Source organism: Chiloscyllium punctatum, unplaced genomic scaffold, assembly GCF_047496795.1.
Source record: "Chiloscyllium punctatum isolate Juve2018m unplaced genomic scaffold, sChiPun1.3 scaffold_161, whole genome shotgun sequence".
Taxonomy (NCBI): Eukaryota; Metazoa; Chordata; class Chondrichthyes; order Orectolobiformes; family Hemiscylliidae; genus Chiloscyllium; species Chiloscyllium punctatum.
The window spans coordinates 555,392-627,480 of record NW_027309895.1 but is presented as its reverse complement, the minus strand read 5'-3'; positions in this window follow the sequence as shown (position 1 = coordinate 627,480).

The window sequence follows — 72,089 nt, the reverse complement described above, 5'->3', positions numbered from 1 at the left end:
GTGAAATGACCTGCTCTGATTGCTCTGTAAGATTTCGGAGTCGCTGAATGGACTCATTCTCTTCCTTGTGCACAAAATCGAGGGGCTGATGGTTTTCTGGTGTTCCACACCACCATCTCGATGGTCTGCCTGACCTCCTCCTGTTGATGCATAAGAGTCGTGAGGGCTTATGCAATATTCCTGTTGCTGTGTAACAGTTTCAGGGGCTGAAAAGACTTCTCATATTCCTCCATCACAGGCTGGAGATACTGAACGGTCTCTCCAGCATCACTGATATAGGACTGAGGGAATGATTGGCCTTCTTCTGTTCCCATACACGAGACACGTGAGGTAAACTTCTTCCTCCTTTCCCATAAGACATCTTACAGATTGCATCCTTCTCCAATTCCCATGCAACAGGCTCGAAGGAACTGAATATCCTCCTGGTATCCCAGTGCGCCAATCTCCAGTCCCTGTGTGACCTGTTCCAGTTCCTATGTTACAGACTTGAGGAGGCTGAATAGACTGATCCTTTTGCTACATAGCAGGGTACTGGTGCTGCATGTCCTACTCTGGGCCCAGTGTTGTCGACTCGAGGAGCTGACTGGCCTCCTCCGGTAACTGTATATCAGGCTCCAGGGGCTGAATAGCCTCTTCCTGTACTGGTGTAACAAGGTCAATGTCCTTCGAGACACTACCTCCTAATAAATGACAGAAGGCGCTGACCGAGAGAGTGCCCGTATTCTGAAGCACTCTCGTCTCCATATCTGACTTACAGAGATGAACCATTAATATAGACTTTTTCTGATAAAGTCCTAAAGCTGAAAGTAACAAAAGAGTTCCCTCCCAGATACCTCATATTCCTGGCTCAGCTGCCCAAAATTCATCATGTCCTCCCCGTCAAAAAATTCTCCCAAACAGGAAACTCACCTGGACTCCCAGAACCTAAAGCCAGAATCCATCAATCCCGGCTGGAATCCTACAAATCCTACAATGGGAGTGAAAGCCGAAGTTTTTGTTTTGTAAAGTGCCCTCAACTTGTCACATCATTCTCCATGCTTTCACTGTGTTAAGGACAATCGGTTTCTGCAATTCTCCATAACAGTCCTCATCTTGTCCATGAACAACAGATTAATGAGGGGATATTTTGCCTGGAAGGCCTGGATGTCAAGCCAAATTGACCATGAGTCCTGACAAGCCCAATCAGCCACATCAGATAGCAAGGAACTTATTTGGGATTTCTTACTTGTGGAAGCTGCAATTTGCCAGCTTAATAGGAGGCCATCTGTGACGAAAGATGAGAGATCAAAGCCGACTGTTAAGCCTCCATAGCGCCTTTCTGGGCAGCGTCAAAGGGAGCATTGGAATGGGGTGTCATAAACAAGGAAGGACATTCATTGTAACCAGAGCTAACTCAAACAGGATATTAGAGGTTTCTGTCTTATCTTCTCTCGCAACTGCACGAAGTTTGCTTTATGTAATTGATCAAAGGCTTGGATGATAAAAATACCTAAACCTCCTTGTGACCATCTGCAAGGGAATCAGATTCCACCCTAAGGTCGGGTACTCTTAATAAGGCCCCCAACAGGGATGCCCTCCGATTTCATAAAATTGATTTTATCCCCTGAGAAAGATCCAAATAAATTAATCATTAATATTAAACAGGACACAAATATCATTGGGTTAGTGAGAAAGAGAGGAACACCATCTGCTTAAAGGGTGGTCCTCTTTCACACCAGAGAAAGTGAGGACTGCAGATGCTGGAGATCACAGCTGAAAATGTGTTGCTGGAAAAGTGCAGCAGGTCAGCCAGCATCCAAGTAACAGGAGAATCGACGTTTCGGGCATGAGCCCTTCTCCTGCTCCTTGGATGCTGCCTGACCTGCTGCGCTTTTCCAGCAACACATTTTCAGCTCTTTCACAAAGGACCTTTAAAGCCAGCGTTTGCGACAAAATGTTAAAGACCACGTTTAATAATGATATAGACATATACAAAGTGCAATCCTCTGGGACTTTCCCTCTCTTGAGAATAAGATAAATATTTCCTTCTCTCAGAGAGGACAGGAGGCAGTCCTTACTGTACAAATAATTATACATAACCAACATTAGCCCAGCCAGCATGTCTATGAACTCCTTCTAAATCTCACTCCGAAAATCCATCCGGGCCGGGGGCTTTACCAGACTCCACGCATAAGTTCCCTATGCTATCCCTGATCCCCCCTACCTTCACCCTGATTATTCTCTTAAGCCACCCCACAACCACATCATCCAAGTCATTTATAAAAACTACAAAGAGCAGAGGCCCAAGGACATAGCCCTGTGGGATTCCTCTCAACACTGTCCTCCAAGCAGAATACTTTCCATCTTCAACCACTGTCTGCCTCTGCCAGCCAGTCAATTCTGAATCCAGATAGCCAAATCTCCCTGTATCCCATACTTCCTGACTTTATGAATGAGCCTTCCATGGGGAACCCTATCAAATGCCTTGCTGAAGTTCACATACACCACATCCACTGCTCGACGGTCGTCGACCTGTCTTGACACCTCCTCAAAGAAATCAATAAGATTTGTGAGGAATGACCGGTCCCTCACAAAGCCATGCTGACAGATTTAATCATACAATGCTTTGCCAAATAGTCATCAATCAAATCATTCAGTATTTTTTCCAAACGTTGCTGACCACAGACATAAGACTGACAGGTCTCTAATTGCCAGGGATTTCCCTATTACCCTTCTTGAAATAAGGAACAACATTCGCGTCCTTCCAATCCTCCTGTACGACTCCTGTGGGGAATGAGGAGGCAACTATCCTCACCACCAGCTTAGCAACCGCCTTTCTCGCTTCCTGGAGCAGTCTAGGATAAGTCTGGTCCTGGGGACGTATCCATCTTAAAGTTTTCCAAAATTGCTAGCACATCAACTTCATCAATCTTGACCTGGTCAAGACTAATCTGGCCCAGCTCCTCTAAGTGTTCATTTACAACAAGTTCCCTTTGCTTGGTGAAAATCGAAGCAAAAAACTCATTTCAGGCTTCCCCGATCTGCTCAGACTCCACGCATACGTTCTCTACACTATCCCTGATCGGCCCTACCTACTCGCTGATTATTCTCTTATTCCTCATGTATGAGAAAAATGCCTTTGGATTCTCCCTAATCCTTCCTGCCAAGCCTTTTTCGTGCCCCATCATGGCTCGCCTCAGTCCTTTTCTGATCTCCTTTCTAGCAAGCCTGTTATCCTCTAAAGCTGTGCTAGATCCTTGCTTCCTCCATCTTACATAAGCTGCCTGCTTCCTTTTTACGAGACGTTCCTCTGTTGTCATCAACCAAGGTTCCTTAATCTTACCTCTTCTTACTTGTCTCAGAGGAACAAATTTGCATATCACTCGCAACAACTGCTCCTTTAACAGTTTTCACATGTCTGCTGTGCCATTTCTGTGGAACAATTGCTCCCAGTCTGTACTTCCCAACTCCTGTCTGACAGCATCATAATTTCCGAATCCGCAATCAAATATCTTCCCTCAGAAACTGCTCTTTTCACTCTCCCAGACTATGCTGCATGTGAGGCAGTTGTGATCACTTTCACCAAAGTGGTCTCCCACGGTGCGTTCTGACACCTGTTCTGGCTCGTTGCCGAGCACCAAATCCAAAATAGCCTCTCCCCTTGACGGTATGTCTACGTACTGAGCAAGGAAACCCTCTTGAAATCACCTGACAAAACTGGCTACATCCACACCATCTGCATTTAGGAGGCTCCAGTCGATATTGGAAAAGTTGAAATCACCCATAACTATAATCCTGCAACTTTTGCATTTTTCCAGAATCTGCCCGCCTTTGGGATCTTCAGTCCCTCTACTGTTATTAGTTTGAGTGTGGAAAATCCCCAAATGCAGTGACTGTTCCCTTGCTGTTCCTAATGTCCACCCATACTGACTCAGTCGACAAACTTTCCTCAACAGCCTTCATTTCTGTAGCTGTGACGCACTCTCTGATGAGCAATTCTACACCCCCTCCTCATTTTCCTCCTACCCTATTCTTTTTTAGATTAGATTAGATTACTTATAGTGTGGAAACAGGCCCTTCGGCCCAACAAGTCCACACCAACACTCCGTAGAGCAACCCACCCAAAACCATTCCCCTACATTTACCCATTCATCTAACACTACGGGCAATTTAGCATGGCCAATTCACCCAATCTGCACATGTTTAGATTATGGGAGGAAACCGGAGCACCCGGAGGAAATCCACAGAGAAAGTTTGCAAAATCCGCACTGACAGTTCCCTGACGTGGGAATAAAACCCGGGGCTCTGGCGCTGTGAGGCAGTAGTGCTAGCCATTGGGACACCATGCTGCACCAAAACATTTTTAAACGTTCTAAACCCTGGAAAATCAAGCAGCCATCCCTGCCCCTGTGAAATCTACGTCTACGTTATGGCCACGACCTCGTAGCCCCAAGTACTGATCCATGCTCTAAGTTCATCACTCTTATTTCGGACATTCCTTAAATTAAAGCAGACGCACTTTAACCGATCCCTTTGTTTCATCGCGTGATAAACCTTCCTGATAGATTCAATATATCCTGTCACTGTCCCGGCTGCAACTAACCCCCTCTGAGACATGTGGTCTGATTCCTACACCCCCACTGAACTAGTTTAAACCCGCCAGAATCACACGAGCAAACCTCCCAAACATGCCATTTGTGCCCCTCCAATTCAGGTGCAACCCGTCCTTCATGTACAGGTCCCACCTTACTAAGAAGTATCACGATGGTCTAGGTATCTGAAGCTGTCCCTACTGCACCAGCCCCGCAGTCACGTGTAAAGCTGCATTCGCTGACTGTTCCTCATCTCACTAGCTCTTTGCACTGGTAGCAAACCTGAGATCACTACTCTACTCGTCCTGCTCTTCAGCTTCCAAACTAACTCTCTGGAGTCACTTTTCAGATCCTCAGTCCCTTTCCTGGCTATATCGTTGGTGCCAAATGATCTGGTTTCCACAGCCTTCTGTGGTAAGGAATTCCACAATTTCACCACTCTCTGGCTAAAGACGTTTCATCTTATCTCCGTTCTAATGGATTTTCGCTTTGCTCTAAGCCTGCGCCCTCCTGCCAGTGCAAACGTCCTCCCAGTTTTGTCTGTATCCAGGTAATTCAATATTCTGTAAGTTTCAACTGGATCCCCCCTCATCCTTCTATTCTCCATCGAGTATAAACCCAGAGTTCTCCAATGTTCTTCATGTGATAAGCTTTTCATTTCTGGTGAACCTTCTCTTGACACACACCAAGGCTAATACATCCTTCCTGAGGTATGAGGCACAAAATACTGGAAATCTGGTCAGACCAGAGTCTTAGAAAGCCTCAGAGTCCCCACCAATATAACCTACTCCTCTCGAGATGAATGACAACATTGTATCTGCCTTCTTAACTACTGATTCAACCTGCATGCTTATCTAATGTGAATCCGGCGCTTGGAATCCCAACTCCCTTTGTTACTCAGATTTCTGAATTTTCTTCCCATTTAGCCAATAGTCCATTCCTGTTTACTTCATACCAAGTGCAAGACCTCACACTCTCCCACATTGTATTCCATCTGCTACTGCTTTTCTCACTCTCCTAAACTGTCGAAATCTTTCTGCAGGCTCCCTGCCTCCTCAATGCCCTTACAACTATCTTTGCATCATCTGCAAACGTATTCAGAATGCCTTCTGTCCCACCACTCAGATCATTAACCTAGAAAGTGAAATGTTGTGGTCACAACACTGACTCTTATGGAACACTGCTCATCACCGGCTGCTATCCTGAGAGGGACAATTTTATCCTCACTATGCCTCCTGCCAGACAGCCAACCTTTTATCCATGCTAGTACCTGGCCTCTGACACCATGGGTCCTTATCTTACTCTGCAGCCTCCTGTGCGATACCATATCAGAGGCCTTCTGGAAGTTCAGTTAGGTAACTTTCTCTGGTTCAACGCGCCGTTACCTCCTCAAAGAATTCTCGTTATCCTGACAGCAATGTAGGTTAGTGAAATGGGGAGCAATCATAAGGAAAGCGTCATTCCTACTGACAAAGTGGAGATGTTCCTCAAAGCAGTTTCTGTTTGGTTCACAAATATAAAGGAGACTGCATTGTGAGCAGCAATGACAGGAGACTGGATTGAAAGTGTACAAGTGAAATGCTGCTTCACCTGAAAAGTGTGTTTAGGTCCTAGGACAGTGAGGAGGGAAGAAGTGAATGGGAAAATGTTGCAGCTTCTGCATTAACATGGGAAGGCGCCATGGGGTTGTGGGGAGATGTTCGGGGTGATGGAGTGTGCCACAGAAGGATTAGCCCATGTGAAATACATACAGTGGAATTGAGGGGAAGATGTGTTTGATGGTGCTGTCCTGCTGGAGATGGTGGAAGTGAGGAAGGATGATTCTGTGAATCCAGATTCGAGTGTAGTAGGTAGTGAGGACAAGGGGAGATATATCATTGTTCAGGGAAGGAGGGGATGGAGTGAGGGCAGAAGTAAGAGAGATGGGACAGTCACAGCTGAAGGCTCAGTACATCAGAGTGAGGGGATTTCTCGTTTGAGAGAAAAGGATGTCATGTAGGAAGCTTCCCACTGGAATGTGGCATCATCGAACAGAAATCACAGAGCCAGAAAAACTGAGACAATGGAGTCACTCTCCATGAGTTCAGCCACACACATAGGTTCCCCCGAATGACGGAAAAGAGCCAGGTATTTCAAATTCACAATTATGTAATACATCTGGTCAAATACGGAGTGTGAAAATAGACACAGGCGAAGATCAGCATTTATGTGGGGGTGGGGGAACATTTAAGCTGGTACTGCTTAATAACGCTCAGCTATTACTGACTCTGGTCAAATAGAAGATGATATGAAGATGTGAAGATGAACCACCCATGATGCACAAAGGCTGTGAAGGATACTAAACAATCACAAACTAAAGAATTCAAATTGGTGAGTTCTAGCGTCGGCCACATTTGGGAAGTTTACTTTTGGAACCAGAAGCCGATTGTATAAAACAAAATACTAAGAAAATATACCAAAGCTGGCAAAAAATATGAAAAAACAAACCACAGGAGTTTTCCTATATCGAATAAAAAACGTTCATGATGTATGTGTGACCCTTGGAAGAAAGGCAGGAAAGAATATGTGGCACACCTGGAGGATGTGACTGGGGAACTGGTTTCAGGGAACAGGCAGCGAATTGAAAGCAGTATTTTACATCTTTTCTCTCAGGGGAAGGCACAAAGAGTTTCAATATTATAACCAAATTTGTAGTCAGATGAAAGTTTTGCACTGTCTCTAACAAAACGAACAAGGGTTTTCTCAAACAGACTTGTGGCACTGTGTGAAATATTCGATAATTCTCGGGATTACAGGTGTGTACAAGTGAAACTCGCGAAACTCCAAAGTGGCGCCTGTCTTCAAGAAGAGAGTGAGTCTTCAAGTGTTTAGGTTCTCCCTTTGTTTGAATAGTGGAATATATTTGAGAGGATTAATGGCCTCATGATGCACTTCCATCCTGAGTGATGTTAAAAAAAAGTAGAACTCTGCTCCTTCCTCTGATCCGTTACATACTGGGGGATGAACATTTTGCTAAAGTTCAATTATTTTGAAAATTATCTGGAACATTGTGCAAACGACATCATCCAGACAATTCGAGAAACTGTACCCATAAGAACATTTTATAATCATGTGGGGGTATTGAGAAGGTGAGAGGAAGAGAGAGAGAGAGAAAAGGTGCTGCATTGCAGTGGTGAGAGTGATGGAGCCTTATTCTGGGGAAGGCGCTAACAGATATACAGTGAGTGTGAGAGAGTACAGAGAATACGGTTACTCTTATCCTGACAGAGCGGGGGAAGGTGCTTTTCCAGTATTGCTAGACTTTTCTTGGACCGCAGATACTGCACTGAGCTGGGTGGTGTGCTCAGACCAGGCTCGGTGGGTCTGGTGCTGCGGCTTTCTCTGGGAAGAGAATGGTCCCCCTCTGGACTAGACTATTCACTAGGAGCTCCGTGCCCCTGTCGACAAGCTGTGGTGTAATTTCCCCTTATCTGCCATGCTCAGTAAACTATGCAGGGCAGCTCCAAACTGAGAAAGCTCAACCGTGTGCCCATTGGCCTTTAAATGATGTCAGCAGTACCAGGGATCACTGAACATCCAGGGGCATCCGGGAGATGGTGTGTACCTCCAGCCATGATGCTTGGGAGAATCGGGCTGGTATTGACTGAGAGCGACACCATGGGGTGGGGTGGATAGGTAATGAGGTGAGTTCGATAAGATAACACCAGGAAACCACCTCAGCCTCGTGCAGACAATCCCTACGTCACACTCAAGGAAAATGGCACTGAGACAAATTATTGTTCGATTCACGCCAATGAGTCAAAGACTGCTGATCCTACTCCCAGTTACAAAGCTGCAGGACAAATGCTTTTCCAAAACTCTCCATCATCTTAACTTACACCAATATCCTGCTCACCCATCATTCCTGGAAACAAGATGTTGCAAGATGTTATCGAAATGTTTTCATTTCACAATTTTTAAACCAATCATCAGATCCTTCTCTGAAATTCTCTCTCAATCTCCCCCTGTCTTTTAAACAAGCTCCTCCCATTTGTTGGTATTTAAACTGATTCCCCCGCCATCTTTCTCTGGCAGAGAGTTTCACACCCACAGCACTCCTGTGTCTTGTCACAATGGAGATATGGAGCTGTCAATGGAGGGAGCTGCGCATCCTGTCACTTCCAGCATGAGCTGCAAGTTTCCCCACGCTGGGCAGTGATCGAACACAGTGTTACACAGCAATGCAGTGATTGGTGTGCACAGCGGAGTATGCTGGGAAGGGAACTGCTCCAGGTTAATGGATAAATTCACTGCACAGCTCCCCATACTGCACAGATATCCAGTCCGTGTGTGTAGAACAATGCCTTTGTGTGTTCTGCACAGCGCCCTGTGCTGAAAAGATCATCTAGTCTAAGTTTATAGATCAGTGCACTGTTGGACACATAAGTAGTAAACTGGTGAGTTCAAAACAGTGTTCGATCCTGGACGGATTGCTGAAAAGTACACTCAGGTCTGGTCTACGCAGTGCTTCATGCTGTGCAGGTATCTCATCTGGGCTTATACGTGCCCGGGCTGGATCTGATAGGTGGATTGAGTATCCGATATAATTCCTGACATGATTATCACTCCGCCACGTCGGCCCATTCCGCTGGTAAATGTGCGGTGATATGTTTGAGATAGAATTTACTTGGCCAAAATATTTGACAGTAAGCAAAACACAATTTTTTCCAACACTGTCGATAAAAGACCACAAAAGGAAAAGGACCTTTCAATAGCTTAAATTCTGTTGGAAAACTTATCAGAATAATAGTTTATGTAACGACTATACAGTAACTTATCCAATATGGTATCATCCGAGAAGCACACAAATGTCAAAAATTAAGTGCCGAAACAGATTGTCTCACATGCAGTTCTCCAATCCAGGAGGAAAGAAAATCAAAAAACAGTTCTGAGAGAAATCACGGAGGCAGTGTGTAGCACCCAGGAGAGATTTCCTGCCTTCCAACCCTGCTGAGACACCAGCAATAAATGGCGAAAGGTAAAACTAAGAATCGTGGTTCTGTGAGAGTTTGACCGTCACTCCACAGGACCAGGCCGCGGCTGCAAAAACACAAGGAATGGACTGCATCTGCATAGACTATGGCTCTGTAGGTGTCTCTCAAAAATGCCGAAACCTACCAAAGCTGTTTAATGCTGGAAAGAGAAAAGTCAAAGTGAAACATAAATAAATAAAACAAAAAGATGAAGCAGGCCTGGTGATCAGACACAGACGGCCTCGGGAGTCCAGCAATTCCTATACTGCCAAAACACGGCCGAATCATCAAGCTTGTGAAGAGAACGAATTATGTCTCTCCCTCACCTCTATGTTTACAGCTGGAGATGTGTCATTAGACCAATAACCAGCGATATCAAAGTCCCACCAACACCAAGTATTATTGTGATATATCAGAGTTAACTGGAGCTGTTTGTTCAGTGACTGTGATTAATAACAGTCTTTCTGGACCTAACTGGGTCACTGGAGGGTTTCCCTCTTTCATAATTAGGGACTTCATTCAACTTGTTATGCCATAAAATTCGGGGCAGAGTCATAATCAACAAGATTGAGATCAGCAGCTTCAGAGAAAGAGATAGAAATCAGCATCTGAGAACATTAGAATGGTCCAACAATGGAATTGAATTTGAGAATATTAGACTGGAATCTTCCAACAATGGATCAGAATCTGAGAACATTAGACTTGAATCTTCCAACAATGAACAGGAGTTTATCCATGGGTCTTTACTGGCTTTCTCAGGATTGGCCACGGTTAGATTTGCGGATAGAAGCCGTACTGATGATTATTCAAGCTGGTTACTATCCCATCCTCGCTACTATTGGTGTTCCTGGTAAGCCTATGTCTATCAATTCTATAAATGATGCTGAATGTTATTGTTATTCTGGTTGAATATATTTAACAAATACATAAACTTTCAGTCACAAGCGCCACTTCCTTCTCATGCACTTCCAAACTACTTAATCATAAACATCTGAGAAGGAGTAAGACTGTTCGAAACCTTGAGTCTCCTTTTTACCGTGAACTTAGAACATAGAACATCGAAGAATACAGCGCAGTACAGGCCCTTCGGCCCTCGATGTTGCGCCGATCAAAGCCCACCTAACCTACACTAACCCACTATCCTCCATATACCCATCCAATGCCCGCTTAAATACCCATAAAGAGGGAGAGTCCACCACTGCTACTGGCAGGGCATTCCATGAACTTACGACTCGCTGAGTGAAGAACCTACCCCTAACATCAGTCCTATATCTACCCCCCCCCCTTAATTTAAAGCTATGCCCCCTTGTAATAGCTGACTCCATACGTGGAAAAAGGTTCTCACTGTCAACCCTATCTAACCCCCTAATCATCTTGTAGACCTCTATCAAGTCACCCCTAAACCTTCTTTTCTCCAATGAAAACAACCCCAAGTGCCTCAGCCTTTCCTCATAGGATCTTCCTACCATACCAGGCAACATCCTGGTAAACTTTCTCTGCACCCGTTCCAGTGCCTCCACATCCTTCCTATAGTATGGCGACCAAAACTGCACAGAGTCTTATACAACTGCAGCATGACCTCAGGACTCCGGAACTCAATTCCTCTACCAATAAAAGCCAGTACGCCATATGCCTTCTTCACTGCACTATTTACCTGGGTGGCAACTTTCAGAGATCTGTGTACATGGACACCAAGATCCCTCTGCTCTTCCACACTACCAAGTATCCGACCATTAGCCCAGTACCCCATCTTTTTGTTACTCTTACCAAAGTGAATCACCTCACACTTAGCTACATTGAACTCCATTTGCCACCTTTCTGCCCAGCTCTGCAGCTTCTCTATATCCCGCTGTAACCTGCCACATCCTTCCTCACTGTCTACAACTCCTCCGACTTTCGTATCATCCGCAAACTTACTCACCCAACCTTCTAACCCTTCCTCCAGGTCATTTATAAAAATGACAAACAGCAATGGTCCCAAAACAGATCCTTGCGGAACTGTTTTCTCTCTCCATATTCTCGCTGTCATCAGCTTCAGAGAAAGAGATAGAAATCAGCATCTGAGAACATTAGAATGGTCCAACAATGGAATTGAATTTGAGAATATTAGACTGGAATCTTCCAACAATGGATCAGAATCTGAGAATCGCTGTCATCAAACTTGACGACGCCTACTTTCATAATATCCCCAATCTCCAGCTCTGCCTGAGTTCTGTTGCTGACTTCACCATCATGTACCCCTTCATTAACGACAGATTTCATGTCTCCAGTTATCTTCTGACCTCTCTTCACAAATAGTTTGACCACAAACGTGTTCTTGTCTGTACAGTTACTTCACAACAGGGACTCTTAAACAGAGTAATAATGTCACTGACTGTGTAATTCAGAGACACAGGTTCTGACTCTAAAAGCATTGTTTGAAATCCTACCACAGCCGATGACTAAATTTAAATTTCAATATCAAAAATTTGAATGAAACCTAATTTTACTCAAGGCAACCAAAAACCATCAGGATTTCTTTTCTTATTTTATTGATGAACTTTGGTAAAGACACCTAACAATTTTTCCCTGTCTGGACTAAGTGTCAATTCAGATCCACAAAAATATGGTTCCCTCCATATCGCCTTTACAAATGGCCGCGTGTTCAAGGGCAGTTGGGATGGGTAACAAATGCTGTTCTTGCCAGTGATGCTGACATCCGGGAAACAACAACATTAAATTTGAAATAAACAGTGAAATGTGGATGCTGGAGATCTGAAATAAAATTCTCCAATGTCTGAACGAATGTTGGAGAATCTGAGCAGGTATGGTAGTCTGTCAGGAGAAAGACAGATAACGTTTCGAGTTAAGTGACCCCATCCAAACTGAATGCAACTGGGAAACACTATTATTATATCAGGGATGGTTCAAAGGGTGAGCGGGAGGTTTGTGTTGAGTGGATCATGTGCAGCAAGAGAGAGAGAAAGAGCGAGAAAGACAGAGAGAAAGGAAAAGCAATCAAAAGGATTGCTGATGATGGACTGGAATGAAAATAAAATGGGAAGCTGTTCCAACATGTCCCCTTTTCGTATTTCCTGAATATCATATCTATTACGGGATGTCCCTGCTTAACGTGAGTTATGTTCCCGCTATCTCTTGTCTCTGAGTGTGGTGATCAACTCCATCAGCAATACTTATAGTTGAAGAGGTATAGAGAAACGTAATGTTACATTGTCAACTGCTTTTTTGGACAGATGAACTGTTACTGTGCGACTGTGTGGAGATGTGACAGCTTTCTCAGTCAGGGAGAGAAACGGAGGAGACTGAGGCATTTTCAACACTGAATGGGTTCACAGTGGTTGTGGGACATTGACCTGCTGCTATCTTTGGAAACTCAGTGGAGTTTCTGTGGATGGTTTTCTCAGGTTTGTGTTGTCAGCTGCTGGGTTCATTCAGGGATTCCCGAGGGTGTGGGGACCCCACTCTGAATACTGCATTTACAGAGTGTCTGGGATCATGGGAAAGAAATGGATCTGAGACTATACAGAAGTGAAGCTTTGTAAACAGGGAAGATCAGGGCACCGTATTATCCTCTCTGTGTTTTCCGGGAACATTTTTCTAAGCTGCACACATGCATGCATAAAGTGTAAGACCAGCTTGTCTCAAAAATGAGGTGCTCATTGAGCTGTCTTCCCTCCTTCAGTATAACCTGTAGCCTCACACCAGGGACAGGACTGTGCTGACACTCATGATGAATTAAACTGGATTAATTCTGCCAATTTGCAGGCAGCAGTGGGTAATATATCCACCATAACTGAAGTGCAGTCCTCCAATGTATTCACGAGCTGACTGAAACCATCTGCCTGCTGAGAGGAATGCATTGATTCCATCTCCACGAGGAAAGATACAGAAACGAACTTCCAGAAATACTAGGGAACAGAGTGACTGGTTAAAAAAAAGGGAAACTGCAGGAAATCAGAATTAATGAAGAGTAAATTATTGAACATCTAAATGAATTGATGTTGCATAAGTTGCTGCATCTGATGAGCTACATCCCAGAGTATTGCGATGCGAAAAGAGCTAGTGAAAGAATTTCTGATTATTTTTCAAAGCTGGTTAGATTGTGGAAAGAATGCTGCAGACTGGAAAGCACCTGTTTTACACCTAAACATTTAAAACTGAATGGAGCGGGAAAACAGAAAACTAAATAGTTTGATTTTAGCTGTGAGAAAAATATTGGAACCTTTTATTAGTATGTGACAACTAGACATTCGGAGAAAAATGATATGATTTGGTAGACTCGGCCTAGAATTAGGAAAGAGAAATGATCTTTGATAAACCTGTTTGTAGGGATTGTCCATGTGTCATCAACAGCTGAGAACCAATGGGGGTGGAGTATTTGAAATTTTAGAAGACGCTTGACATACTTGAATACAGGTGAGGAGGGAATGTTCGGGTCCATGGGTAGGTAGGGGTGGAATATATACCACATGGATTAAAATTTGAGAAATGGGGAAACAAGAAGAATACTGTTTTTCTCTGGACTGAAGGATTGATGGGTGGCAGCAGGATCAGTGTTTGGGCAATAGCTGTTCACAAGGTATAAAATGATTCAGATGTGAACAACAAATATCATCATGTACATTTATATTTATTAAATTGTAGAGAGGTTGGTGAGTGCTTTTGTTGAAAAGGACCTGGATTTCCTTGGTTATAAGTCACTGACAGAATTCATACGGGGGCAGGAAGTAAATGATATTTGGCGCTTCATGCAAAATGATTGAAGTATCAAAGTTTGAATATCTTTCCCACTGATCGTGTTTCTTGAGAGAGTATTTGGTTCATTGTGTAAAGATTTGGTCTGCTTTATAAACAATGATCTCTTTGTCACTGAGAGAGTGCAAAGTAGTTTGACCAGACTAAACACTGGCGTGATGTTACCATGAGGAGAGAGTGCAGTAACGATATGCTTAATCTGTAGCGCTGTGAGAGAATAAGAAGTTGAAGCTTGATGGGTATGGACAGAAACTCATTATGTCCCAAACAGCTGAATAGGGTGAACATTTCATACATTTCATTGGATGTTTGATTCACGACAGTGTATATATTGAAGGATCCCTTGAAGGCACCTTCACCTAAAACCTCAAAAAATGCAAAACTTGCGCCCTCACCTCCCCTTTCACTTCCCTCCAAGGCCCTAAGGGATCCTTCCATATCCGTCAGATATTCACCTGCACTTCCACACACATCAGGTACTGCATCCACTGCACCCGATGTGGCCTCCTATACATTGGGGAGACAGGCCACCTACTTGCAAAATGTTTCAGTGAACACCTCTGGGACACCCGCACCAACCAACCCGACCACCCCGTGGCTGAATACTTTAATTCCGCCTCCCACCCCGCCAAGGACATGCAGGTCCTTGGCCTCCTCCATCGCTAGACCATAGCAATATGACGCCTGGAGGAAGATTGACTCATCTTCCGCATAGGAACCCTCCAACCACATGGGATGAATACAGATTTCTCCAGCTTCATTATTTCCCCTCCCCCACCTTTTCTCAGTCCCAACCGTCAGACTCAGCACCGCCTTCTTGACCTGCAATCTTCTCTCCGACCTCTCCGCCCCATCCCCTCTCCAGCCTATCACCCTCACCTTAAAATCCTTCCACCTATTACATTCCCGACGCCCCTCCCCAAGTCCCTTCTCCCTACCTTTTATCTGAGCCTGCGTGGCACACTCTCCTCATTCCTGAAGAAGGGCTAATGCCCGAAACGTCGATTCTCCTTCTCCTTTGATGCTGCCTGACCTGCTGCGCTTTTCCAGCAACACATTTTTCAGCTCTGATCTCCAGCATCTGCAGTCCTCACTTTCTCCTAACAAATATCATCATGTACAGTAATATTTATTAAATGGTAGAGAGGTTGGCGAGTGCTTTTGTTGAAAAAGACCTGGATGTCCTTCGTCATAAGTCACTGACAGAATTCATATGGGGGCAGGAAATAAATGTTATGTGGCTCTTCATGTAAAATGATTGAAGTACCAAAGTTAGTATATATTTCTCGCTGATAGTGTTTCGTTGAGAGAATATTTGGTACATTGTGCAAAGATTTGGTCTGCTTTATAAATAATGATCTCTTTGTCACCGAGACTGTGCAAAGGAGCTTGAACAAACTAAACACTGGCACCATTTTACCATGAGGAGAGAGTACAGTAACTCTGTGTTTAATCTGTAGCGCTGTGAGAGAATAAGAAGTTGAAGCGTGATTGATAAAGACGGGAACTCATTATGCTGAATAGGGTGAAAATCTAATACTTTTCAGTGGATGTTTGATTCAAGACAGTTTACATGCATGTGCAGAGACCCCATGTAGATTGACAAAGAGGTTCTGAATGCACTCTGAACACTTTAATGCACAATTTCTGTTTGACATTGCATTGAATATCACTTTGCACATAATCCTGTCAGCGGTCACAATATCTTCAATTTGAAACAGTTAGTCATTCCCCACCGGCTTCTGACTTCCATAGAGACCATGGGTCTGCCTTCTAGGATGTGGAAGACAACTTGGAGAATGGCCTAAAAACGTTGGCTCCATTCCGACTGTCAGAAAACCATGTTAAAGTGGCACATATTTGTCATGTGGATCATTTTGGAACAGTGTATCTGTTCAATCCCTACTCCATTTGTTTGTGACGTTAGAGCATCTTTGACACCTTTTGTTCCTGTGTTAGTGGCTTGACAAACTGAATAACCTCCTCCTGTTCCTTTTTACTTGACTCCGGGTGCAAAGTGGTTCTTTCTGATCTCATGTACGTGACATGTGGGAGAGAGCAGACTCTCTGTTTTCCTGTGCAACAGGCAAGAGGGACTGAATGGTCCATCCTTCTCCTTGCCCAGTAGTTTTGATGGGATGAATGGCTTCCCCACATTCTTGTGAAACCAGATTGAGGTGCTGAATGAACTCGCCCTTTCTCTGTGGAAATGTACAGTGCTGTTACATAAACGCTACCCAGACTTTAAGAGCACGATCCTGAATTTTTTCCAGGTTTTGCTGCACATGGTCACAGACTGTTTCAAGAGCAGAAGAGGGGCAACTTGTTCTGAACATTTTGTAAACTTCAGTGAATGCTCCCTCTTCTGCTGGCACGGTTGCTCAGTGGCTAACACTGCTGCCTCACAGCACCAGGGTCCCAGATTCAATTCCAGCCTTGGGCAACTGTCTGTGTGGAGTTTGCACACTCCCCACTTGTCTGCCTGGGTTTCCTCAGGGTGCTCCGGTTTCCTCCCACAGTCTGAAGATGTTCGGGCCAGGCGAATTGGCCAGACTAAATTATCCATTATGTTAGGTGCATGATTCAGAGGGAAATGTGTCTGGGTGGGTTACTCTTCGGAGGGACGGTGTTGACTGGTTGGGCTGAAGGGATACAGGGAATCTAATATGCTCAGTTTGGACTCAATGGGCTGAATAGCCTCCTTCCCCACACTGTAGGGATTCTATGATGACAAAATGGAGATGCCTGTGCTGAGGAGGCTACGCTGAGGATCTCCTGCAGATGTGTCCCACGGCTGAGATGATTGATGCCTATCTATGATGATCATCTTCCCTTGTGCCATGAATGACTGCAAACAGTGGAGAGGTCATAATTAATTCTCATTAAGTGCGATTTTGTTCAGGCTCCTTGATGTCATCCTCAGTTAAATACTGTCTTGAGTTCAGGGCCAGTCTCTCTTGCCTGAGCCCCTGCTTTACCTCTCTTGTTCATTACAATAGGTCATGGCGCAGAAGCAGAGAACGTTTTCTTCAAACCGAGGGTAGTGAATGTCAGGAATTCTCTTACACAGAGAGTTATGGAGCTAGATCACTGAAAGGGACCAGTGGTGTCCCGCAGGGATCAGTCCTGGGACCGATGCTCTTTGTTACTTTTATCGATGAAATGGATATGGGTGTTGAAAAGTGGGCTAGTAAGTTTGCTGATGGCACAAAGGTGGTTGGAGTGGAACAGAATGTGGAGGGCTGTTGTAGGTTGCAACAGGACATTGGCAGGATGCTGAGCTGGGCAGAGAAGTGGTAGATGGAGTTCAAACTGAAGTGATTCACCTTGCAATGGTTAAAGGCAGGATTCTTGGCAGTGTGGAGTAACAGAGGAATCTTTGTGTACGTGTCCACAGATCCCTCACAGTTGCCACCCAAGTTGATCGGGTTGTTAAGAAGGTATATGGTGTGTTGGCGATCAGCTGCAGGGGGATTGAGTTTAAGAGCCGCGAGGTTATGCTAATCTGAGAATGCAAAGGTTTTGTGATTTACACATGATAGAAGTGCAACTATTACTGTATTCTAACAGATGAAAGGCTTAACAGACTATCAATTTTTCAATTTATAATTTCAGTTACATCACACTGTAAATTTTTGCTATTAATTCTGTGTTAGGATCGAGCCCTCCACTATCACCTGATGGAGGAGCGTCGCTCCGAAAGCTAGTGTGCTTCCAATTAAACCTGTTGGACTATAACCTGGTGTTGTGTGATTTTTAACTTTGTACACCCCAGTCCAACACCGACATCTCCAAGTCAGTACTGTTCGTTGTTCTGTGTTCTATGCAAGTGCTCAAGAAGACTTGTACATGAAGGAAGACTTGAGACTTGAGACTTGGAGCAGGTCAGCCTTGATCTTAGTGAAGGGCAAGGCAGAATTGGGATGTGAATAATCTGCCCCTGTTTCTGATGTTCTCCCATTCTGTTACTAGAAAGTTAGTGGGTGTTATTTTCCTGGAAGGTCTTTTATGGAATATTGCAGTCAGGGAGACCAAAGGATTTTGTGGGCCATCGCTGGGTGAGTTTTGGGGGCTGTTTTCACAGTGAATCTGGGTCAACAGCACGATCAACAAATGAAGCACAAGTTACAGAGAGGGGAACATCTGCAAAGAGAGATGAGTGACCTCTTTCGTATCTAACCTTTGTCTTCCAATTACATTTTCCAAATCTCCCAGACCATGTGCGACAGTCTTGAGGGATCGAATGGTCTCCTCTGTTTCTGTGCACCATGCTTAACAGTACGTGGATTCCAACTGCTCCTGTCTAGCAGGTTTGAGGTGTTGAATGGAACACAGAAACATGGGACTGAGGAGTAGGAGTGGGTCACTAGAGACTTTGAGCCTTCTGCACCAGGCATTAAGATTGTGGCTGATCAGGTTTGGGTCTCAGCCCCACTTTCCTGTCTGTATCCCATTATCCATGACTCACTTCCTTGTCAAATCTTTAACTAACTCAGCTGTGAATGTTTGTAATCAGAGAGGCACCACAAACTTCTGGGGAAGAGAATTCCCATTCGAATGGCCCTTTGAGAATTTTCCATCATTGTGAGAATAAGAGAGTCATACAGTGTGTAAACAGATCTTTTTGTCCAAACTGTCGAGGCCAATCTGGCATCTTAATCAGATCTCGTCCTACTTTTCAGCATTTGGCCCACATCCCTCTTAACCATTCCAATTTATGTAACTATCCATATACATTTTAAACGTGTAATTGTTCCGGCTTTCACCACTTCCTCTGACAGTACACCCACCAGCCTCTGTATGAAAACGTTTCCCCTCAGGTCCCTTCTCAAACTTTGCTTTGTCGCCTTCACTCTATGCCGTCTAGTTCTGGATGCCCCTACACTGGGAAAAAAGTTCTTGCCCATTCAGACTATCCATGCCCCTCAGGTCTTGTTAAACCTCTGTCATGTCACCATTCAGTCTCTGACAGTCAAGGGGAAAAAGCCTCATCCTGTTCATCATCTCCCTGTAGCTCAAACCCTCAGGTTTCAGAAAATCCTTGCAATTTTTTTTGCACCCTTTCAAGCTAAACAACATCCATCCTTTAGCAGAGTCAACTGACATGTATGCAGTATTCTTAAAGTGGCCTCACCTGCATCCTGTACAAGCGCAAAATGCTACCCCAACTTCTATGCTGAATGTTCTGACAGATTAAGGCAAGCAGACCAACCACATTCCTCACCACTCTACCAAACTAAATTCCACTTTCAAGGAACTATGAATTTTCACCCGTAGGTCTCTTTGTTCAGCAACATTCTCCAGGGCACTGCTTTAGCTTACCAAAATGCAAAACCTAACAAATATCTAAATTAAACACCATCTGCCAGTCCTTGGCTCATTGATGGTCAAGGGTCCCATTATATTCTGGATAATCTTGACTGTCCACTGCACCACTTTGTTGATGTTACCTGTAAACTTACTAACCATGCCTACGATAATCACATCAAAGTTGTTTATATCCGTGATGAAAAGCAGTGAGCTCAGCACTGATTCTTTCCGTACACCGCTGACCATGGGTCTCCACTGGAAAACAGTCCATTACCTTCAATCCAATTTGGTAACCAATTGGTCGGCTTTTCCTAGATTACATATAACCTAATTTTAGTAATCTGTCTACGATGTGGAACCTTATTAAATGCCTTACTGAAGTCTGTGTAAACAATGTACACCACAGTGTCTTCTTCAATCTTCTTTGTCACCTCTTCATAATACTCAATCATATTAATGAGACATGATTTACATCGCACAAAGCCATCTTGACCATCCCCAATCACTCCTTGTTTTTCTTAACAGATGTAAATCCTATCCCCAAGAATCGCCTCCAATGAACTCCTAGACACGAACTTTGGCTGATTGAGTCGATAATTCCCTGTGTTGTTTTGGCTTACTGCTCCCTTTACTCGCCCCACTCCTCCACTGCCCACACAAAAAGTTATAACTGTGTTGGTGGTATGGCCAATGATATAGTTCTCAGAGTGTCTCAGGGTCAGTGTTAGGAACAAGTCAGATAGATTTATTTAATCTACCAAAACAACACGTCTGTGACCAAAACAAATTTGCTCAAACTATGATGGAAAGAGGAATGACGAGAGGATATTGCAAATATGCACATTAATATTTTCCTTTGAAAAATACTGAGCAACACACACAGGCACACACACGCACAGACACACACACAGGCACACACACACACATACGTATTGTCGATAACAAACTGAAAAGCGAAATATCTGCAATGTTAACTTGAAAGAACATTGTCCAAATATGATTCGAACTCATGACCAAAGGAAAAATGAGAGTTTGACACAAATGCTGTTCTAATTCTCGAGTCATCAAGTCCTACAGCATATAGAGAGGCAGAGAGGCCCTTTGGCCCAAACTCGTCCATGCTGACCCAAACATCCAACCACACTAACCTCATTTCCTAGCACTTGGCCCATAGCATGCTCATCCTTTCCTGCCTATGTACTTGCCCAAATGCCGGTTAAATATCTTTAATATAAATGCTTAAACCTCTTCCGTTGGCAGCTAATTCCCTTTGTGTACCACTCTCTGTTTAAAACAGTTTCCATCAGTTTCCCTTTTATTCTTTCCCCTCTCATCTTAAACTTATGCCCTCCACTCCTTGATTCCCCAACTCTAGGAAAAAAAGGCTGGGTCTATTCACCCTATCCATGTTAACTTCGATAAGATCCCTCTCAGTCTGCTATGATCCAAAGAAAAAGGTCCTCGCTTGTCAAACCTCTCCCTATAATTCACATTGTTGAGACCTGGCAACATTTTTTGCAAATTCCGTCTGCACACATTCCAATTTAAAAACATCCTTATGATCACAAAGTGACTAAAACTGAACACAGCACTACAAGTGCAGCCTCACCAACATCCTGTGTAACTGCAACATAACTTCCCAACTGCTCTCCTCCATGTCCTGACCGATGCTTGCTAGTGTGGCAAAAGCCTTCTTCACTACCATGTCTAACTATGACCCCACTTTCAGAGAACGGTAGACCTAAACTCCATGGTCCCTCTGCTCAATTATACTCGTTAAGGTCCTACCAATCACCATGAAACTCCTACCTTGATCTAACCTTGCTAAAATATTCCTCAGTCCACTTCTCCAGTTTGATTAAGGTCCTGCTGCAATTTCAGATATACTTCCTCACCGTCCACGATACCACCTATTTTAGTGTCATCTTCACGTTTCCTAATCATGCCTTGTACATTCACAAGAATATGATTGATACAGGAAACAAACATCAATGGGCCCAGTAGCGGCCCCTGAGGCACTTCATGTGTCACAGGCCTCTAGTCCGAGAGTATCCTTCCACTATAACCCTCTGCAAAATACCATGAAGCCAATTGTAAGTCCAATTTGCCAGCTCCTTCTGGATTCCATGCGATTCTAACCTTCCAGAGCAGCCTATCAATGGTAAGCTTGTCAAAGGCCTTCCTGAAAACCATACAGACTACGTCTACCGCCCTGACCTCATCAACATTCCTGGTCACTTCATCAATAAACTCAAACAAATTTGAGAGGCATGATTTCCCACTCATAAAGCCATGCAATCTTTCCAGTCTTAAAACAACTATTAATAATAATTATTAAAATTAATAATAACAAACTAAATAATAATAATAAGATGACATTTTTAGTGGAGAATAAATATGTGATATTGGAACGTGCAACATGTGTGAAGGGCAGAATAGATTTTGTCCCTGTGTCATTGAACTGGTTTTGAAAAAAGCAAAGGTGGCTCAGTGGTTAGTACTGCTGCCTCATAGTGCCATGGATCCAGATTTGGCTCCAGCTTCGGGTGACTCTCTGTGTGGAGTTTACACATTCTCACTGTGTTCGTGTGTGTTTCCTCTGGGTGCTCCATTTTCCTCCCACAATCTAAAGATGTATGGGTCATGTGAATTGGCCATGCTAAGTTACCCATAATGTTACGTGCATTGGTCAGGGGTAAATATAGGGTAGGAGAATGGGACTGGGTGGGTTACTGTTTGGAGGGTCGCTGGGCCAAATGACTTGTTTCCATACTGTAGGGAATTTGAAAAAAAACTATTTCTAAACAAACCCTATGTTTCCAAATGCATGTGTATCTCATCCCTCAGTGTCTTCTCAAGTAACCTACCTACCACAGATGTTAGGTTTCCTGTTCTTTAGATCCCAGATTTTTCTTTGCTTCTCTTTTTGAATAATGGCACAACATTTAATACTCTCCAATATTCTGAAACCTAACTTGTAGCTAACGATGATGCAAAAATATCAACCAGGGTCTCCGTAGTTTCTTCTGTAGGCTTTTACAGTGTTCTTGGATCCATCTGTTTAGGAACAGGAGATTTATCCATCTACATACATTCTAATGCATCCAACACGTTTCTCCTGTGATATTGACTCACCCCAAGATATCACCACGACCTTCGTTAACCTCCCAAGACTTCATGTATTTTTCTACGGTACAGACAGAGGAGAAATATTCATTGAGAATCTCACACATCTCCTACGGTTCTAGACATCCGCTTTGGACCTTGAGGGGTCATATTCTCATTTAGTTATTCTTTTTACTTTAATATACTTAAAGAAACTCTTTGGATTCACCCTAACCTTCTCAGCCAAGGCTACCTGGTGCCCCCTTTTCGCCCGCCTGAATTCCTGCTTCAGTAAACTCCTGTATCCCCTGCATACCTCCAGGGATTCCCTCAATCCAGCTGCCTGGACCTGAGCCACACCGCCTTTTTGCTGGTCAAAGCCTCAATATGTCCTGACGTCCAGCGTTCCCTATTCTTGTTAACCTTGCCTTTTACCCTCACAGGAACATATAGACCTTGAACACTGTACATTTCACTTTTAAAGTCCTCCCACTTGCAAGAGGTCCCTTCGCCTGCAAACAAACTCCTCCAACCAACCCCTTCCATCTCCTGTCTAATTCCATCAAAATTCACCTTGCCCCAAGTTTGAACTTGAACATGTGGAGCAGTTTTGTTCTTGCACCCTCTACTTACTGCTTGAGGAAACTATTCTGAACACAATAGGTACACCCCATCTCAGTCGTTAATTCTATGTCATTCCCAGTCTATGTTAGGAAAATTAAAATTTCCTACTAATGCAATCCTATTTGCCTGCAAGTCTCCTCAATCTGACTGCATATTTTTGTTCCCCAATTCCTCGTTTACTATTTGGGGGCCTATAGTACAATTCAAATTCTATCACCATTCCCTTCTTATTTCTTATATCCTCCGACAAATCCTCACAGGATAATTCATCTGTTATTTTATCTCTGATCACTGCTGTGATACTCGCCTTAATCAAAAATGAAACTCCCCAGCCCCTCCTTCCGCCATCTCTGTCCCTGTTACATTAAGCTGCCAATGCTGTCCCTCCCTTAGCCATGTACATGTCATGCCCATAATATCCTAGTCTCACGTACCTATCCTTGGCCTGAGTTTATCGGCCTTACCTGTCAGTCATCTTGCATTGAAACAGTTGCGATTTAATCCAACAAGCATTCTTTGCTCCCTGTCGTGTTCCAGCCTGACCTGTCCCTTCACTTTACTGTTTCAGATTACCTCATCTCCTTCCAGCCTCACACTTGCATCCCTGCTGTTGAGGATCCCATCCTTCCCCAACGCCAGCCAATCTAGTTGAAACCCTCCCTTGCAGCAGTTGCAAACCTGCCTGCTTGGATACTGGTCCCCTTCCAGTTCAGGTAAAACCTGTCCTTCCTGAACAGGTCACCGCTGCCACACAACTGAACCCAGTGATCCAAAACTCTCTGTCCCCTGCAACAATTCTTTAACCACACATTTATCTGCCATATCCTTTTGTTCTTACCCTCACTAGCACTGGAAGTAAACCGAATATTACCACTGACCTGGTCCTGTCTTTTATCCTTTTCCCTCAATTTCTATAATCACTCTGCAGGTCCTCATTACTATTACTACCTGTGTCATTTGTACCAATGTGCACGATGACTTCTGGCTGCTTCCCCCGCCCCGGTGAGAACGTTCTGAAGCCGCTCTGAGACATTCTGGACCCTGGCATGTGAGAGGCTACACACCATCCCCAATTCGCAACAGAATCTCCTGTCTGTTTCCCTCACTGTCGTGTTTGAACAATAATTTCTGAAGTTATTCTGCTCGCACAACCTTTTGGCAATGGGATGTCTTCCTGAAACAGTTGGATGTAGCTGAATAGCTTTGATTCAGGCAGTGGGCAGATATCAAAGAATCTTCATCAGGAATCCTCCATGAGTGGGAAGTAAGACTGTGCTTTTTTTTTCACTCCCACACATTACTGTGATGAGTGACAGTGAAACAGAAAATTAGCAATAGATTACCCCTTCACAGATAGCCTACATTTTTCCATCATGAAGTTAAATCAGTTACATTGTCAGTCCCCAAAATGGACCATGTGAGCTCTCCTTAAACATTCTCCGATCTATATGACTCCATCACATTCTCGACTCCAGGTCAGTGCATTATTGCTGGTGGCGTACACAGAATCAATTCATTAACAATAAATTGCCCTGCTTTTTTTGAAGATGTGTTAATATGTGCCTGCAAAATGTAAAAACAGGCATTTTATGTCTTCCCAATATCTGTGTTAAGATGAATATGTTTTATTCTTAAACAAATACAGAAATTGCTGAAAAAGCTCAGCCTGTCTTGCAGCATGTATGAAGAGAAATCAGAGTTCAATTTTTCATTCCAATGACCTTTCCTTTGAAACTGACTTATTCTTATAGTATTTCCCCAGTTTAATTCTCCCACACAAGAAGAAATATCCATCCGGTATTCATCAACTACACTCTTCTCAAGAACTTATATGGTCAATAAAACGACCCTCATTCTCAGACTGAACTGTTAATTCTTCATAACGTAATGCCTTCTTCCCAAGAATGAGTAAAGAGAAAAAAATCTTTGAAACGTTTCGAAAGCAATTTTGTTTTTTTTTCAGTTTAGGCAATTATAACGACACATAATACATCAGATGTGATCTCAGCAATGCCCTGTACTGATGCAGAAAAATACATCGCTAAGATCATACCCAACCCCCCTTGCACGAACCAGAATCATTCCATTTACCTTCCAAATCTCTTGCTGCATCTTCAGAGTAATTTGATGTCATTCATGTCGTATGACACACAAATCTCTCTGTACCACTGAGTTCTGCATTCTCCTTACGTTTAAATAATTTTCTGCTGTTTTGTCTTTTCCCCAAATCAGAAAATTCTCATCACATATATGTTGAGCTGTTATTTTTTTTCTGTTGAAGGTTTGCTCACAACTGTCCTCTGTCTGGATGCCATTGCTTGATGCTCTGACCTCTCACAGTCTGTGTCCCATTGCAGACACTCTGCCCTCCATCTGTCTGTATACCATTGCTTGATGCTCTGAACGCCCCCAGTCTGTATCCCATTGCAGACTCTCTGCCCTCCCTCTGTCTGTATCTCATTGCAGACTCTATGCCTTCCCCCGTCTGTATCCAATTGCAGACGCTCTGCCCTCCTCGTGTCTGTGTCCCATTGCAGACGCTCTGCCTCATCCTGTCTGTATCCTATTGCAGATTCTCTGTCTCCCCCATCTGTATCCCATTGCAGACGCTTTGCCATCCCCATCTGTATTCCACTGCAGACGCCCTACCATCACATTATCTGTATCCCATTGCAGACAGTCTTGCCTCCACTGTCTGTATCCTATTGCAGATGCTCTGTCTGCCCCGTCTGTATGCTACTGCAGACGCCCTGCCCTTCTCGTCTGTATCCCAACTACAGACGCGCTGCCATCCCATGTCCGTATCCCATTGCATACACTCTGCCTCCCCCGTCTGTATCCCATTGCAGATGATCTGCCCTCCACCTGTCTGTATCCAATTGCAGGCGCTCTGTCTCCATTTGACATCGTATTGAATGACTATCCTTGTGCATGAGCAAACTGAGCTGCATCCCCTTCATCCAATTCATTGGAATGGATTGTAATTTGCTGATGACCTCACACACGTCACTGAAGAATTCCACTAGTTACAGCTTTCCAAACACAAAATGAGTAATGATTACCACTCTGTATTCCTTGACAGCTACCCAGGACATCCCTGCTTCTGCATAACAGAATGGTTATATGGCATCCTCTGCGCTGTGTAATTTCCTGAAATGATTTAAATACTTCATTCTATTACTGTCGAACACCATGGAGGTGCAGTATGGCCTCCCCCTGCTGTATTGTCACGATGCTGACTGGCGGAATGGGATCTTTCTCTCCCTCTGTGTCAACCTCGAGGGGTGAATTGACAGAACAACGTGTGAGATAGGAGCAGTAGTTGCCATTCGGCCCCTCCAGCCTGCTGCTTGATTTAGAAACATCATGGCTGGTCTGATTGTAGCTGAACACCCCCTCTCCTGTCTGTTCCCAATAAACATCGACTCCCCTGTCAATCAAAGTTCAGTCAAGGTCGACCTTGAATATCCTCAATAACCCAGATTTCACTGTTCTCGGGGGAAGGGAACGCCACAATCGCACATCCAAAGGAGGAAGGAACAACGTTATCTCAAATGGAAATGGGAGATTTCTTTCAGTTCATAGCGTGTTAACCTCACTGCAAGTCATCTCATCTTTTCGGAAAAAATGGCACAGCAAATAGGAACACACATAGACCATTTAGCCCCTCAAACCTATCCCACAGTCCCATTGACTGTTTAGTCAAGTATTTATCTAACTTAGCTTCTACTTCACCCTTGGGAAAATATTCCTGACAACGTCAGTCCACAGAGCATAGGAAATTAGAATTAGGCCATTTGGCCCATCAAATCTTCTTTGCTATTTCATCCTATCGGATGTGTTTCTCAATACAATTCTCCTACCTTCTCACTGTAACTCTTGATCATTTGTTTTAATCCAACTTTACCGACCTTTGGTCTGAAAGACATGGTTGTGTCTGTGTCTCTATATGGATGATTGTGTGCTTGTGTGTGTTTGTGTGTGTGCTTGTGTGTGTTTGTGTGTGTGTGTGTTTGTGTTTGTGTTTCTGTTTATATCTGTTTAATGGCAGGAGACAGGGTGGTCGTGGATGGTTGCTTTTCGAACTGGAAGCCAGTGAACAGTGATGATCCACAGGCAAAATTGTTGGTTCACTTTTGTTTGTTATTTATAAGAATGATTTAGATGAGAATTATAGATGGTACATTTGGCAACTTTGCAGATGACATCAGGTTTGGGTGTATAGTGGACAGTGCTTGCATAATGGAGAACAATTGAAGATTGCAAAGAGATCTTCATTAATTAAATCAATGATTCGTAGAGATGTACAACAGGGAAAGAGAACCTACAACTCGTTCATCCCATCCAAATATTCTAAATTAATCCAGTCCCGTTTGCCAACGTTTGGCCCATATCCCACTATTCATATAGCCACCCAGTTGCCTTTTAAATGCTGCAATTGCTCCAGCCTCCAACAGTTCTTCTGGCAGCTTATTCCATAGAAGCACCATCCTCTGCAGGAAAATAAAGTTACCCTTCATTGTCTTTCAAATCCTTCTCTTCCCACCTTAAACCCATGCCTTCTAGTTTTAGACTCTCCTACCCTGGTTGGAAAGAACTTGACCACTCACCCTATCCATGCCCCTAATAATTCTATAAACCTCTAGAAAGTGAAAATGTGACTCTGATCAAGACGATTGGTTGTGCTTTCAGTCATCCTGGGTCGAAATTCTCAAATTCAATAGTCTTACCTCTCCCTTCTCCAAAAAGGCACGATTACAAAAAAGTTTAATCAACTTGTTCAAACACATTATGAAATAGCTCTGTGGGATTTAAAACTAGAATTTTCAGAACAGTGACAGGGACACTACCATCATTCAGCATTAGCCCCTAAAGCTGCAACATGATGCTCCTGTGTGTTTGTTCATCAGCCTGTTATGACATGCTGTGATACACACCACATGACATGAATACACACCACCTTCTCCAGAGATGAGGCTCTATCAGACAGTCATGGACTGGAATCGACTCCAGAGCTCCAGCGCGGAAAGGTGGGCACCATCCATTAAACAAGGCCTAAATCATGCCCAGATTTCGGGTCATATTTGAAGTGTATGGATTTATTAAATTCTGATTAACATTACCGAATTTTACAGGGGAGATTTCTCATTGAAACCAAGTACAAGTTATTAGCCTCAATTATTGGATGTTGAGTGCATTCGCTGTGCCATTGAGATAAACTATGAACAACTTTAATTGCTTGGCTATGATTTTCGGTTTTAGTAGTTATTATCAGTAGTCTGCTATATTAGGGAACGAAATCCTGCAACACACTCTGCACTATGAAGGATCTCGAGTCGATATCAATACTGAACACCAGAGACGAGGAAGGAGCACAATTCTGGGCCCAAAACACCAGTCACTATTTCAAATCTCTAATATGTGGCTTCCCTCTTCCTAAAATCATTAATTGATATAAGGCAACTGTTGCCTTGCCAGCTTCTCCTTATCGACTCCTCCTTCTGCCTGCACAAGGCAAACCAAGCTCTGGGTCTTTGGGAAACACAAGGTTGGTGTCTGTAGGCCTTCTGGAGAGGGGATTGTCGTTTTAATCCGAAGGGGGAGTGTGAGGGGGCAGTAATGTCACTCAGTGGGCTGAGATGTGGCAGATGGGTCTTAACATGGATACATGTGAAATATTGCATTTTGGTAAAACAAACAAGGGGAGGGCTTACACAATTAATGCTGGGTTTTGATAGTTATGTAGGAAAGAGTGACCCGGGGTGCAGGTATAATTCTTTGAAGTTTGTGACGCAGGGTGTTTAAGATTACTTCATTGCTCAGACCTTTGTGGTGAGAAGTTGGGAGGTCATGCTGAGATTGTGCAGGACATTGATAAAGCCTCTTATGAAGTACTGTGTGCAGTTCTGTTATAGGAAGGAGATTATTATGCTGGAGAGGGTTCAGAAGATATTTTCCAGGATGTTACCAGTAACACCTCATCTTCTGCCTCAGAAGGCAGCAAAAACACGGAATGAACATTGGATTCACTGATTTACAAATCTCCCCTGGCTAACCCAGATCACAGATCCAACCTCCGGACTCACATCTGCCTTCCTGAGGAAACCTAATGTCCATCTTCTTTCCCACCGCTCCATTCTACACTCCTCACCAATCTATCACTATCACCTCCTACCTTTGCTCACCTATCACTTACCTTTCCCCCAGTCTCATCCCATCACCCATTTTCTCAAAGCCTCCTTTCTCCTTGCCAGCCCTGAAGAAGGGTTCTGCCTGAAACGTCGACTCTTTTGCTCCTCGGATGTTTCCTGACTTACTGTGCCTTTTCCACCGCCATGCTTTACCTACACTGAATCATCAAACAGCTGCAGTCCCCATTATCTCTTAGGTTCAATTCCCTGTTAACATAACCATGTCGGTGTCTGTTGTAACCGCACGTCTTCTTAGGGATATTTTCTTCTCAGATCATGCACGATAAAAGTTCTCTCAATCTTTTACTGATATTGTAATGCCTGATCATTCGTTAAAGAACGTATGCTTCAATTTATAAACTGAGAAGCATGCTTATGTTTTGATAAGCCTCTAGCATTGCTCCCATATCCAAGGCAGATTGAATGCTTACACATGATTGCTCTACCAACCCTAACATTTGTTCCCTCTCTCACCCCCACATATCCCATCCAGAATGTGTAAATTTTAATCGTGCTTTTAAAAAAAGAGAAGTATTACATTGAAATGGGGTACAAACAATGACTGCAGATGCTGGAAAGCAAATACTGGATTAGTGGTGCTGGAAGAGCACAGCAGTTCAGGCGGCATCCAACGAGCAGCGAAATCGACGTTTCGGGCAAAAGCCCTTCATCAGGAATAAAGGCAGTGAGCCTGAAGCATGGAGAGATAAGCTTATCTCTCCATGCTTCAGGCTCACTGCCTTTATTCCTGATGAAGGGCTTTTGCCCGAAACGTCGATTTCGCTGCTCGTTGGATGCTGCCTGAACTGCTGTGCTCTTCCAGCACCACTAATCCAGTATTAAATTGAAATGGGCGAACTGGAGATATTTGTTCAGCGATTGTGATTGATGTCAGTCCGAATGGATCCTGATTTGCTGATGCCGGTGTTGGACTGGGGTTTACAAAGTTAAAAATCACACAACACCAGGTTATAGTCCAACAGGGTTAATTGAAAGTACAATAGCTTTCGGAGCGACGCTCCTTCATCAGGTGATAGTGGAGGGCTCGATCCTAACACAGAATTTATTGCAAAAATTTGCAGTGTGATGTAACTGAAATTCTACATTGAAAAATTGATTGTCTGTTAAGCCTTGCATCTGTTAGAATACAGTGATACACTTCTTTCATGTGTAAATCACAAAACCCTTTTTTAATAAGTTGCATTGTCAGGTTACCTGTTAATAATGGTGATAGCTAGACAATATGTTGAAGGTGTTGTCCCCCTGTGTTCTCTGTCTATGACCTGATGTTTAGATTGATTCTAATCTAAAAAGTGAGATAACGGACGTTTACATAAATCCATGTAGTTTTTGAGCTCAGAGTTGTAGATGAATGCATGCAGTTTTTGAGCAAAGTACAATGTACCTCTGCAAGTACAAATTCCCCCCACAAAATATATGTGTACGTGTGCGTCTTTGTCTGTCTGTCTGTGTGTGTGTGTGTGTCTGTCTGGGGTGGGGGTTGTGAGTGTGAGAATGTGTGTGTGTGTATTGAGTGCAGAGTATCTCAAATGTGTGAGGGGGTGCATGTGTGAGTGTGGGAGTGTGTGTGTCTATAAGGGTGTGTGTGAGCGTGTGTGTGTGCGTCTGTGTGTACCTGTGTCCGTGTGTATGTGAGTGTGTGTGTGTGTAGGAATATCTGTGTGTGCATGTAGTGCAATTGTGATCAGCTGTAATGTGACAAGAACCCAAGGTCCCGATTGAGGCCCTCCCTATGTGAACCGAACTTAGCTATCAGCCTCTGACGGGCCGAGGTTTTGTGATTTACACATGACAGAAGTGAAAGTATCACTGTATTCTAACAGATGCAAGGCTTAACAGGCACACAATTTTTCAATGTATAATTTCAGTTACATCACACTGTAAATTTTTGCTATAAATTCTGTGTTAGGATCGAGCCCTCCACTATCACCTGATGAAGGAGCGTCGCTCTGAAAGCAAGTGTGCTTCCAATTAAACCTGTTGGACTATAACCTGGTATTGTGTGATTTTTAACTCTGTAGATCCTAAATGTGTAACTGGAGGGCTTTCCTCTTCTATTAATTAGGGAATCAGTTCAATGTGCTATCCTATAGTTTCAGCGGGAGCATCACCGACAGCACTATCAGGGATCAGCAAATCTAGAGAGAGGGGAAGGAGAGATCCGAATCTGAGAACATTCGAATGGAATGTTCCAACAATGGATCAGAATCTGAGAACATTAGACTGGAATGTTCCAACAATGGACAGGAGTTTATCCGAGGGTCTTTACTGGCTTTCTCAACCTTGGATCTCATTAGTTTTGCTGATCTAAGATGTATCGATGATTATTCAAGCTGGTTATTATCGCATCCTCGCTATAGATGCTGTTCATGGTAAGTCATTCTATCTGTTCATAAAGCCAGGTTAATTTGAATTGCTGCTCATATTATTTAAAATTTAGAAAGGTGGACGTCATTATTTGCAATTCCAATGAAATATTCCATTCCTCACAAATTATAACGTGCAAATTACTCATGACAAATTGCTCACCAATATGCGCAGAGGAACCAGACTGTTCTCAAATTCTATAATCTTTCTAGTCCTGCACAGATCTACATTTCTATATTCTCCCCACTCACTAATCCCGTCCAATACCACGATCATGATAAAACCATCTCCTCCCCAACGTCAGTGCATCTTCTGAATAAACCATCAATTGTGCCTTTGTTAAGTCTGGATACAGCTTATCATGTCCCTTCTAACCACATGTCAGTTGCAGAATAATTGCTCTTGGGTATGGTGAACTTATTCATTGCACAGAACCTGTCAGACAGGCCGATACTGCAAGCTGCTTAAATCATTGACGCATAATCTAGAGGAACAATATACTAATCTGTTGATATATCATGAAGGAACTTTATGTAATTGAAGTGAGACCATTATCATTTGTGTGAAAACAAAGGCCCATCACAGTTTAAGATCAGCATAACAAACTGGCCTTGTCAGGACTGCACACATACCATGAGGGAAGAACAAATGTAAAGTTATCTCCCTTCCTCTGCCTGTTTTCCTTCTTCCTACCCTTCATTTCCATTCAAGTAGATGACCATTCCCTATTTCAACTGCAATCTTTCTGACTGAGTCTCTCCCCAAGAGTGATGTTCATCTCCCCAGGCACCTCTGGTGTTGGATTTACTGATGATGACATACAGATGTAAGGAACTTTTAAATTCCACATCGATGGCAGTACATAGAGAATGAATGGGTTTTAATGTCATAATAAAGATACGGCGACCGTGAAGTGAGGGAAATAAATTATTGTGATCATCACTGAGAGTGTTTTTGAGGCAGTATTTGGGGTATTATGGACAGATTTTTTTTCTCCATTGAATCGAGTGATCTCATTGCAATAGAGACAGTTGAAAGGAATTTCACCAGACTAATCCCTGGGCGACGGTAAAAGAGGAGTAAGTGAAGGTTAATCTGTAGCACTGTCAGAGACGATGATGTAATTAAATTTAAATTTGATGGTGATGGACAATCACTCGTTATGCTGTACACAGACACTGAGAAGATGATGAATTCCATGGCTTGTAATTTAAATTTTACTCGGGATGTATGATTCTGGGTATTTACGTGCTTCGAGGAAAAAGTCTTCAGCTAAATCCTGCCTTGATTTCAGGGTCATTCTCTGTTACCTGAGCAGTTCAGTTAACCCCTTTTGTTAATGCTAATATGTGATGGTATCTGTGTGGAGAGTGTTTTCTTCTCACAGAGGTAGTGAATGTCAGGAATTCTCAGGTTTAGAAAGTTAGGACAGCTATTTCACTGCAAGTATTTAAAGAGGAGGTAGATGGATGTTTGACCAGTCGGAGAGCTGAGGGGTTTGAAGAACTGGTCATTAAAGAGGAATTAATGCCAACAGTAGGTCAGCCATGATCGCATACAATGCTGTGAGCATCAGAATTACCTACTCCTGTTTCTTATGTTCTTATATTCTCTCTTTGGAAAGTGAATGGTTGGAATTTACCTCGAAGTGATGTTATTGAATGTAGAGGACACTGAGAGAAAAGTATTTTCTGAGCCATCTCTGGGAAAGATATGGGCCCGATTTCACAGTGAATCTGGATCTATAACATGGCCAAGAAATGAAACACCACTTGCAGAGAGGAGAAACTCTGTAAAGAGGTGGGAGGCTCCTTTCGTACCCAGCCTGGATTTCCCTTCACAAATTCCAACCCACACCAAACCACACAGTGTTGATTGACTGAATGACATCCTGTGTTACTGAAGTCCAGGTATTTGGAGCAAGTGGTCTCTATCTGCTCCTTTTCAGGTGGTTTTCAGGACTGAATGGAACTTAGGAACATAGCACTGAGGAGCAGGAGTGAGTCATTAGACACCTTGACATTGCTCGACCAGACAGTAAGATCATGGCTGATCTTATTGTGGTTTCCGCAGCACGATTCTGTCTATACACAATTTTCCTCCATTCACATGTCTGTCAAATATTGAACAAACTCAACATTCAACAAATGCAAACAACCAGGCACAATACTGGGAAACTGCACAAAGTCAAATACTCAAGCAGCACAATTCTGGAAGGCAACAGGCATTTCTCTATCATTATTGCTCCAATTCAATCAATTAGAACATAGAACATAGAACATAGAACAATACAGCGCAGTACAGGCCCTTCGGCCCTCGATGTTGCGCCGATCAAAGCCCACCTAACCTACACTAACCCACTATCCTCCATATACCTATCCAATGCCCGCTTAAATACCCATAAAGTGGGAGAGTCCACTACTGCTACTGGCAGGGCATTCCATGATCTTACGACTCGCTGAGTGAAGAACCTACCCCTAACATCAGTCCTATATCTACCCCCCCTTAATTTAAAGCTATGCCCCCTTGTAATAGCTGACTCCATACGCGGAAAAAGGTTCTCACTGTCAACCCTATCTAACCCCCTAATCATCTTGTACACCTCTATCAAATCACCCCTAAACCTTCTTTTCTCCAAAGAAAACAACCCCAAGTGCCTCAGCCTTTCCTCATAGGATCTTCCTACCATACCAGGCAACATCCTGGTAAACCTCCTCTGCACCCGTTCCAGTGCCTCCACATCCTTCCTATAGTATGGCGACCAAAACTGCACACAATATTCCAGAAGCGGCCGCACCAGAGTCTTATACAACTGCAGCATGACCTCAGGACTCCGGAACTCAATTCCTCTACCAATAAAAGCCAGTACGCCATATGCCTTCTTCACTGCACTATTTACCTGGGTGGCAACTTTCAGAGATCTGTGTACTAGGACACCAAGATCCCTCTGCTCTTCCACACTACCAAGTAGTCTACCATTAGCCCAGTAATCCATCTTTTTATTACTCTTACCAAAGTGAATCACTTCACACTTAGCTACATTGAACTCCATTTGCCACCTTTCTGCCCAGCTCTGCAGCTTCTCTATATCCCGCTGTAACCTGCCATATCCTTCCTCACTGTCTACAACTCCTCCGACTTTCGTATCATCCGCAAACTTGCTCACCCAACCTTCTAACCCTTCCTCCAGGTCATTTATAAAAATGACAAACAGCAATGGTCCCAAAACAGATCCTTGCGGAACACCACTAGTGACGGCACTCCAAGATGAATCTTTGCCATCAACTACTACCCTCTGTCTTCTTCCAGAGAGCCAATTCCTAATCCAAACCTCCAACTCACCCTCAATGCCATATCTCTGTATTTTCTGCAGTAGCCTACCATGGGGGACCTTATCAAACGCCTTACTAAAATCCATATATACTACATCTACCGCTTTCCCCTCATCTACCTCCTTCGTCACCTTCTCAAAGAATTCAATAAGGTTTGTGAGGCACGACCTGCCCTTCACAAAACCATGCTGACTATCCTTGATCACATCATTCTTATCCAGATGTGCATAAATCCTATCCCTTATAATTCTCTCTAAGACTTTGCCCACAACAGAAGTGAGACTCACTGGCCTATAGTTACTAGGATTATCCCTACTCCCCTTCTTGAACAAGGGAACCACGTTTGCTAGCCTCCAGTCCTCTGGCACTACTCCTGTAGACAAAGAGGACACAAAAATCAAGGCCAATGGCTCTGCAATCTCCTCCCTTGCTTCCCAGAGAATCCTAGGATAAATGCAATCAGGCCCAGGGGACTTATCTATTTTCACCCTTGCCAGAATTTCCAACACCTCTTCTCTACATATCTCAAAGCCATCCATTCTACTTATTCGTGCCTCAGTATTCATATCGACAACAATGTCCTGTTCCTGAGTGAATACTGACGAAAAGTATTCATTCAGCGCCTCCCCAATCTCTTCAGCCTCCACACGCAACTTCCCATTACTATCCTTGATTGGACCTATTCCTTCCCTAGTCATTCTTTTATTCCTAACATACCTATAGAAAGCCTTAGGGTTTTCCCTAATCCTACCAACTAAGGACCTTTCATGTCCCCTCCTTGCTGCTCTTAGCTCTCTCTTCAGGTCCTTCCGGGCTACCTTATAACTCTCAATTGCCCCTATTGAACCTTCACGCCTCATCTTTACAAAGGCCGCCCTCTTCCATTTAACAAGGGATTCCAACTCCTTATTAAACCACGGCTCCTTCACACGACCCTTTCCTCCCTGCCTGATAGGTACGTACTTATCAAGGACACTCAATAGTTGCTCCTTGAACAAGTTCCACATATCAATTACGCTCTTGCCTTGGAATCTACTTTTCCATTCCACACATCCTAAGTCATGCCTCAACGCATCATAATTTCCCTGCCCCCAGCTATAACTCTTGCCCTGTAGTACACACTTATCCCTCTCCATCACTAGAGTAAAAATCACCGAATTGTGGTCACTGTCCCCAAAGTGCTCACCTACCTCTAGTTCTAATACCTGGCCTGGTTCGTTACCCAGAACCAAATCCAGTATGGCCTCACCTCTTGTTGGCTTATCTACATATTGTGTCAGGAAACTCTCCTGCACACATTGCACAAACACTGACCCATCTAACGAACTTGAGCTATAGCTTTCCCAATCAATATCAGGAAAGTTAAAGTCTCCCATAACAATCACCCTATTACTGTCACTCTTCTCCTGAATCATCTTCGCAATCCTTTCTTCAACGATTCTAGGACTATTAGGAGGCCTGTAAAAGACTCCTAACAGGGTGACCTCACCTCTCCTATTCCTAACCTCAACCCAAACTACCTCAGATGGCAAATCTTCATCCATCTTCCTTTCCACCGCTGTAATACTATCTTTGACAAGCAAAGCCACACCCCCCCCTCTTTTACCCCCACCTCTGACCCTACTAAAACATTTAAACCCTGGAACCTGCAACAGCCAATCCTGTCCCTGATCTAGCCATGTCTCCGTAATAGCCACAACATCGAAGTCCCAGGTACCAACCCACGCTGCGAGTTCACCTACCTTATTTCGTATACTTCTGGCATTAAAGTATACACACTTCAAGCCACTCTTCTGTTTACAGGCACGATCCTTTAAGATTGATACCATATTCCTACCCTCCCTACACTCCAGGTCCTGCACCCTAAAGTTACAGTCTGGGTTCCCATGCCCCTGCAGAGTTAGTTTAAACCCCCCCCAAGAGCACTAGCAAACCTCCCCCCAAGGATACTGGTGCCCCTCAGGTTCAGGTGCAGACCATCCTGTCTATAGAGGTCCCACCTTCCCCAGAAAGAACCCCAGTTATCCAAATACCGAAATCCCTCCCTCCTGCACCATCCCTGTAGCCACGCATTTAACTCTTCTCTCTCCCTATTCCTCGACTCTCTATCACGTGGCACGGGTAACAAACCAGAGACAACAACTCTGTTCGTTCTAACTCTGAGCTTCCAACCTAGCTCCCTAAAAGCCTGTCTAACATCCTCAGCACTCCTACCTATGTCATTGGTGCCAATATGGACCACGACTTCAGGCTGCTCCCCCTCCCCCTTAAGGACCCGGAAAATTCTGCTGCAGTTTATCATTTTTTGATTTGTTCATGGAACGTGAGTGTTGTTGATAGACCAACATTTATGGACCATGTCTAATTACTCTGGAAGTCGTAGTGTTGAGCTGCCATCTTGGGAATAAACTTCTGGGGAAGAGAATTCCCATTTGAACAGCCCGTGAGAATTTCTCGTTCCTGCTCCGACCAATGTTGGAGAGTCAATGTTTACTTTTCCAGCCTCACTTCTCCACTGGTTACAACAAATTTGAAGTGTTACTTCGGTCATTTTCTCGAAAAATGTGAGACACAGAGTCACACGCGTACAGACACATACACCAATGCACATGTCTTAAGACAAAGAATAATAAAGGAAGATTTCCAGAGTTTCATAGTAGTTCAACTCATAACAAAAGGAAATGTGATCATGTGTCCCAACTGCTATTTTGTCTCCGAGGTTATACTACTCAAACAAGCTGCTGGTGTGAGACTTCTTCCTGGAACAGTTGGTTTGGTAGAATTGCCTTTCCTTCCCATGAATCCTCAACAGGAATCTTCAACGTTTGGTAAAGATGACTCAGGGATTTTTTTACTCTCACATTTTGCTGTCAGGAGTGACAAAGTAAGAAAGAGGTGAGCAATAGACTGTGGTTTACGCCTATAAGATCATCGGACATGGGAACAGAAATTAGGACATTCAGCCCATCGAGTCTGATCCACCATTCAGTTATGGCTGACAAGATCCTCAACCACAATCTCCTGCTTTCTCCCTGTAAGCCTTGATCCCTTTGATACTCAAGACCTACCTATCCCTTAAATATACTCAATGACCTGACCACCACTGCCTTCTGTAAAAATGATTTCCATAGATTCTCCACGTTCTGGCTGAAGACGTTTATCCTTATCTCCATTCTAAAAGGGGTTCCCTCTACTCTAAAGTTGTGTCCTTGGTTCCTAGAGTCTCCTGTCTCCATGACTTGACCTATCTGCCTATCTTCTTTTCCATCTACCCACTCTACCCTCCCCGACCTATCACCTTCATCCCCTCCCCAACGTACCTATTGTACTCTATGCTACTTTGTCCCCACCCCCAAACTTCTCTCACTTATCTCTCGACCTTCAGGCTCTCTGCCTGTATTCCTGATGAAGGGCTTTTGCCCGAAACGTCAATTTTACTGCTCCTCGGATGCTGCCTGAACTGCTGTGCTCTTCCAGCACCACTAATCCAGAATCTGGTTTCCAGCATCTGCAGTTATTGTTTTTACCCAGAGTCTCCTAAAAGTGGAAGTCTTCTCAACATCCACACTGTCCCAGCCATTCAGTATTCTGTATGTTTAAATTAAATCCGACCCACCCCCCACCCAATCCCTCTGAACTCCATCAAGAACAGACTCAGAGTCCACAAACATTCTCATATGTTAAACTTTTCATTTCTGGGACCATTCTCGTGAACATCCTGTGAACCTTTTCCAAGGACAGCACATCTTTTCAGAGATATGGGGCTCAAACAGCGCACAATACTCCAAATGTGGTCTGACCAATGCCTTATAGAGCCTCAGAAGTACGTCCCTGCTTTTAAATTCAAATCCTTTCAAAATAAATGCATTCACTGCATTTTCCTTCCTAACTACTGAATCAACCTGCAAGTTTACATTGAGAAAGTCCTGGAGTAAGACTCCCAAGACATATGAATTTTCTGCCCATTTGGAAAGTAGTCCATGTTTGTAGTCCTCCTATCAAAGTGTCTGTTCCTCCAATTTACACTTTATACTCCACCTACCACTTCATTGCCAATTATACTAACCTGTCCAAATCCTTCATGAGCCTCCCAGCCTGTTCGCCGTCACCTGTCCCTATTTTTGTATCATCTTAAAACGTTGCCAGAATGCCTTCAGTTCCTTCATCTGGATCGTTAATGTATAAAGTAAAAAGTTGTGGTTCCAGCACTGAGCCTTATGGAACATCACTTGACACGGACTGACATTCTAGGATGGACACTTTTATCGGCACTCTGTTTCCTGCCAGGCAGCCAAACCTCTGTCCATGCCAGTACCTCGCCTCTAACACCATGGGCCCTGACCTTACTCAGTAGCCTTCTATCGGTACATTGTCAAAGACCTCCTTGAATTCCAGGTGGGTGACATCCATTGGCTTTCCTTTTTCGAAGCTGGTCTTTACGTCCTCAAGGTTTTCCAACAGACTTTTCAGGCATGACTTCCCCTTGATGAAACCATGCTAACTTTGTTATACTTTACCATCCACATCCAAGTGTTCAAAAATCTCTTCCATCACAATGGATTCCAGGAGCTTACCCACAGACCAAGTTTAAATTGATAAGTCTATAATTTTGCGTCATATGCCTTGCTCCTTTTTGAAACAGAGGTACCACTTTAGCGATTTTCCAGTCCTCTGGGAATCTCCCTGAATCGATAGATTCCTGAAAGATCACCACTAACGCTTCCACTGTCTCAGCACCTACCTCCCATAGAACTCTGGAGTGTAGTCGATCTCGTCCAGGTGATTTACTTACCGTCAGGCCATTCAGTTTTTCCAGCACCTTATCCTTGGTGATGGCCACCTTACCCTCTGTGCACACATTCTATTCAATTTTAATGTGTGAAGACTGACCCGACGTAATTATTCAGCTCATCAGCCATTTCCTTGTTCCACAATATTATCTCTACTGTATCAATTTCTAGCGATCAAGTGCACATTTTTTTGCGTCTCGTTAGCATTTTATATATCGAAATAAGCTCTTACAGTCTTTCTTTACATGACTAGCTTACTTCATATTTAATATTCTCACACTTATTTCTTCTTTTTTGTTGTTCTCTGTTGGTCTTTGCAAGTGCGACAATATGGCAGTGAACATGGCCGTTAATTAAACCAAACCCCCAGAAAAGCTCACCTCACCTGGTAATCAATTATAATATGAATGACAGAGAACTCTCAAATTTTACTATTTAAAGAAAATAACGTCAATTTATTTTTTAACTTTAAAAGTGAACATGACACGACAACTATTCAGAACTCTACACCCCCCCCCACACACACAACTGCTTATTATCTGCCCCAAACTCTATAACAATATGCTGTTTCAATAAGACATTTATGAAGATAAAATAAACTTAATTTCAAAACCTTACAGCTGCTACCGACCTCTGTGAAGTAACTCTTCCGGCTGATGAATTCCCTGGGTCATCATATTTCTGTTTATTGTGAATATGTTTCATATGAGAAAAAAAAATCTATGATAGAAAGAATTTCCTAATTTCTTGTAGTGCAAAATAGTTGACCCCCAGGCTTCTTCCGTCTCGATGGTATCTCCTCTCACCTCAATTTTCAAAGTATTTACATTTTTATATCCCCAGAATTAAATCATCTCACTGGTTCGATGTTAGCAAAACAATAAATTCAAACTCAATTTGCTTTCAGTGACAGAGAGAGTGAAGGAAAGAGAGTGTTGCATGAAATAGTGAGAGTGGTGGAGCAAGAGCCTTTTTTGGGGGCAGGTGCTATACCGTATACAGAGACTGTGAGGAAATAGAGAGAATACGGAGAAACTTATCGTGGCAGTGCAGGGAAGGTTATTGATGTTTGTCCTGTGTTGATGGGTCATCTCAGCATCGGGGTGAGCCTCCCCAACGTCTTGCCCACGTCTATCACAAATAACACGACAGAACACATCCCTCAAATTCTTCAGAATCAGTTTGTGTGGATCTTGCAAACAAGGAGGAACAAAAATTATTGCCTTACATATCTAAACCAAAACTGTTGTGCAAATTTTGTGCATCCTCTGCTCTGGAAATTAGATATGCAAATATTGTGGTACTGCAGTAATCCCTGATGATCTAAAATTGCATCTAAACTGCGTTAATTAAATGATTGCTTATACTATTAAAAATAAATTCCATAAGTGTATATTAGGTAGGTTGAACAGTATGTTGTGAACCAAATTAGAGAGCAGGTTATTTCGGATTTGGCGTTGTGTGGTAGAAGGACTAATTACTAACCTTGCTGTGAAGCAGCGTTTGAGGATTAGTGACATTAATATGTTGTACTTTACACGGCGGCTGCATACAATATACAATTTTCGAACTTTACCCTCAAATATCATGGACTCCCGGAGGCTAGAGGGTCAAGTGATTTGGACAAATACAATATGACATTTAGTGTGAGACAAACAATGGTTATTATTGATCGAAATACTGCAAAGTCTGAAAAATATGTACATATCACGAAGTTACAGACAGCAAAGAAAGAGAAGGTAACTCAATGATGGTTAATGTAAGAAATTAAAGATTGCATTAAATCAAAGGAAGCAGCTTCAGAAGAATTCCAGCTATTGTGGAAACCTGAACATTCTGAGAGATTTACTTTTCCGAAAAGAAGGCCGAAGAAAGTGTGAAGGAAATCAGAAAGAACATGAATACAAACAAACAGGAAACACACAGACTGCTCAAATCTACGATCCATGTACTAAAGAAAACAAAAGTAAGGCCAAATGTGGTAGGGGAGAATTTATTGTGGGGAACAAGGAAATGTCAGAGAAACTAACCAGCTACTTTCCATCTGTCTTCATGGAGAAAGCTCCAGGAAATTCCTGTGATCACATGGAACTTGTGAAAATAAAGACATAAAGTTAATTCGTATCAACAACAAGGTGGTACTTGAAAATGGAGCTAGATTGATCATTGCTATGTCTGATGGGACAGATGTACTTCATATCAAAATACCAGAAGTAAAACAGCATATTAATTGAGCTGTCGGTAACTGTGTTTTATCTTCCTGTACGTTCTTCAAAGGCTATTGTAAATGACTGGACGGTAGTAAACATGATCCAACTATATACACAGACAAGAAGAGATAATGTGGAGGACGGCAGATCAATTATTTTGACAGCTGTGGTGACACAGTTGGAGTCTATTATATAAGATGTGATATTGGGTATTTAGGAATGAACAGCAACATTGCAGATAATCACTATACATTTCTGACAGATAAATCATATCTGACAAACTTCGGAATTGTTTGAAGTTGTTTCTTGCAGTATACACAATGGACAACCAGTGGAAGTCGTGTATTTGGATTTTCAGAAGTCTTTCTATAAGAAGTCATGCAGTGAGTTCGTAAATGCAATTAACGTGAATAGTATTTGGAAGAATACATGAAATTGAAAGGTAAAGCTAGTTTGGCCTTCTTTTTAGGGAATCGGATTATAGACGTAAACACATCATGATGCAATTGTATTGAGTGTTGATGAGAGAGTACCTCGAGTATTGTGTAGTGTTGGTGACCTTATCTAAGAAAGAGTATACTGATCACAGAGGACGTGCAATGGACATTCTCCAGATTAATCCCTCAGATGACAAGCTTTTCCGATGGGGAGTCTTGTCATGTGATCTCTCCAGTTTCAATGAACGGCAGGTGATCGCAGTGAAATCTAGAAAATCTACAGAACATGTGACAAGGTGGAAATAAAAAGAATGTTTCTCTGGCTGTCTACTCTACATTCCTGAAGAAGGGCTGATGCCCGAAACGTCGATTCTCCTGTTCCTTGGATGCTGCCTGACCTGCTGCGCTTTTCCAGCAACACATTTTCAGCTCTGATCGCCAGAATCTGCCGTCCTCACTTTCTACTCTACATTTAAGGCAAATAAGCGCAGGATAAGGGACAGGCCATTTAAGACCATGAGAACGAGGAAATTCTTCACTCAGATGAGACCGACTAACAGAAGGCCATGGAAGCCTGCTGGCAGGGCAAGATTAGGGAGAATCCCTAAATATTCTACATGTATGCCAAGTGGATTAGAACAAGCAGGGAGCAGGTATGATATATCAATGACTTGCCAAGTTGCATCCAAACTCAACTTCATGGTAGAAGGCTACTTGTGTGACTGGAGACCAATGTCTCCTGGTGTATCGCAGAGATCAGTACTCTGTCCCTTATTATTTGTGGTATTCATAAGTGATGTTAATGTGAAGTGGGTAGGGGAGTGTGATAAGCTAGTTTGTGCTTGACAGAAAGTTTGGCCGGGTGGTTGGCAGTGAGGCGGAAGGCCTTATGTTACAGGAAGATGCAGATGGATTGGTCAGATGGGCAGGACAATGCCAGATGGAATGTAACCCTGATGAATATGAGACTATGCGCTTTGGAAGAAGGAACCAGATATGGGAATATTCACTGAATGACAGCACACTAAGAAACTCAGAGAGTGCTTCTCCACACATTCCTGAATGTGACTGGTTATGATCATTGATGAGTTAGGCAGAACCTTAGGAATAGTCTTTGTTCGTTGACCCAAACATTATAAGAGGCAGATGGCACTTTGGCAAGGCCAAAGTAAATACTGTGTGCAGTTCTGGCAGCCATACTACAGAAAGGATGTGATTGTGCTGGATGAGATGCAGAGGAGATTCACTGAGATGTTCCCTGGGATGGAACATATGAGCTGTGGAGAGAGGCTGGATAAGCTCGAGCTGTTTCCCTTGGAGCAGAGAAAGTTGAGTGGGTAAGTAATTCAGGTTTAAGATTACAATGGGCATGGACAGAGGGAATAGACAACAGCTGTTCTTTTTAGTCGAAGTGTCAGCTTTCTTCCAGTCAGGAACCAGGGAACGGAGAATGGAAAACAGAGAAACATGACACAACTACTTCACTTCTGTCTTCACAAAAAAAGAGATAAACAAAGCTTTCCCAGCAATAGGAGAAAACCTGAGACTGAGGAGAAAAGAATATAGCATGAAATTAGAAAATAAACTAATTTGAAGAACTTATTGGAACTGAAAATAATGGGCTTCAAAAAAAATCAACACACAATGATGAAATGGGAAACGTATTTGAGAAACTTACTGGCACATTAAATACAGAAAAGCAAGAGAACATAGAACTTAGAACAGTACAGCACAGAAAAGTTCCTTCAGCCCACGATGTTGTGCCGACCATTGATCCTTATTTGAGGTAAACTTAACGTACGAACCCTCAAATGTCTGTGGCCATATGCATGCCCAGCAGTCTCTTAAATATCCCCAATGACCTCGCTTCCACAACTGGTGCTGGCAACGCATTCCATGCTCTCACAATTCTCTGCATAAAGAACCCGCCTCTGACATCCCGTCTATACTTTCTGCCAAACAGCTTAAAACTATGACCACTCGTGTTAACAATTTCTGCCCTGGGAAAAAGTCGATGACTATCAACACTATCTATGTCTCTCTTTGTCTTGTACACGTCAATTAGGTCCCCCTCTACCTTCATTTTTCCAATGAAAAAAGTCCTAGCTCAGTCAACCTCTCCTCGTAAGATAAGCCCTCCATTCCAGGCAGCATCATCGTAAACCTCCTCTGAACTCTCTCCAAAGCATTCACATCTATCCTATAATAGGGCGACCAGAACTGGACATAGAATTCCAAGTGCGGTCTAACCAAAGTTTTATCGAGCTGCAATAAGATCTCACGGCTCTTTAACTCACTCCCCCTGTCAATGAAAGCCAAAACACCATATGCTATCTTAACAACCCTCTCCACTTAGGTGGCAATTTTAAGCGATCTATGTACCTGCACACCAAAATCGCACTTTTCCTCCATACTGCCAAGACTCCTGGGTTTAATCCTGTACTCAACTTTCAAGTTCGACCTTCCAAAATGCATCACTTCGCATTTATCCAGTTTGAACTCCATCTGCCACCTCTTAACCCATGTCTGCATCCTGTCAATGTCACACTGCAGCCTACAACAGCCCGCTATACTGTCAACGACACCTCCAATCTTTCCGTCATCTGCAAACTTGGTAATCCATCCTTCAATCTCCTCATCCAAGTCATTAATAAAGATTACAAAGAATTGAGGCAGAAGAACAGAGCCGTGTGGAACACTACTGTCTACTGACTTCGAGGCAAAATACTTTCCTTCTACCACCACTCGCTGTCTTCTGTCGAACAGCCAATTCTTTATCCAGTCTGCTAAATTTCCCTGTATCCCATTCCTCCTGAACTTCTGAACGAGCCTACCATGGGAAACCTTATCAAATGCCTTGCTGAAGTCCATATACACAACGTTCAAAGTTTTACCCTCATCAACTTGCCTAGTAACATCCTCAAAGTACTCTATAAGATTTGTGAGGCATGCGCTACCCCTCACAAAGCCGTGCTGACTGCATTTAATCAAGCCATGCTCTTCCAGAAGGTCATAAATCCTATCACTCAGTATCCTTTCTGATACCTTGAAGACGACAGACGTGAGACTGACTGTCTGTAATTTCCGGGGATTTCACTATTTCCTTTCTTGAAGAGAGGAATTACATTTGCCTCCCTCCAGTCCTCAGGTACGACTCCAATGTAGAGCGAGGATGCAAAGATCTTTGCAAGCGGCGAAGCAATCACATTTCTCGCTTCCCAAAGCAGCCGAGGCCAAATCTGGTCTGGCCCTGGTGACTTGTCAATCATGATGTTTGTCAACATTTTCAGCACGTCCGCTTCCTCAATCTCTATCCGTTCCAGCATGCTTACCTGCTCTTCAATGGTTTCATTCACTACAAGGTCCTTTTACTTCATAAAGACAGAAGCGAAAAACTCATTTAGGGCTTCCCCTACCTCCTCAGACTCTGCACCCAAGTTCCCTATGCTATCCCTGATCGGCCCTACTCTTTCTTTGATCATTTTCTTATATCCTCACATACATGTAAAATGCCTTTGAATTCTCCCTAATCCGTCCTGCCAAGCCTTTTTCGTGCCCCCTCCTGGCACTCCTCAGACCATTTTTGAGCTCCTTCCTCGCCTGCCTGTAATCCTCTAGAGCTGAGGAAGACCCTTGCTTCCTCCACCTTACGTAAGCTGCCTTCTCTCTTTTGACGAGAAGCTCCTCCGCTCTCGTCATCCAAGGTTCCTTTATCTTTCCCCTTCTTGCCTGTCTCAGAGGAACACATTTATGCATCACTCGCAATAACTGTTCCTTAAACAGTTTCCACATGTCTATAATGCCCTTTCCATCGAAAAATTGCTCCCAGGCCATGCTTCCCAAGTCTGTCTGAAAGCATCATATTTTCCTTTTGCCCAATTAAATATCCTCCCATTGTGCCTGCTTCTCTCCTTCTCCATTACTATGTAGAATGTGAGGCAGTTGTGGTCACTATCACCAAAATGCTCTCCCACCGCAAGATCTGACACCTGCCACAGCTCATTGCAGGCCACCAAATCCAAAATGGCGTCTCCGCTCGTCGGCCTGTCAACGTACTGAGTTAGGAAACCCTCCTGAATACACCTTACAAAAACAGCTCCTTCCAAACCACCTGCTTGAAGGTAGTTCCAATCAATATTGGGAAAATTAAAGTCACCCATTACAAAAACCCTATTACATTCAGACTTTACCAAAATCTGCCTACCTATGCTTTCTTCAATCTCCCTGCTGCTATTGGCGGGGCTGTAGAAAACCCCTAATGAGGTGACTGCTCCCTTACTGTTCCTAATTTCCACCCATACTGACTCAGTAGGCAGAGTCTCCTCATTAATGGTAACTTCTGTAGCTGTGACACCCTCTCTGATCACCCTCTCTAAGAGAGGCACTGAACTTGGATTTTCAGCAAGATTTTTAATTAGGTCCCAAGCCTAGTGTGCAAAGTAAAAGCACATGGAATAGGGGATAATACATGGACATGGTGTTACAGTAGGAGAGCTGACAGGAAACAGTGAGTAGGAATAAATGGATGGTTTTCAGTTTGGAAGGCTCCTGCAGCATCGCAATGATTGGTGCTTGGGCCCTAGATATTCACAATACATCTCAAACATCTCGTTGAGGGAATCAAATGCAAGGTTTCCAAGACTGCTGACGGAACTAGGACTTTGAAAGGTAAGGAGGATGTGTAAACAATTTCAAGGTGATTGAGACAAATGGAGTGAATGAGTAAATATGTGGCAGATGAAGAGCAGTGTGTATAGATGTGATGTTGTCGACTTTGTTGGGAACAAGAGAATGCCAGAGGAACATTTGAAAAGTGAGTGGTTGAGAAATGTCGATCTATAAAGGGAAATAAACTTATTTTTTGTTTTTGTTTGGACAGACCTCCGCGTTCTATGCAGGTCAGTGAGTTCTGAAGGCAGAAGCCAATACTGGGAATACATTATCACACAGACCAGTTTACACAGACCCACCAATTGGGGATCTGTAACATTGAAAAGGATCTGGGATCTCCCTGTACGACAGTCACTGAAAGTCATACTGCAGGAGCAGAATGCAATTAGGAAGATAAATGGTGTGTTGATCTTCATTTCAGGAGGATTTGATTCCAGAAGTAAGGGTGTATTACTGCAGCTGTACAGGGCCTTGGTGAGATCCCATCTCGAACATTGTGCAGTGTTGTCATTACCCAACAAAGGAATAACCTGACTCTGGTGGTTGCACAAAGAATGACCAGACTGATTTCTGGGATGACAGGCTTGTTGTGGGAGCAGAGGATGGGGCAACTGGGCCTATATTCCATGGGCTTTAGGAAAATGAGTGGGGATCGCACTGAGATATATAAAACACTGGCAGGGAGGAGACAGATTGGAAGCAGGGATGATAATTCACCTGGCTGGGACGTCGAAAACAATGGGCCACAGTATTAGGTGCGGTCAGGTCACACTTGATTGAGATTAGAATCTGCACTCAGACTAATGAACCTGGATAATTCTCTCCCACGTTAGACGGTGGAAGACAAGGCACGAAAGACTAATCAGGATGTCCAGACACTGAAGGGATGGGGGAGAGAGCTGGAATACTGGAAATAAAGGACGGGCGATCATTATATTGAATTGGGTCGTAAACTCGACACACCAAACGGACCACTGCAGTTCCTATTTTATAGCTTCACAAGGTTAATCACATTAAGCGATATGTAAAATATGTAGGGAAAGTGCATTGAGAAGATGTTCATCTCTGAACTAGAAAGGGGAGGCTCAATGTACTGTATGGCCTACTCCATTCCTGATGTTTCAGTGTGGTCCGTGGGAAAGCTCTACAAATGTTGACACAAACTCTGAGATCTTAGTTAGGAGGTCTCTGCAGGGTCAACAGGACTGTGTTTCCCGTTCCCTTTTCCGATTCCGAGGCTAGTGCTGTGTGTTCTGTCCTGGTTTGTCCTTTAAGACCTCGGAGCAGTTTGGTACAATACAATATCTTTGTTAACTGTTTCAGAAACCCTTGAAGAGTTTATCACATGCCTGTTTGTCTGAAGTCACTTTTAGGCCAGAAACCACAGGAGATTTGTTTCCTCAAAGTACATCGGGGAAACATATTGGTGTGTACAATCAATACTGGCTTCAAGGTCACTGTTACTGACACCAGATTAGAGATCACGATATTTAATTAATTGTTTTTAACTTACCCCCCCAGCTGCCATATCATTAGCCTGGTCTGGATTAGTAATCCAATGACATTTCCACAACTGCACCATCTCCACATGGGGGCCTATCGGAAACCACACTCAGCAGGTTATCTATGTGCTGCTCGACAGCTCTGTCAAAAATAATTCACACCAATTTGGCTATCGTGATGAGACTGAGGGAGTTGTAGTTGGTCAGATTATAATTATTGTCCTCTTAAGGGTCTGGGCATAGCTGAGTAATTTTCCACATTTCCAGGGAGATATCAGAGTTGGAGCTGGAATGAAACAGCTTCCCCAGGGACACGACTTGTTGTGCAGCACAAGTCTTCAGTCCTATTGCAGGAATGGGATCAGGGCCCATTGCCTTTGTCGTATCTAATGTGTTCAGCTGTTTCTTCATGTCACGGGCAGGGAATCGAATTGGTTGAAGACTGATCTGTGATTCTGTGGGCATCATGATGACGGTGAGTTGAATCATCGACTCAACACCCCTGGCTGAGGATGGTACAGATATTATTACCTTGCTTTTTACACTGATGTGCAGAGCTGATCCATTGATAGGATGGGGATTATTGTGGAACCCACTCCACCAGTTAGTTTTTTAATCGTCTATCACGATTTTTGTCCGGATGTGGCAGGCTGCCGAGCTTCAATCTGGGTGTGTCAACCTTGTGAGAATTTCGCCCTCTCTATCATATGAATTGGTTTAATTATATTTGATAGGATTAATTGTCGCATGTATCTAAGTAGAGTGAGTCCCTTTGTCTATATGCAGTTCTGGCAGATCATAGTGAGAGTTGGAGCTGCCTTTTTTTTAAGAGACATGGAGTGGCCGAAATTTAAAAGTCTACTTCAACTGTCTGTTTTTGAACAGCCGCAAAATAGCCAGAATTTAAAATAGGTTGTTTCAGCATTAGTGAAAAAAGGCTTTTGAGAAGGTAATTACTCCAAGGCAAAACAAAGAATAATCTGATTCGCAAGATTCTGAAACATGCTAACGTAGTGATAAAGACCGTTCTTTGTTTTAAATTGATGATTTGTAACAGAACACGGATGAAATAATGAAATTGTAGCAGAAAAACTTTGAAGAGTCATTACGAAAGGTAACTTATTCTGATCTCATTAAGGATGTGGTCAGCCACAATAACAGCAATTCAAATTATCTTTACGAAGCTAGCCATGCCTTTGAAACTATTTACAATAGTAATAAGTACTAGTCATAGATTTGGTAAATAATTATGGAGACAGATTTCAACGAAATAATAAAATCTTAAAGAGATGCCTGGCATCTTCAAAGAAAGGTTAACAGTAATAATAATAATAATAATAATATGAATTTTGTAACAGAATCAACTTTTTAATGTAAAATATGATAATGAAATTTGTAAGAGATAGCCTGTCCAATGGAGAATAGAAGGAATGCAATCCTTCAAGATAAACAATGATGGGCATGACTAAAAAGAGCACAGCCCCGAACTTTGGAATGCATTATAGAAAGATCCCAAGGCCGAGAGATAACAAAAGCCGTTAAACATCTGAAACAAATAAGAACGTAGGGCTGTCCCTGGGAGTGTCCATCATTGATCAATTGTTTTACAAGATTGGTTCTGCAGAAAGGGTGTGGAGGGGACACTGACTATGTTGTGTATGATCATTGCAACACAGAACGTATAACAATAATGTTTTTTGTTGTAAAACCGAAGTGTATCCTTGATCTCTCTTTTGATCTGAGCTGAAGATTAAGGAAACCATTGTCTTCCCATGTCAAATCCAGATTCGAGGAAGATACTTTGGTATTCTCCTTGCATTAACCTGTCATACACCTGTCCCTTTCCATCGCTACAGTAAACAAAACTAAATTGTGGTAACTATCACCAAATGTTCACCTTCCTCCAAATCAAACACCTGGTCTGGTTCATTACCAATACCAAATCCAATATGGCTTCATCCCTTGTTGGCCTATCTACATACTGTATCAGGAAACCATTCTGCACACATTGGACAAAAACTGGCCTGTATAAAGTACATGAACGGTAGGTTCCCGGTCAATATTTGGAAAGTTAAAGTTCTCCATAACAACTACTCTGTTACTTATGCTCCTATCCAGTATCATCTTTGTTGTCCCTTCCTCTGCATCTCTGGAACTTTTCAGAGGTCTATAGAGAACTCTCAACAGTGTGATCCCTCCTTTCCTGTTTCTAACCTCTTCCCATACTACCTCTCGGACAAGTCCTAATCAACCATCCTTGCTGCCACCGTAATACTATGCCACCCTTCCCCCTTTTAATAAGTTCCCTGTTCTTAATGGAGGAACTAAACCCCACAACTTACCACAATCATTCCTGTCCCTGCTCTATTCATTTCTCCAAAATGGCCACAACATCAAGCTGTAGAACTGCACAATTTGGAAACAGGGAGTTATTGGAGGGGTGTTAAACGGAGATAGATCAGAAGACAGCACGAGGGTTGAGAGACAGGAACAGACAGAAAATGGAAATTTTATTTATAAATTCTCACGGATGGCATGGCCTTTGTATTGTGCCATACCTTGTGAGCATTGTGTTGATACTGGCTGTGGTCTCAGATCATTTATTGCCAATAATATTGCAGAGCTGAGTTGCTAACAGTTAAAGAGAGTCCAAAAGGCCAAGCGATGTTTTTACAGGGAGAAGGCGGATTAATTTAAATAGACTGCGTGAACAGCAGCAGAAACTGAGAACCCCCCTCGCCACTGTGATACTGCGCCAGGGCAACTCAGTGAGGTAGATCATGACAGAGGGGAAATCAACATCTCAGCTGCGCGTCAAATAATGATTGACAAAGTTTGTACACCACGTCCACGGTTTTGTAATACACATTTCAATTTATGTAGCTCAATACCATGAGTGAATTTAAAGTATCTTATCACTTTGTATATTCCGTAATTTAGTATGGAGAGAAAATAATTTTGTCCCTGTATTTTGTGTTCAAAAACCGATTTTCGTCCTCATTCCTCACTTTAGATGTATCCTTGAATCTGTTCTTCATATGAATTATAAAGAGTAACATTCCAATACTGATGACTGGGGAATATTATTGTCCTTCCATCCAGTCTGTACTGCCATGTCCCCCAATGCTCGCTGTTTTCTCTCCCCTCCACCATGCCATACTCACAATGCAATTGAAGTCCAGTAAATGACACTTCGTCACAGTTCATTAACATCAATAGAATCAATAGCACAACCCACATCTGCCCCGTCTGATCCTGGGATAACAAACTGAATTGCATTTTTCACATACAATTCTCAGTTAATATATCCATGCCTTTTGTCTGTTGTAACCCCACGTTGTCTCAGGCACACATGCCCCTCAGATCATGAACTATAACAATTGTCTCAATGTTTTATTGAAATTATAATGCTTTATCAGTAGTTACAGAATTTATGTTTCCAGATGTAAACAGAGAAGCATGTTTACATTCTGATAAAACTCCAGCATTACTCCCATATTCAAGGCAGATTGAATGGTTACACTCAATTGATCAACTAGCCTCAACATTTGCGCCATCAGTCACCCTTACAGACCGCATCCAGAATGTCAAAAGTTTAATCATTGTTTTGACTTTTAATAAAACAATATTGAATTGAAAGGCGTTGGCTGGAGCAATTTGTTCAGCGACTGTGATTGACGTCAGTCTCCGTGGATCCGAAATGCGTCACTTGAGTTTGTCTCTTCTATTAATTCGGGACTCTTTTCAATGTATTATCCCAAAGTATGGGTGGGAGCATCACCGACAGCACTAACAGGGGTCAGCAGCTAGAGAGATGGGGGAGGAGAGGTCAAATTCTGAGAACAATAGACTGGAATGTTCCAATAATGGATCAGAATCTGAGGAATTTTGACTGGAATATTACAATAACAGACAGGAGTTTATCCTTGGGTCTTAACTACATTTCGCAGCCTTGGATATTATCAGCATAACAGATCAAAGATATCCTTTAGATTATTTAAGGTGGTTACTATCATATCCTCGCTATAGTTGGTGTTCCTGGTAAGTCATTCCATCTAACCATTAAGCCGAGTTGAACTGAATTGCTGTCTATATTCAAATTTTAGTATTTGGAAGCCATCATTTTCAGATCCAGTCAAAAAATGTATTCTTTGTAAATTATAACTGGCAAATTACTATTTACAACTTACTCAACAATGCACGAGGTGAAACCAGAATGTTCTTAATCTCCATGATCTTTTTTCTTCATTAATATGTACATTTCTATATATTCTCCCCACTCACCAATCCTGCCCAAGACCACTGTCAGGATATTTCAGTCTCCTTCTCAGCATCAGTGCAACTGCTGAATAATCCATCGTTTGTGCCTGAAATCTTAAATCCAGATATAACTGTTTCAAATCCCTTCTAACTATGCTTCCATCACAAAATATTTGCACTTGAGATGGTTAGTTTGTTCTCTCCACAGAATCTGTCAGATGGACAGACAGTGCGTGGTGCTCAAGTAATTGAATCTTATTTGAGAGGCAGAGAATAATAATCTTTTGATGTTCCATGAGGAAGTTGATGAAACGCAAATGGAATCATCACCAATTGCTATAAACAGAAGCCGATCTACTTGCCTCATGTCCTGTAGAGAAGGCAATGGGTCATCGTTCCGTGGTCAGGTCTCTGTGTAACTGTAAAACCACAGCAATGTTTTTTACTCTTTACTGTCCTGTGGAACTGCTGAACCAGCCAATCAGTTCAAGATCGGCATAATATGCTGGCCTGACAAGGACTGCACACATCCCGTGAGAGCAGAACAAAAGAAAAGATAACTCCCTTCCTCTGCCCGATTTCCATGCTCCTGCAAGTCATTTCCATTCAGCTAGGTGACCATTTCCTGTTTCGAGTGAGTTCTTTCTGATTGAGTCTCCCTCAGAGAGTGATATCCATCTGGTGATGACTTTATTGATGCTGACGTACAGTTGTAAGGATCTTCTACATTCCACATCATTTGCAGCGTAGAGAGAAGTAATGTCTTTTTCCGGCACAAGAAAAAAGCTGAGACAGCTCAATGAGAGAACAGAATTATTGTGATCAATCCTGAGAGTGTTAGTGAAATATTATTTGGGGTATTGTGGACAGATTTGCTCTCTTTTGTAAGGTATAATCCTCTTGGCACAATAAGTATAAAGGAGTTTCACCAGACTCATTGTTGTGATGATAAAACCATCTGTAGCACTTTGAGGGAATAAGCGGTGACTGCATTGAACCTTATGGGGATGGACAGTCACTCATTATGTTCCAAACAGAAACTGATACGGTGATAAATTCTATGGCTTGTTTGTAACTTGGTTTACATGATTCTCGATAGTTTAAGAGCCTCTGAGAACGTTCCTCCCACTCCACGCCACTCCCCACTACGATTGAGAGAGAGAGGGAGAGAGGGAGAGAGAGGGCCAGTCTTTGACTAAACTCTCCCAACATTAAAACAGTACATTTGGCATGTGATCCTGCATAGAACTTCACGTTATGCACAATCCTGACAGCAGCCACAATACCTTCAAACTAAAACAGTTAACTGTTCCCACCAGCTTCTGACCTCCATGGAGAACATGTGTCCATCTTCTCGGAGATGGAAAATACCTCTTTGAGACTTGGCACAAATCATTTGGCATCTTTCCTCACTGCCGGCAAAACAGGCTGCATATCATGTGTTCCACAGGCAATGGAGCCACGAGGTGCATTGTGAGCCGTCTGTGAGTGCATTCTCTGCTCCATTGGTGTTTCAGGTTGGAGTATCAATGACACCCTCCTGGTCCTATGTAAGATTCTTGAGGGGCTAAATGGCCTCCTCCTGGTCCCAGGGAAGAGGATCAAATGTCTGATTGGGCTCTGCCTGTTCTTGTTTAACAGCTCATATACTGACCCGGCCCCTACTCTTCCTGTGGAACAGTCAGGAGGATTGAATGGGCTGTCCCTCTTCTTGTTCACTCATTTCGATGGGTTGAATGACTTCCACATATCCGTGTGCAGCCAGCTTAGGGTGCTGATGAGCCCCTGTTTTAACTGTGGAAATTTGCAGTGTCTGGCCGTGTTGTTACATGAATGTTAACGACACTTTAACAGCACAAACCTGAATACTGTCTAGGTCTTGCTGCACATGGACACAGAGACTGGTTCAGGAGCTGTGGGGTGACAATATGTTCTGAATATTGTGCGATCTTCAGTGATCACCCTGCTCTGATCTTATGATGGATGGCGGGCACCGGGGGTTCGTAGACGTTGACAAAGGAGCTGGAGATGTTTGTGCTGAGGAAGTTAACCTGAGGATCTCCTGAAGAGATGTCCTGTGGCTGAGAGGATTGGCAGCCACAGCACAAGAACATCTTCCTTTGTGCTCTGAAAGACCTCAACCAGTGAGGAGGGTACACCTGATTCCCATTACGTTCAAATAAGTAGGTGGTCCCGATGGCATCATCAGTCAAATACTGCCTTTATATCAAGGCCATTCACTCTGTCCTGAGCCCCTGAGTTCACCTCTTGTTCATTTTCAAAGTTGACGGTGTCTGTGTGGGGAGTGTTTTCCTCTCACAGAGAGTAATCAATGTCAGGAATTATCTGGGCTAGAGAGTTAAGGGAGCTAGATCACAAAAAGTATTTAAAGAGGAGGTAGATGTATATTTGACCTGTCAAAGAGCTGGTGGGTGTGAAGGATTGGGTATTAAATACGAGTTAATGCTAACAGTAGATCACCCATGATCGTATACAATGGCTTGACTGTCCGAATTACCTGATTCTTTTCCTTATGTTCATATTCTCTGTAATTACAAAGTTAAAGGTTGCAATGTTCCTCGATGTTCTATTATTGAACGTTGTAATCAGAGAGAGCAAAGCACTTTGAGTAATCTCTGGATGAGGTTCGGGGCTTTATTCATAATGAATCTTGGTCGAGACAATTACCAACAAATGAAGCACAAGTTGCAGAGAGGAGGCACTCTGTAAAGAGACCAGAGGCGTCTTTCGAACCCAGACTAGATTTCCAAGTAACATTTTCCAACCCACCCGAAACCGTGTGTGACGGTTTGGAGGGATTGAATGAACTCCTGTGTTACTGTGGACCAGGGCATTTAGAGCAAGTGGCCTCCATCTGCTCCAGTGAAGGAGCTGTGAGGGACTGAATGCAACATAGTAACATGGGACTGTGAAGCAAGAGTGGGTCATCAGACACTGTGTCACTGTTCCACCACGCACTATGATCTGATTGTGTTTTCAGCAGCCCTTTTCTGTCTGTGTACCATTTTCCTACTCTCATTTATGTGTCAAATGTTTAACATACACAATGTTGAATAAATGGAAATATCCAGTTATCACAAACTTTAACAGCCCTTTGAGAATCTCTTGATTGTGCACTGACCAATGTCCGAGGGTTACTGATGTCTTTTCCCACTCCTCTACTGGTGAAAGCAAATTTTAAATGTAACCAATTGAGTGCTGTGGCCAATGAAATAGGTATCATTCTGGATAATTTTCTACAAAAATGTGGGACAAAGAAATTTGAACTCTGAACGAATTGTGAAATGATCGAGTGTCCCAAATACGTTTCTGCCTTTGAAGTTATTCTGTTCACACAAATGTCTGGGAATGCGGATTTTTCCCGGAACAGTTGGATTTGGCTGAATTCCCTTTGTTTCGGGCAATGGAGAGATTCCTATGAATTCTCATCAGGAATCCTCCACGAGTGGTAAAGATGACTCAGGGATTTTCTGCTCTTACACCTTGTTTTCAGGCACATCAAAATAAGATAGAAAGACCAATTGGCTGCTGCTTTAGAGGCAGGTAATATTTTTCTTCCTCTCCGTGTGGAAAAATACTGTAATGTCAACTGAACCAAACTGGACCATGTGCACTCTCCATGAACATTCTATGGAATGGATGATAATAGACTGTATGCTGTATGCAGCATCAATGCTGTTGTTGTGCACAGTGCCTTTCTTTAGCAAACAAAAGTGCCGGCTTTATAATTTGATGACATCTTTATATGTGTCTGCATAATTTTCGTAAATGGGTTGATATCTTCATAATAATTGTGTTTCTATCAACACATCACGTTCATAAAAAAGTTCCCTAACTTTAGTCACCTTAACAAGAGAAAATATGTATCCAGCTGAAACACTTTTCTGAAAATCGTGCTTCAATATAATTTCTCATCTAAGTCCTTTGCAGATAATCCCCGATAACAAAAGGCCTTCAATTCAGGAATGAGTAAAGGGAAACATCTTTGAACATCTTCAAAATGAGTTATGTCCTTTTTTTTAGTTTAGAGGATCAACACTGCACTCAATGTATCTGATGTGGTCTCAGCAATGCCCTGTACAGATGCAGTAAAACATTCCTTATTAAACCCAATACCCGTTGCCACAAACAGCATCATTCCATTTAACTTCCAAATCACTTGCTACATCTGCAGACTTCATATGATTCGTGTACCAGGAATATGAAAAACATCTGCAGCACAGAGTTCTGCGATCTCTCTCCATTTAAATTGTTTCCTGCTATTCTATCCTTCCTATCACAATAGACAAAGGTTTGCTCACGAACCTTCCCTGTCTATATTATAATGCAGATTCACTACCTCCATTTGAAGATATATTGAATGATCATCTTGGTGCATAAGGTAATTCAGCTTTGATCCATTCAGTCCCTTCATCCAGATATTTCACATAGATTGTTGATCATTAATGACCACACAGTGATCTCCGGGCAAAACTAGTTACAGTTTTATAAAAATATGCATTTATCTCTACTATCTATTTTCTGTTAACGACAGCATCCCTATTCCTCTGCAGCAGTTCAGCCGGGTGGAATGGCCTCCTCCTGTGCTGTGTAATGTACTCAACGAGCGGAAGTACTTCTTTCTATGTTCCTGTGTAACTCATTCGAGTGGCAGAATTGTCTCCTCCCAAATCATTGTAACGATCCTGTGTGGCTGAATGGGGTGGTCCCCTACCCTGTCACAGACTCGAGGAGTGGATTGAGGAAACAGCAATTAGGGTAGGGGCAAAAGTATATCTCTGTAAAAGCAACGAGGGCTGGATTGAAAGAACAACACATTGGATAGGGGCGGCAGTTGAACATTCGGCTGCACCATTCAGAATCCTGATGGCTGATCCGATTGTGTCGAACCATCCGACTCCTGTGTGGTCCCAATAAACATTGAATCTTCTGTCCAGCAAAGATCAGTCGTGCTCAGCCTTGAATATCTTCAATAACCGAATCTTCATTGCTCCCTGTGGATGAAGACATCACAGGTAGCACAACACTAAAGGGAAAGGGACATCCTTATTTCAATATATGACCCATTATTTTAAAACTGTTAACCTCACATCAAATGACTGTCCCTTTTCGGATATAAGGATGCAATAACTAGGAATAGACAAAAACCATTCCGCCCTCCAACTCAGCCCAACATTACCACTGACTCTTTCCAATCAAACATGTATCAAACCCAGCCTCTGCTGCTGTCTCAGGAAGAGAATACCTGATAGCATGACACCACACAAGCCTTAAAGAAAGGAACAGAATTAGGCCATTCGGCCCATCAAGTCTGACTTATCATTCAATCATTTCTTATAAGTTCCTCAACATCCTACCTTCTCCCTGGAATCATTGATCTCCTCATAAATAAAAAAAAATACTTTTTTGTGTCTTAATGACACTAGTGTCTGGGTCTTTGTGTGTGTATGTATGTATGAGTGTGTGTGTCCATGTGCTTGTTATCTGAGTATTTGTGTAACTAAATCTGTCTGTCTGTGTATCGGACTGTGTGTTTTGATCTGTGTTTCTGTCTGTCTGTGTGTGTAACTGTGTATGTTTCTGTGTGTAAATATGCCTATCTCCTTGTATGCATTGTGCATGTTAGTTTATTGGGGTATTACCAATACTTCTGTGTATTTCAATTTTTGCATCTCTGTGCATGTTAGTTTATTGGGGTATTACCAATACTTCTGTGTATTTCAATGTTTGCATCTCTGTGCAATGGGATATCTGTTCTTTTGCGAGTGAGAGAGATGAGGTTGGAACTGACAGTGGGTTGAAATTGAGAATTGCACTTTACTGAATATTGCTCCTTACTCAGGTGGTGGGACGTGGATCTTTCAGAATCTCCACACAAGAACTCCTGGTCCTCTCCAGCTCTTTCCAGGATCCTCCCCACATGGATAAGGGGATGAGGGAACGGATATCGGGCACTCCACCACCAGGGTGGCACTTGCTGTCCAATTCCAGGCTGTTTCTCCTGGAATGGGGTAAGGGGAGGGAAGGAATGAGGGTAGGAGTGCTGTTAGTGCTGGAGGGGGTAAGGGTGAGGTCCGGAGGGAGTCTGACCACTCCATGCAGTGTTATTAGTGTGCGGGGCTATTGCATCAGTGACAGAAAATGTGGGGGAGGGAAGGTGCTGAATTCAACAGTGAGGTGGTCGTGCTTGAGCCTTATTTGGAGATAGAGTGTGAGCTTTGCTCGGGGATATTTGTTAAAACCGATATACAGTGAGTGTGAGGGAGCAGAGAGAATACGATGACAGATATCCTGGCAGAGCGGGGAAGATATTGATGCGTGTCCTGAATTGCTGACCAATTCTTCAGGTCATCTGAGCGTCGAGGTGAGCCTCCCCAAGCATCTTGTCCAAGACTGTCACTAATAACTTCACAGATCCTGTCCCTCAGATTCCACAGAATCAGTTTGGGTGGATCTTACAAATAGAGGTAGAAGTAAACATCAATGTGTTATATATCGAGACCAACCTGTCGCGCAAATATTTTGCATCATATGCTCTGGAAATTGGATATGCAAATATATGCAAGGGGAAGCAATGACATAGTGATATTACCGCTGGTATCTTAGCCCAGAGACCCAGGTAGTGTTCTGAGTACCCGAGTTCGAACCCTGGCATGGCAGAATGTGGAATGTGAATTCAATAAGTATCTGGAATCAAGGGTTTATGATGGCCATAAATCTATTGTCGATTGTTGGAAAAACTCATTTGGTTCACTGATGACCTTTAGGGAAGAAAACTGCTGTCCTTACCTGGCCTGGCCTGGCCTGCATGTGACTCCAGTCCAAGGCAACTCTGTTGACTCTTAACTGCGCTCTGCAATGTGCATTAAATGCTGGTTATAAATGGGACACCTTCATCCTGTAAATGAGTAACAAATAATCGTGGGTGCTGTAGTAATACTGGATGGTGTGAAGTTGCATCGAAACTACGTTAACTAAGAGACTTCTCAAGTTGTGGAAAATAAGTTGCATTAGTGTATATCAGTTAGTTGGAGAGTATGTTGTGAACCAAACTAGAGAGCAGGTTATTTCGGATTTGGTGTTGTGTGGTCTGAAGAACTAATTACTAACCGTGTGCTGAAGCAGCTTTGAGGAATTATCATGCAATATAGAAATTTTGAACATTATAGTCAAGCATCGAGGAAGCCTGGAGGCGAGATCGTCAAGTTATTTCCAGTGAATTGTAAAAGTTCAATATAACATTCTGTGAGAGACAAGCAATGGTTGTTTGAGTCATAGAGTCCTACAGTACAAAAATATTCCCTTCAGCCCAAAGTGGTCTGTACCGAACAAAATGCCCATTCACACTTATCCCATTTCCCTGCTTTTGCCCGGTATTCTTCTAATCCTTTCCTATCCAAGTATTTGTCCAAATACCTGTTAAATGTTGTTAATGTACCCACCTCAACTACTTCTACTGGCAGCTTATTCCATACTAGTACCACCCGGTATGTAAAAAAAACTTGCTCCTCAGGTTCCCTTTTATTCTTTCTCCTCTGACCTTAAAGTGACGCCCTCTAGTCCTGGATTGCCCAACCCTAGGGAAAAAGGACTGAGTGCCTCCCATGATCTTATTCACTTCCATCAGATCCCCATCAGTCTCATACACTCTAAAGTTAAAAATTCCTAGCTTGTCCAACCTCTCCTTAAAATCCAGAACATAGAATCCTTGGCAACTTACATGTAAATTTCTTGTGCACTCTTTCCAGTTTAATAAGATCCTTCCCTTAGCAAAGTGAACAAAACTGAATACAACGCGACAACATCCTGTCACCTCACCAACATCCTGTATAACTGCAACATAACTCCCCGACTTCGATATTCAATGCCCAGACTGATGAAGGCCAGTGTGACATAAGCCTACGTCACTGCCCTGTCTATCTCTGAATCAACTTTCGGAGAACCATGCACCTGAATTCCAGGGGCCGTCTGTTCGACTACACTCCTTAAGACCCAACGATTCACCAAGAAACTCCGACCTTGAATTGACTTTGCAAAATGCAAGAACACACATTTATTCATATTCAATTGCATTTGCCATTTCTTGGCCCACGCCCCCAAATGTTCAAGGTCCTGCTGCAATGCCTGATAATCTCCCTCACTGTCCACGAGACCACATCATTTAGTGTCATCTTCAATCTTACTAATCATGCCTTGTACATTATAAACTAAATCATTAAACATAAAACAAACAGTAATAGTCCCAGCACCGACCACTGAGGCACTCCACTAGTGATAGGCCTCCAGTTCGACAAACATCCTTTCACTATGACTCTCTGCTTCCTACAATCAAGACAATTTTGTATCTAATTTGCCATGTTCGCACTCTTCCATGCAATTTAACCTTCCAGAGCAGCGTACCATACGAACCCTCATTGAAGGCCTTACTAAAATCAATTGGACTACATATACCACTCTGCTCTCGTCAATGTTGCTGGTCACTTCATCAAAGAACTCTAAGAGATTTGTGAGCCATGCTCTCCCATACACAAAGCCGTGCTGACTGCTCCTAATCACTCCCTGACTTTTCAAATGTATGTATATCTTATTTCTCAGAATCTCCTCAAGTACCTCACCTACTACAGATGTCTCGTTTACTGGTCTATAGTTCCCAAGTTTTTCATGGTAGCCCTTCTTGAATAAGGTCACAGCATTCCCTGTCCTCCAGTCATTCGGGATATCACCTGTGGACAGCGATGATGTAATAATATCAGCCAGGCCCCTGCAATCTCTTCTCTGTCTTCTTGCAATGTTCTTCGATGTATCCGTTTTATGGAAGTACTGCAAAGTTTGAAACAAAAGTCTATTTCTTTAAGGTAAAAACACCAAAGAGTGATAAAGTGACTTAATGATGGTTAACATAGCAAATTGAAGATTAATATAATTATAAGAAGTGACTTCCGAAGAATTCCAGACATTGTAGAAACCTGAGAAATGTCAGAAATTTACAATACAGCAAAGGAGGGCGATAAAAATGATAAGGAAATCAAAAAGCGAATATGCATGCTCCCACAGGAACACGAGGACTGCATAAATGTACAATCTGTATTACAAGGGAAACAAAACAAAAGTCAGGTCCAATGTGGAAACTTGTAATCTGTAGAGGAGAGTCTATTATGGAGTACAGCGAAATGGCCGAGAAAATAACTGTTACTCTGCATCTGTCATCATGGAAAAAAGACCCAGAAAATCATCCAGAAATACCAAGTGATCGTATATGGCTTGTGGAACTAAAGACACAAAGCCAATTCATATCAGTAACAAGGTAGTACTTTAACATGTAGCTTTATTAAGCATTGCCATGTCTAACGAAACAAATGTAATTAATTTCAAAATGCCAGAAATAAATCAGCATTGAAATATTAATTGCACTGCCAATGGCTGTGTTTTATTTTCCTGTATATTCCACAGAGGCAGGAAAGCCATTGTAGATAAATGGAAAGTAATAAACGTGATCCAAGCATGGTGGGTAGATGAATGGAATGGGTCCAAACATCTAGAAAGGGAAAAAGTGATAGCGTGAAGAAATGCAGACCAATTAACTTGACGTCTGTAGAGAAACGTTTGGAATCGATGAGGCAGGATGCAACATTGGACATGTAGAAATTAACAGCAACATTGAAGAGAATCAGTATAAAGTTTTGACAGAGATATTATACTCGATAACTTCGGAATGTTTTGAAGGGTATTGGGAAGAATGTATGTAAGTGGCAAGTTAAAGTTGGGTTCACCTTCAATGAAAGGAGTCAGAATATCGATGCAACGACGTGTTGAAGTAGTTTCACAGCGTGTTTGTGAGACTGTACCTGGAGTATTGTGTACGGGGTTGGTGAGACTGTACCTGGAGTATTGTGTACAGGATTGGTGAGACTGTACCTGGAGTATTGTGTACAGGGTTGGTGAGACTGCATCTGGAGTATTGTGTACATTGTTGGTGAGACTGTTGCTGGAGTATTGTGTACAGGGTTGGTGAGATTGCATCTGGACTGTTGTGTACAATATTGGTGAAACTGTACCTGGACTATTGTGTACAGAGTTGGTGAGACTGTACCTGGAGTAGTGTGTACAGGGTTGGTGAGACTGTACCTGGAGTATTGTGTACAGCGTTGGTGAGACTGTACATGGACTATTGTGTGCAGGGTTGGTGAGACTGGAGCTGGAGAATTGTGTACACGGTTGGTGAGACTTTACCTGGAGTATGGTGTACAGGGTTGCTGAGATTGCACCTGGAGTATTGTGTACAGGGTTGGTGAGACTGTATTTGGAGTATTGTGTACAGGATTGGTGAGACTGTACCTGGAGTCTTGTGTACAGGGTTGGTGAGACTGTACCTGGAGTATTGTGTATCGGGTTAGTGAGACTGTACCTGGAGTATTGTGTACAGAGTTGGTGAGACTGTACCTGGAGTATTTTGTACACGTTTGGTGAGACTGTAACTGGAGTATTGTGTACAGGGTTGGTAAGACTGTATCTGGAGTACTGTGTACAGGGTTGGTGAGATTGCATCTGGACTATTGTGTACAGGGTTGGTGAGACTGTACATGGACTACTGTATACAGTTTTGGTGAGACTGTACCTGCAGAATTGTGTACACGGTTGGTGAGACTTTTCCTGGAGTATGGTGTACAGGGTTGGTGAGATTGCACCTGGAGTATTGTGAACAGGGTTAGTGAGAGTGTACCTGGAGTAGTGTGTACATGGTTGGTGAGACTGTACCTGGAATATTGTATACAGGGTTAGTGAGACTGTACCTGGAGTATTGTGTACAGGTTTTGTGAGAATGTACCTGGAGTATTGTGTACAGGGTTGGTGAGACTGTACCTGGAGTATTGTGTACAGGTTTGGTGAGACTGTACCTGAAGTATTGTGTACAGGGTTGGTGAGACTGTACCTGGAGTACTGTGTACATGGTTGGTGAGACTTTACCTGTAGTATTGCGTACAGGGTTGGTGAGACTGTATCTGGAGTATTGTGTCCAGTTTTGGTGATCTAATCTGAGAAAGAATATACTGACCACAGAGGAAATGCAATCGACATTCTCCTGTTTAATCCCACTGATCGCGAGATTGCCTGATGAGGAAACTTGGCCTATGATCTATAACTGTTCATAGAATGAGAGGTGATCACAGTGAAATTTAGAAAATTCACAAAGCCTATGATAAGGTGGAAATAAACAGAATGCTTCCCTGGCTGTCTACTCCACATTTAAGACAAATAATGGCAAGATAAGGGACAGGCCATTGAATTCCGCAATAAGGAGTAAATTCTTCAGTCAGAGAGGACTGACTAATACAGGGGAACTGAAACCTTCTAGCAGGGCAACATTATTGGCAAATACCCAGATAATCTGTAGTGTGTCAATCAGAAAAGAATAACCAGGGAACAGGTAGGACCCATTAATGACTTGCCAAGTTGCATCTAAATCAACTTTACTGGTAGGAGACAGAGGGCGGTGGTAGAAGGCTGTTTGTGTGACTGGAGGCTGGTGCCCAATGGTGTACCACAGGAATCAGCGTCGTTCCCCTTAATATTTGGGATTCGGAGGTGCTGGTATTGGACTGGGGTGGACAAAGTTAAAAATCACACAACAGCAGGTTATAGACCAACAGGTTTATTCGGAGGCGCGAGCTTTCAAAGCGCACAACCACCTGATGAAGAAGCAACGCGTCAATAGCTAATGTCTCCGAATATACCTGTTGGACTATATTCTGGAGTTGTGTGATCTTTAACCTTATAATTTGTGGTATTCATAAATGGCGTATCTGTGAATATGGACGGGGGTGGGGAGAGTGAGATGAGCAAGTTTGTGTTGGACACAAAGTTTGGCCGGTGGTTTGCAGTGAGGAGGAAGGTCTTATGTTACAGGAAGATACAGATGGAATGGTCAGATGGTCAGATCAATGGCCAATGGACTGTAACCCTGATAAATATGAGGTGATGCACTTTCGAAGACGGAACCAGACAGGGGAGTACTCAATGAATGGCAGCACACTAGGAAGCTCAGAGTGTGCTTCTCCACACATCACTGTATGTGACTGGACAGGGTAATACACAAGTTGAGAAAGCATCGGGGCCCATAAACATAGCCTTCATTCATCGAGGCATCGATTATAGGAGCTTTTCAAATGGTAGGCTGCCGTGGTCTTTTTTCCCATCAAAGGGCACAACATCACTTCTACATACATTGCTCTTCATTGTCTCATACTTGCACAGACACTCCACGTGCCTCAGACACACTGGATTTTTTCTTTCATCTTCCTCACCCACTCACAATCCGATATTGATTAGTGTCATCAGCAGGCTTGGAAATATTGCATTTGATTCCCACTAACAAAAGTTTGGTGTGTATTTGAAATAGCTAATGCCCAAGCACTGAATCCTGCTATACCCCCGAGTCCTCTTCTCTAAAGAAAATATTGTATTCCTACTCACTGTTTCCTGTTCGCTCTACCATTCAATAACCATGCCCTTCTATTAGCCCCAGGTTCATATGTTTCTAATTTGTATAGGAGGCTTGGGGCTTTATCAAAAAGCTTTCTGAAAATCCAATCGTATTGCATTGATTGCTTCTCCATAGTTTTGCTAAAATTTAGTTTCTCAGATATGATTCCCATTTTATAAATATCTGTCGCCTTTGTCTCAGCCCATTACTCTCAGTTAAAATATTTTCTCCACAACGTTTATTTGCTAATTTCATTCTATTCGCTTTCTTCTCACCAGATTAAAGTTTCCTGTATTCATGGGAAGATTGCTTTTCGTTTTGTTTGCTTCTGTGAAGACATAACTGAAATACTTGCTGCATAGTTCTGCCATTTCCCTGTTCTCCACTCTCCATTTTGTGGTTTCAGACTGTAACGAAGCTGCACGTTCTTTTCCCATAATTTTGCCATTGACACACTTTATGAAGCGGTTACAAGTTCACTCTTATAACCCTTGTGCATATAGAGTGTTCTGAAACCCATCAATTCCTGTTGTAAGCTTCTCAATGATTGACCTTGCATAACCATGCACTCATAGAAGCATGGACTCTGTACCATCAGAAGTACAGCACAGTCTACATTAGTCCCACTTTTCTACGCGAGCCCCATAGCTGGGAATGTTATGACATTTCAAGAGGTCGTCCTAAGTACTTTGTAACAGCTATGAGGTTACCCGTGTCAACTCCCTCTACGATAGTACATTCCAGAACCCAAAACCCTCGGTGCAAAACGATCCTCAAATCCCCTCTAAATCTCAAACCCTTCACTTTAATAATGTGCTCCCCCTTGTTGTTCTCCCTCTGACTAAATGGAACAGCTGTTGTCTATCCACACTGTCCATCCCCCTCGTAATCTTTTCCTTCTGAATCATGTCCCCTCAGCCTTTTCTGCTCCAATGTAAACAACCTGAGCTTATCCAGCCTCTCTCCATCGCTGATATGCTGCATCGCAGGGAACATCCTCGTGAATCTCCTCTGCACTCCCTCGAGTACAATCACATCCTTACTGTAATGTGGCTCTCAGAACTATAAATAGTATTCCATCTTGGCATAACATATCTATGCCTCGATGAATGAAGGCTATGTTTTCGGGCGCCTATGCTTTCACAACTTGTGTATTACCCAGTCCAGTCACATTCAAGGCTGTGTGGAGAAGCACCCTCTGAGCCTCCTACTGTGCTGCCATTCATTGAGTTCTCCCCTGTATGGTTCCTTCTTCCAAAGTGCATTTGATAAGGTTGGAAAATGTTACTCTAGAAAGGGACTTACGCCTTCTTTTTGTTTCATTCTTCACCGACCTCCAGCGTCCAGACAGGGCAGTGAGTTCTGAAGCCAGGAGTCAATGCTAGGAATGGAATTGGGACACTTACCTGTGTACGTCGACCCACCAGTTGGGTAGTTGTAACATTGAAAACGTATTTGGAACTTCCTTTACAACAGTCACTGAAAGCAATATGACAGGATCAGAAAGCAGTTAGGAAGATGAATGGTGTTGAACTTCATTTCAGGGGGATTTGAGTCCAGGAGTAAGGGGGTCTTACTGCCGCTGTACAGGGCCTTGGTGAGCCCCCATCTCGAATATTGTACAGTATTGTGTGCAGTTTTGGTCTCCTTACCTAATAAAGGATAAAACTGACAATGAGGGAGAGCAGTGAAGGATGACCCAACTGATCTCGGGATGACAGGCTTTTGTAGGAGCAGAGATTGGGGCGATAGAGGCTGTATTCCATGGGCTTTAGGAAAATGAGTGGAGACCTCACTGAAGTAAATAAAAGTCTGACAGGGCGAGACAGATAAGAAGCATTGATGATAAGTTTGGAGCCATTTGAGAGACCATTGAAGAGTTTACCACATGGCTGTGCGTCTGGAGTCACTTTTAGGCCAGACCAGGAAAGAACGGGAGATTCACTTCCTGAAAGTACATTGAATAAGCAAACTGCCGTTGACAATCAACATTGGCTTCAGGGTAACTATTACTGACACCAGATTTTAGATCTCGATAATTTATTATTTGTTTTTAACTTCCAGCCTCTGGCAGAGCATTATCATGGTCTGAATTTGTAATCCAATGACGTTTCCACAACAGCACCATCTCCACAAGGGGACCTATCAGAAACAACATTGAGCGGATTATTTCTGTGCTGCGTGACAGCTCTGTCAAAACAAACTCCCACCAATTTGACTGTCGTGATGGGACTGAGGGAGTGGTAATTGTTCAAATTGTAAATATCCCCCTTTTAGGGGAATGGATATATCTGAGTAATTTTCCACATTGACAGGTAGATGTCAGAGTTGAAGCTAGAATGAAACAGCTTCTCCAGGGACACAGCTTGCTGTGCAGTACAAGTCTTCAGTTCTATTGCAGGGATGGTGTCAGTGTAAAAGACAAGTATGTAGTGTCTGCACCATCCTCAGCCAGAAGTGTTGAGCCAATGATCCAACTCACCTGCGCCATGACGCCCACAGAATCACAGATGCCAGCCTTCATCCAAGTCGATCCGCTGCAATTGATATGAAGAAACAGCTGAACACAGTACAAACGACATTTGTTCAACTGTTTCTTCATGTCAATTGCAGCGGATCGACTTGGTTGATGTCTGGTATCGGTGATTCTGTGGACATCATGGCGAGGGTGAGTTGGATCATCGGCTCAAAACTTCTGGCTGAGGATGGTGCAGATACCACATCCTTGTCCTTTACATTGAGGCTGCATGGCTATTTGATTATTTAGGATGGGGATGCTTGTCGAGCGCTTTCCTCTGTCATTTGTTTAATCGTCCATCACCATTCATGACTGAATGTGGCAGGACTGCAGAGCTTCGATCAGATCTGTTTGTCAAGTGCGGTAGCTTTTATATGTTAGCATCAGGTTTATGTTCACGTGGTTCTAACCCTGACATGTTCATCCACACTTGTCACTGAGCTATAGATCGTGTTGATAGTAATGGCAGACTGAAGGATTATCCCTGGGAAAAAAATGTTGCAGGTTGAGTTTGAATGGAGGTCTGTTTCTCCTGCTGCTGTCGTCTGCAGCACTACATGATTACATAGTTTTGAGCTGCAATATCTGCAATGCAATTCTGCTGTCTGTTCCCCAGTTCACATTGAGACTCATTCATCCATCAGCCCTGTACTCAGTGACCTACTCTTTTTGCTAATGTGGTCGTACTTCCGTTTTCAAATTTTCGTTCTGCTGAGGGTCTTTCCCGGGTCATGCTTTCAATCTGATACATTCCACAAAAACATTTAACAGATTTTTATTCAATTGTTTAATTCATCTGAATCTTTTCACTGAGTAATGCCATCTTCTGCGTTTAAAGTAAATGTGTTTTCCATTGTTTCTGTCCCTGACCATGATTAGGAACTCTATAGTATCAGTGATACCAGCCTTATGTAGCTTCAGAGCCAATAAATTCTCTAGATTCCCAAAAATCTTCATCACATTGTATGTTTATTCTTTTGATTTGATGATGTCCTGACCTGCCTTATCGCTCGTGGCTGCCTTGTCATCCCATGAATATGTTTCATCTTCTTTGGGATGAATGTTAAAATCTTCTGAATTATCCCCAGATAAGGGGATGGTCTTTCCTGCTCGGTTCTCCTTCCAAATAACTCTCGCCAGCTCCTCCCGAATGTCTTTGTCGTCACATTGCTCAATTATAATTACATTACATCAAGAAGAGAACAACAGATATAAACTGAAAGAAGGAGTTTTGAGAGAAGGGACATGAAGAATAATTGGGGGATTTCTTAACTAAATACAAAGAGAGAAGGAGAGAGAGGGTATAGACATGGAGATGTGAGAAATGCGAAAACTAGATTATCGAAAGAAGTAGATGTAAAACCATCAATGTTTTGGTAATTCCTGTGTGTTGTATTCCTTTGTACAGTACATGTACAACAGAGTAATATGTTCAAATGCTGGGTCTGATGCCAGAACTTTTCTCTCCAACAATATCACAGACACTAGCTTTGGAAAGAACTCAATAGGCCAATATATTTAATTCCTGACAGAAAGGTGATTAACTGAAATATGTTGGGACACCATAAGCAAGATTTATAACACACATCCTGATAAGAATGATAGGCAGTAATAGGGAATCCCAGAAAAGGGTGAATGTTGAGAGAAGGGGAACATATCACTTCAGATGAGGATCAAATAATGTTTTAATGCTTTGTAAATATTATACATCATGAGCACCATTTTTCGTTAACGGTGTCTCCGTTGTTCATTCAGAATGTGTTATACACATATAAGCAATCTTCCTTATCTGAACACACACTGATTAAACAGTGTATATAAAATCATTTTTTCTCCAATTCAACTCTCCTGTTGTCGTGCTACCAGGATACATGAACACCAGCTGGCCACTAAAAGACATGACCCACTATCACTAGTTAGATACATACAGACAAAGAAGGACACCAATTTGACAGGGACTAGGACAGGCAAAATAAAGACACACACAAACGTTCTGAGACGCATGGCAATCTAAACAGAAGTACATTAATAAACACATCAATTTAGATTCTATCTATCTTCCCTTGAAAATAAGAACTGGAAATGACATCACCCACCTTAAGAAACCAAAACTTATAAACAGAGAGGCAGGACATACCACCAGTGTATCACCAGAGACTCTCATTGATGATGTTACCTAGTCATGGTGACGAATCATTTGAAAACAAACCTTCAAGCCCAGATACATATAAATTGTTATTTTTCTTTTGATAGTGGAATTTGGGACTTCTCTGTCACTCATATTTCAACAGATTAAGAGACGATGTGAGCTTTTGTGGGTGTGTGGTTTTAATTAATATTGGGGTTCGACATCCACATCATAACAGTTTGAGGGCTTGTCGTATGGGATTTGAACAGATTTGGGGTACAAAAGGACCCAGCAGATTCCATCACTTGACAGTTAAATAAAACAGGTGAGAAAATTTATTTAATTTTGTTTCCTTGTGGTTGGTTAAATTAAACGAAATGGCTTTTAACATTGCTAAAGAAGTTCTGGGGTTTGAAGATGATTCCCAAGTTTGCCAAGAAAGTTTAGACAGACAGAGTAAGGGCATACTTTTAGAATTAGCAAATATATTAGAATTGGGTTTCATCAGGGACAAAAGGAAAGCTGAAATTGTAATGGAGATGGTCAAGCAATTTGATGTATCAGACAAACAGGCAACTGCAGTCGAGTGAGAAAAACGTAAATTGCAAATATGGCAGCTGGAGTTAGAAGATAAAGAAAGAGACAGAAAGCATGAGAGAGGTAAAAAGAGTAAGAGAAAGTGATGAAAAGAAAGAGAGAGAATTTGAAATCCAGAAGTTGGGAATTAGATAAGAAAGTTAAATTAGCAGGATGGAGATGAAGGGAGGACGTAGGGATGTATACAACTATGTTAATGCATGGCCATATTTCGGTGAGAAAAATGTCAAAATCGTTTTTATTACATTGGTAATATTGGCTTGGCAGATGGTGTGTCCAGTGAACTTGTGAGTAACGCTAGTTCAGACTAAGCTGGTGGGCACAGTTAGTGAGATATATGCAGTGCTAACAGATGAGGGGTCAAGAGATTATGCAGATGTCGAACAGGCCATTATTTGAGTGTTTATGAATTGGTACAAGAAATATATAGACAGAGGTTCAGAAATATAAAGATGGAATGAGGTCAGAATTATGTTGAGTTTGAAAAATTAAATACAGTCATTTTGATACTTGGATGTGGGTCTTAAAAATGGGGCTCGAAGGGAGATTATTGTGTTGGAGAAGTTTAAAGACTCGCTTCCAAAGATGTTAAGAATTCATGTGAATGAACAGAAAGTTCAAGAAGTGAGAAACGTGGAAGAAATGGCAGGTAAATATGTTTTGGTGCATGAGATAAAATTCATCCTGTGAAGGATAGAAATTGGGAGAAGGGGAGATCCTACGCTACAAGACATAGAGTAAATCACAGTGGCAATAGTTTATCACAGGTGAAAAAAGTAGCCTAACGGGTTGAAAGGTGGGGAAAGGCCTCACGTCTTCACACTATAATGTCGTAGAACACATAAAAATTAGAGTGCCGATGGTTTAAGAAGGACACTGGGAATAGCTGTTTTCACTGCAGTAAGCTGGGACAAACAATGCTGGGCATTGAAGGAAGTCACTTTGGTAAAAGCTGTGGTAAAAGAGGTTAAGCCAGTGACATTAGTGAAACCCGTAAAATAGACTCCAAGTGGAGCCGAGGAGGTGCAGGAGAGTGTACATTCTAGGCAGAGGCTGCGGATGGAATCAGTGCCTGATCTCTATAAAGAATTCGTCTCTGTGGATAAAGTTTACTCAGAAAGGTGGAAGAGGGAGGAGAGGGAGACGTGGATAAGAAATTATAATTTTGTGAGATACGCGACCTGCT